Below are 69,261 nucleotides of genomic sequence, written 5' to 3' on the forward strand. Positions count from 1 at the left end.
AAATCATTTTTTTAAACATGCAAATTTGATTTGCTACAATCGGCTAAAATCAAGAAAGAATTTTACAACAAAAATACATGAAGCACCAAGCAAACATAAAGGAAAACCTAAAATTTTAACAACATAAACATGAAGGAAAACGTAGACCTATCAAAAACAGGAAAACCGAAAGAAAACTTACTTCAAAGGTAGAGAATAATTTACATGGCTCAAAACATGCATATTTATTTGGATGGAAATACTATCTTGGTGTGATTTTAAGGTGCCATAAATTTACACATTAAATAATTGAAGGTTATGAATATAAAAGGCTTGTGAGTTATGACTATTATTAGTACTAATTAAAAGTAGATTTATGAAGATAAAGTGGTGTGAGTTATGGAGATGACTTTTTAAAATTAAATAATTAAAAAAATAAGGGGAAAATTCAAAAAAAGGAGAAAAAAGATAAATAGGAATGATGGTCATAGAGAGGTGTCACATCACCTTGTTTATGCCTAACTTTATATTATATATAGATTGCTCATATTCATAAATATCTCACATGTAACATGAGTGAATTTCACAATAACACTAATATGGCAAAAAAATTTGACTTTTGTTTATGCGTGTCATCCGCAGAGGCCATGCTAATCTTCTCTATATCGTTCCAATTTCATCGGATGTCCCCAACGGACGCTATCTTCTGCTACGCCAGTTCATGAGGTGCTGTAGAATTATTTCTTTGTTCGATGTGGGAGAAACGAAAAAAGAAGATGTCCGTTGAGTAAATGTCGTAATGAAGTCTCATTCACGTAATGAAGTTCCTTTCTGCATATATGAAAATGTCAACATTACCCTCCTTTTTGTACTTATATGTTTTCGTAAAGTGAAATTATTATCACTTTTCGTAAAAAAACTTTTTTGGAATTTCTTGAAAATTAGCGTTTGGACCAAATTAATATTATGAGGATTTAAAAAAACATCTAAAACTCTGTTTTAACGTTTTTTTCACTTTCAATACATTCAAACAATCAAATATCTTTTTGCAAAAACTATAACCAAATACAACTCCATCTTCAACTCCAACTTCAAAATTTTCAAATAAAGTAAAAAATATTTGGTTTCCATGACCAAACGCCTACTTAGATTTTTGACAATTTTTAAGGACTCAACTCAAACAATTGCTTGATTCTTCATTATTACGATAAAGTTGATTAAGCTGATTTCTAGTATTATGAAAATCTCTTGATAATGTTATATCATGGCAGCGTCTAAATTGTTCTAATCTCATTGTTTGCCACACACTTCTATGGATGGTAAAGTAAAGGTTAGCAGGAAAAAATGATTCAAGAAACGCATCATCTTCCTCCAATTATTTGTTTTATTGAAAATTCAAATCCAAATATTTATTTGGTATGTAAGTACAAAAGGAGTGCAGTTTACGGTGCCTTACAAATTTAGAAAGAGTTTAAAAGGTTTATTATTTGATTCGTTATTAATTAAGAGGAATTGTACCATAAAGGATCGTGACGAGATGAGTAGAATCCATCCAGTCTCAATTAGAAGTCTCTGCAGATTTAAACTCAAAGAATGAAAGAAACTCTAGTAGGAAGTGATCCCTTCTTTAATGAGTTTATGCGGTGCGAATTTGAAATAATCGAGCCTCAAAACAAATATCGAACGCAACGCAAAAGGAGAAACAAAATAATAAATTCAGTTGACATTTGGTTGGAAAATGGAGAACTTATCTCCACATATAATTATAGATTTTCTAATGTTTGGTTTCATTTTTCACTCTCCACATAAAACTTAGTATATAATTCATTAAATTGTTTGATTTGAATTTTTTTTTTTTTTTTCGCGTAACATACTCTCACCTTTTTCTCATTTCCTCTCACCTACTCCGACCAAATCCACCTCATAATTTCCCTCTGCTTTCACGTGTTAACTTTCTTTCATGGCAGCTGACACAATTGACTGAAAATATTTCTGGAAAATCATTACAGTTTCAGTTTTCTTTTTTTATTTTTTTTATTTTTTATGTTTGATTGTCAAAATATGTTACAAAACTATTTTCCATCAAGAAAGAAGAAAACAAGTTTATCATAATTACTATTCGCTTTTCAATTATTATAAATTATCAATACTAAAAAAGCATATCATAAACACTATTCGATTTGCTAATATTACTATAATTCGCTAATAAATATTCTTCCCTAAAATATTTTTCAGCATTCATCAAAATGTCAAAAATTATATTTTGAATGATTTTTAAGGAATAAGTCACGAAATATTTTTTGAAAAGTGTCTACAGTCATGTAATATCGACGACACCCTCAGATTCATGCTAGACTCCTTCCTTTACACTCTTTTTTTTCTTCCAAAAATTTCACCCGAAATTTGGTATTTTCATTGGTACCTATTAAATTCGAATTCACGTTGAGTTGTCTCAAATAAAAGGTAAAACGCTTACTAACGACGACAACTCTATACCCATTCCTTTATACCTAACAAACCATTCTTACTACTTAACTTAAGGGAACAATTAAGAGTTTAGTACTGGTATTTATTTATAATTAGTTTAGTACTGGTATTTATTTGTAATTAATGAGACGAATGCTTGAAAATTGGTTGTGCCCATTCAACCTAACTTCCTAGTGAATGTCAGATAAAGTGACACACTTCTGACTCGGCACGTGCCCATTTTATTATTCTTTTTGACAATCAGATAATAATAATATCTGGACAAGCATAAAGTATAAAACTTGAACTCAAGAACTCTGTACTTTCGGGAAAATGTTTTCAAATTTATTTTATCAAGCAACAAGGGAGGAATATAATACTCAAAAGGTTGGGCCTGTACTTTTTCAATATTTTGCGATTAATAAGATTAATCAAACATTTACTGGTAATTCTTTACTCATCTGATTCACATTGTATGTCTCAAATTTTGCATTAAAATTAATTATGATTCCGTGTAACTTTTTGTAGTATATGTTACAAGGGAACACTCTCTTAGTAGAGTGAATTGTTTACACAACATTTTGAAGTAGAGGAAACAATCGAAACTATGGGACCACTCATTCATCTGCTTATTTTCTAAATAATTTTCCAATTACTCAATATGTATATAGTTGCTAAGAATGGGCAAACATTGCTAAAATCTTGAGAAGAGATCAATGTACACTACAACATAAGGCATCTATAGCTACAAAATCTTAGCTATGATTTTAAAAATCGTGGCTAATATATAGTAATAGCCACAAAAGTTTGAGTTTCATGGCTATCTATAAACTCGTAAAATTTCTTAGCCACGAAAATTTAATTGACAAAGCTAATTACTCACTTTTGCTATAATTGCTAATAATCGTGGTAATAATTACCTAAGTAGCTACAACTTTATTGCTACAATAAAAATTTGTAGCTGATCATAAGTTTTGTCACGCGATAGAAGTTACTGTAGCAATAGTAATCTTTTAGCCACAATAAATTATTTGAAACAAAATGTTGTAGCTAAATAGAACATTTTGCTTCAAGTTATAAAAATTGTGGCAATAGTTAAATGATATAGCCACAGATCTTTTGCTACAATAAAACTTTGTAGCTAATCATTAATTTTTGCCACAAGATAAAACGTATTGTAGCAATAGTAACCTTTTAGCCACAATAAATTATTTGAGACAAATTGTTGTAGCTAAATATATATTTTTGCTTCAAGTTAAAAAAAATTGTGGCATTAGTTAAATGATATAGCTACGGATCTTTTGCTATAATAAAATTGCGTATCTAATCAGTAATTTTTGCTACAAGTTGAAACTTGTTGTAGCAATAGTAACATTTTCGCCACAAAAGCTATTTAAAAATAAAATATTGTAGCGAAACAAATATATTTGCTTCGAGTACTAGAAAATCGTGGCAATAGTCAGCTTAATTAATATCTACAATTATTTATCATGATGAAATAATATAGCCACAGATTTATTGTTGTGATAAACTTTCATAGCTAATCATTATTTTTTATCACGAGTTGAAATTTAGTGTAGCAATAATTATCTATTAGCCACATTAAATTATTTGAAACAAAATCTTGTAGCTAAACGAATACTTTTGCTTCAAGTTATATTTGAGAAAAAGTGAAAATACTTTCGTAATAATTACAATTATTTGTCATGACAAAATGAATAACTACAATTTTAGAGTTACAATATACTTTCGTAGTTAATTATAACTTTGGTTATACACGCGAGGTAACCATTGCAACGGTAGTACTTTAACCACAATAACTTAACTACAATAAATTAATATGGTTGCATCGATTACGAAAATCATGATAAGAGATGGTTTAACAAGGTTAAGCCGTTAAGTTACAACAACAACATACCCAGTGTAATCCTATAAGTGGGGTCCAGGGAGGATAGGATGTACGCAGGCTTTACCTCTATCTTTGTGGGGCAGAGAGGCTGTTTCTGAAAGACCCTCGGCTAGAAAGGAACAATGTTAAGTTATGAACTGAAATTAAATATAAAAATTAGATTTTTCCTCAAACATAGAATATAGTTATTTCATTGTAATAAATTAAAGAATTAATTACCATTCAAATAAAAAAGTAATCTTCATTAATAGATCATTTGTATACCTACTTGTAACCTCAAAATTTATTATGCTCCCATATTATTTATTGCAACTTGTTACTTTTATGTTAATTGTATAATTTCGTATATAAAATCAATTTTTTTTTAGTGATTATAGAGATATTTAAGTATATCTAGTATTTTATTATTTTGAAATAGAGTAATTTATTTTGTGTAATCACTTATTTTCAAAAATTATATATTCATATTGGAGATTTAATAGTTGTAGAGATATTGTGTATATGGTCTTTAATTATTTCTAACAATTACTTAAAGGTAATTTCATATATTTAAAATATGACTGTGCTCATATATTGAAATATTTTGTAGTCGCGTTGGTGCATTTAGTTTTGATATATTTAAAATAATTTTTTCTTGACATTTTCTAACTACATAGACATTGAATAATGATCGATTTATATTTTCATCACTAAATAAATAGAAAAAAGAGATATTGAAACAATGATGAATTTATGACTAAAAATGAAATTTATCGCTAATTTTGCGCTAATGCATGCCGAATTATTGACGAAATCTCTATCACTGATATTATTATTCATACAAATTTTTACATAATTTTATTTTATTAAGTTACACTAAGGATTAAGAATTTAATATGGTTGATATCTAAGTCCATATAAAAATTAACTATATTATAATTCTTATTAAATGAGTATTAATTTTAACTTCCAAATATAATTTAAAAAATAATGGAAATGTCTAATTAATATGTGAAAAACTATTATGTAAAATTTAAACAACTATAACTTTTAACAACTATAACTTTTACCACTTACATTGTAATGGTCCTTTACTATCTTAATGGGTTATTAACTATCATAAATCAAATTATATACTATATCTACGAATTGAGAATTTAATATAATTTGTATACAAAAAGTGTCTTGTACCATTATTTGATATTTTATAATACTTTTAGATGTTATTAAGTTCTATAAAAAAAAATGTTATTAAATATGGTTGATATATAAGTGTATAATAAAACTAACTAATACTATATCATAATTCATATTAAACATTATTTATAAGTCATATTAAACTATAACTTTGTATTAAACATTAATACACAGGTTGTTCATTTTATGGTCTAATGTTATTTTAATAATTTATCATAAATTTATCTAAACACTAAATATTAAGAATTTAATATAATTAAAATAGGGAGCATATAACAAAACTAACCATACCATGTAGGATGAAAAGAGTTATAAAGAAAATATTTATTTTAGAATAACCTTTAACTCAGTTGTTTTTTTCCATTTACTTAATGTTAATTATTATATTTATTAATTACATTATCATAATCGCTACTTATAGTGTAGATTTTATACATAAGACACGTAAAAGAGGCATATTGGCCAAACAGCAAATCCCTAAAACCTAAAGTTCATTTTTCTTACTCCCGTCTCCCTCTCTAGCCGCAACAACCCTCCCCACTTTTCCATTTCCTTTCTTCAATTATTGGTAACGGCTTATTCTCTTACCAGCATTCACGAAAATTTATTAAGTCTCAAAAAAGAAGAACAAGAAAGACAAAGAGGACCAAGAGAGAACCCCATGACTTTTATATTAATGGTATGTTCATCGTGTTATATTTAAGGGTTTTTAAATCTCCTTACACCTATTCGACTTAGATTTTTGGGTTCAATTTTGCAGGTAAGTTATTTCATAGATATAGTGCCTTATTTATTATTTATAGTGAGTGGGGATATGAATATTTTATAGTTGTAATATTGAGAGGAACCATAACTTGTCAACTTTAAGAATAAAGCGACATTAACAAAAATTTCACATGTATATCTATCATAGCTGATGGTATTTTGGATAAAGAGCATATATAATTGTGAACCAAAATTTCTTGAGTGCAATGACTTTAATTGTAAGAATCTTAAAGTAGAACCATCAATTTTAGTTCTTCAATCATTTCACTTATGAAACTTTTGGTTCACGTGTATGGTTCAACCTTGTGGTTGTTAATTTTTTGTTAAAATTTAGGATCTTACTTCAATTGTAAGCCAACTTAACGGATCAAAACTCATACTTCTTTTGTGGTTTGCATTTTTCCTTTTGTCATATGTTAAAAGTTTTACTAAAAGAATTATCAAGACATAATTTGTTCTCTTCTTGAAATTCTATCAGTAATATTTTTACTAATCATATCTGCCTCTTTGAAGTAAAAAAATTTGTACATGTTAAAATTATATATATGATCAGTTGTCTCTGCTTCCTGATATTAAAACACTTTACCATTTATAGGTAATTTTGCTGGAATCAGAGAAGAAATGACAAGCTAAAATCGATACTGATCAAATTTAGCTACAGTTTGAGACCATGGAAGGAGAGAAAGGAGAAGACTATGTGGCTTTGGATCTCAAACGAGATGGTGTCCTAGAAGAATTGTGTCTGCTTTAGATCTCAAACGAGATGGTGTCATAGAAGAATTGTATATTGTAAATGTTTTGAAATTGAAATATACAATTATGTGTACCTTGAAACCTGTTTTGGAATCTTAAAAATTTGGATTCTTAGCTACATTATGAAGTTCTTGCTCTTCAATTGTAATAATAAATTTTTTGAATTCACAGCTAAAGGTATAAATAATTGCCACGTAACAATATGTTTTTGAATTCGTAGCTAAATGTATATATAATCTCCACGTAGCAAGAACATGACAATACATTTGCACTTTCCGTAGCAAAATGAAGAAAAACTTTAGCTATAATTATGTATATTTCGTGGCAAAAGGTATGGAATCTTAGCTACAATATGAAAATATTTGTGAAAAATACTTCAATTCATAGCTATGAAAATTTTAATTCGTAGCTAAATACAAGTACTTTTGCTACGAGATTAAGCTATGCAAATAGCCACAGAATTTAAGTTTGCGTGGCAAGCAAATTAAATCTTTTGCTACAAAAATAATATCTTGTGGCTACACTACGAAGATAGCTACAACTTTTATTTGCCATGGCAAAAAACTAAATTGTTTGCTATAAGTATATATTTCGTGAAAAGATGGTTTTACCATTACAGCTACAACAAAAGAATCTCGTAGCAATAGGTATCAATCCTTAGCCACGGACCATGTAAAGTCCGTAGCTGACCTTTAGCTACGCCACATTTTACTACGAATGCTACGGAAAAAATTTTGTGGCTAAAATGTTTAGCGACGGAAGTTTTCATGTTTAGCTACATTGTATTCCGTAGCTATATAAGCATAATGTTGCAGTGGTAATTATCTTAAGATGTAGGATTTTTTATTTAATAACTCGAAATTTGAAACACTTATACATGCGAGAGAAAAAAAATAGAGCAATCCTATTTCGAACAAAATTTTAAAAAATAAACAATGAACTAAAAGAAACATTTGATAAGAGTAATCGGTAGCAGAGACCAATCTCCTTCACAAGAAAAATATGGAAATAAGTAATCTAAACAGAATGGCAGTTTTGTCATTAAGAGAAGCATGCAACGTTGAATTCAAACTTTGCTTTTCCCACTAGGCTTGACCACAACTTTTTATGTCTAGATAGAGACTTGTTCTTTTATTATTATTGTTTTTTGTTTTTTCTGAAAGACTTGACCTTGGAAAACCCATTAATTATGTATCTTTCCATAATTGGAAGGTAGATCATAGACGCGCACGTTTTGGTAAAGTGAATGATACACATGCCATCACTATTTCCACTGGAATTGTTACTGGGATCATATATTTTTTCTTATTTCTTGCAACTGTATTTTACTTTAATTTAATTTGTGTTCATTTAAAGCTGAAAACTGCATTACCAAAAAAAAATGATAACTGAGTATAACTAAGCCACATGCCATTGTGCATGCATAGAGACTAAAAAATATACAACTCAATGTTTTTAACAAAAGACCCCTTCTATTACCGATACTCCCATTAAGCCGATTGAAAATCATTGAACATTCCAATATTGGACAATAAGAGGGTAAATAAATACTTATTCAAACCGGGTGTTTACATCAAAGTACGTCATGTAACTTATTGTAGTTAAATAAATTAATGAAGAAAATATATACATTTGTATATTCATACACATGACATGCATTCATTGATTTGGTGTAAACACCCGGTGTGATAATTTTTTTACCAACTGTAAGATCTTATGTTAAGCACCACCAAGACCTTTGATCAATAAATTTGCCATTGCAATGTAGTTGGAACAAAATGTGGCTCAATCAGGCGTGTCTTAATTTTCTTTCAAATAAATTAAAGTGACAATCAATTTCTAAGTGTTTTAGTCTTTTCATGCGATATCTAACTAGAAGCAATTTGAATAACACAAAAGAACTGGACAGGTCTAGAAATAGCAATAGCCAGTCAACCAAGAAATCTTAGCAACGGCTCACTGCCACACTGCTATGATAAGATTCATCAGACTTCTACTAACAATATGTTGTTTCTTCGATTTTCAGGAGATCAAAGAACCATTCAATTTAACTACATAGCCAGTAACAAATCTTTTGGTATTTGGGTAAGCTGCCCAATTGAAATTATAACAAGCAATGAGCTGATCTGCCCGCTTCTTTTTCCATTCTTATCTTTTACTTTTTAAGTATTCAACAAATTAATGTAAAATCATATCGGTTGTAGTAAAGCTGAGTAGGGAGAAGTAAATCACTTTTTGTAAACTTCCTCGTATCATGGTGTAAGTGTTGCTGGAATATGAATAAAATGCAGATATTTTTTAAAGAAAACATCCGTTGTATTAATGTTATATTAAAATATATTATTTGTTGTCATATGCTAGGCTATAAATCTACAAGAAAGTGGTCATTATACTTTGGTGTAGCTCATGCCACGATCTACCACTAATTACTTATAAGTAAGTCTTAATTTTGTGACCATCAACCCACGTTTTACAATTTTATTATTTTACCACCTTGTTATTTATTCTATGAAATGTGTTCTATATGGTGGAGTCTTGAACTCAATAACTTGTTCAGAATTTGTTTTATACGACGTTGTCGAAATGCTGTATCTTAGAGGAGACAATCAAGAAGATTATTGTTATACCAATGAAGGTTTGTTGCAATGGAGATTTGAATCTCACCAAATAGAGCAACACATCCGTGCCTTAGCCTAAAGAATTATTTTTTCTTCATTTATTTTTCAATTGTAATTGTATTTTTCACCAACAATATCTAATGACAAAAGATTTAGACTTATTTTAAGTAGACCTAGAATTAGACCTAGAATAGACTTACTTATTTTAAGTAGACCTAGAATAGACTTTAGACATGAGATTAGTAGTTGGAAATGATGTATCTCGATCAATTTACCATTTGTGAGCTGTAAAATGACATGACCCAGTTACAGCTATTAATTGGATGTCATTTTTACACAAGTATACTCAACAGAAGTAAGTTCTTGAATGAATAATAACTCATTTTTGTATGCTTGTTAAAATTAATAACACATATTTCACAAATGTTTATTGGAAAGAATTAGTATATACCTAATTTTCCTTCTTGTATTAAACAAACAAAAAAGAAGGTTGGTAAAGCATGCAAGAATGGAAAATGGTGGAGAACTCAAAAAACGACTTGCTGGGTCTTTTTAAATGATCGTGTGTATGTATGTGTGTGTGTATATATTTACTACTATTTAGAAGAGGGAGTTTGGGGGCACTTTATGGTCGTCCGTTGTGGACCCCTCATAAAAAAAAAAAAAAAAATTTGGCCCCATATTAATCAAGCCCTAAAAAAATAAAAAAATTGTAAAAAAAAAAAATTGTGGGCCCCATATTTTGTGGGTCCCATATTAAACACCAACCAGTAATTTAAAAAAAAAAAAAAGAGAAGAAAAACAAGTGGAACCCACCACATCCAAACTCACAAGAAAAAAAAGTGGATCTCATATTAACAAAATCAAGCAATATAAAAAAAAAAAAGTGAATCCCATATTAAAAAAACACAACAACATATTTAAAATACAAAAATGCTTAGAAAATCAAACAATTAAATCAATAATGATGGATTTATTGTCACATGCGTATCAACCCATTAGTGAGAGCAAATGAAATTATTGTACAACAACATACTTAAAATACTTATATATATATAAAATAGTGGAACCCACCATCTCCAAACTCACCTAGAAAAAAATGAACCTATATTGACAAAATCAAAGAATAAAAAAAAAAAAAAAAGTGAGTCCCATATTAAAAAACAAACAATGTCCAAAAAAAAAAAAGTGCGGAGACTTTGTATTCGAAGCAAATACTAATATAATAAAGGTTTAGATACGAAGACTTAAACTACAATGTTATATTAATCGTGTTTTGAACATAGTCTATATATATATATATATGCATAAAAATAGTGCAAACTAATAATGTCCAAAAGGGTGGGCCCCATACTAAATAACACCAAGCAATATAAAAAATAAAAATAAAAAAAAAGAAGAAACTATATAAAGCATGGGTTTAGACTTATGCTTCATCGTCCGTTGTCCCTTAAAAAAAAAAAAGGGGTGGGCCCCATACTAAATAACATTAAAAAAAAAAAAAGGAAAAAAAAAATTGAACTCACCATCTCCAAACTCATGGGAAAAAATAAAGTGGACCCTATATTAATAAAATCAAGCAATATTAAAAAAAAAAAAAATTGAACCCCATATTAAAAAAATATATATAATATTAAAAAAAAGAAGTGTGCTTTTTATTCATAGCAAACACTAATATAATAAAGTTTTAGATACGACATAGAAAGCACAAACTACAATGTTATATTAATCGTGTTTTGAACATAATATATGTATATATATTATATGCATAAAAATAGTGCAAACTAATAATGTCCAAAAAAAAAAGTGCACTCCCATAAAGGTGGACCCATACTAAACAACATCAAGCAATATATATATAAAAAAAAAAAAAAAAAAAAAAAAATTAACCCACCATCTCCAAACTCACGATAAAAATGTGCACCCCATATTAACAAAATCAAGAATATAAAAAGAAAAGTAACTCCATATTAAAAAAAAATAATGTCAAAAAAAAGTGCAGACTTTGTATTCGTCGTAAACACTAATATAATAAAGTTTTAGATACGAATACTAAACTACAATGTTATATTAATCGAGTTTTGAACATAGTATGTATATATATATATATATATATATATATATATATATATATATATATATATATATATATATATATATATATATATATAAAAATAGTGCAAATTAATAATGTCCAAAAAAAAATGCACCCCATATTAAAAAATCAAACAATATTCATGTAATTTAAAGTATCTCATTGAGTAATAATGATGGATTCATTGCCACGTGCGTATCAATCCATTATTAGTGAAACGAAATGCTTTTCTTCAAAAAAGGTTAGGTAATCAAACCATACAATTTTCTTTCTTTTTTTATATTAGCCTGAGATCTAATCTAGCTATTAAACTGTTGTATTTGCTATTCCGCCATGTCATTTATTTGTTATGTTTACTAAAATAAATATACTTTAAATATTTATATTTTAGAATAAGATAAAATTTAATTACTTTTTTATTTTTATTCTTACTCCAATAAATGTGAAAAGAGATTAATGTCGTAGAAAAAATATATATCAAATGGAAATCAAATAATGAATAAGGTAAATTAGTCAAATTATAATTCTAATCGACGTTTTCTTAAAAAACCATGCAAAAAACAACATGACAAGTAAAATGAGCTAAACCTAGAATATTTACCAAAAATTAAAAATAGTATTTCTTCGTTTAAATAGAAAATCAATTTCTACTTTGTTTTGTTTTAAACATGTAAAATTAATTTAATAATGTAAATTAGAATTATCCAAATCAAAATTTGATAAAAAATAATAAGTATTTTACACTTTTAAATTAATCGAATTAAAATTAAAAGTATCAACTGCCGCTTAAATATTGCTATTGTTTTATCTCAAAGAGACGAAAATAGTTTCTTTTTAAACAAGTCTTCTCTTTTAAAAAATATTAATAAATTTGCCGATTTTGTATTCGTAGCAACCATTAATATAATAAAGTTTTAGATACGGAGCACAAACTACAATGTTATATTAATCGTGCTTTGAACATATATATATATATATATATATATATATATATATATATATATAATCACCATTCAAAAAGATAACTATATACACATAGACTTACTATAATCTAGTAAGTGTTGGTAAAATGCGCAGCACGGGCATAGACCGCTAGTATATATATAGTAGTGAGAACTCTAACAAGTGGTCATTGTTTATTTGCAAAAAACTGTAGAATTGAAAATAATAATGTTGTACCAAATCCAAATTCAAGAAAGGAGGTAATAATATTGTACCAAATCCATAGGAAGTTTCGCTCTTCTTCTTCTTCTTCTTCTTCTTCTTTTCCCCTTCTTATAGCTAATTTTGTTAATTAATGAGCTTAGCTTGAACCTACTTTGACGAAGGGTGGATGGAAATGGTTGGAAGGAGACTAGGAGTCGTCAATTTAATTTAATGACATAACTGTTGGCCCTGCTTCCCTTTTGTTTCCTTCTTGGTTTTCCAAATTCAGAAATGGGGTAACTTTTCCGTGGATGTGAACATTTAACAATATTTTATTTGGTTGAAATAAAAAAAAGACTAATGTTTATGACACTAGATTATAGTTAGATGGTAAGTACCTATTCGTTATTAATTCGAGGAAAGTTTAACGAATGATTTTATTTTTTATTAGGAGTAAGTTACAATAAGTATTCAATTTATCAACAACTACAATAACATCTAAAAGATAATGGTTGTTTGAGAAGGATAGATTGTTTATCCTACATCCTTTAAGATATCTAAAATTTGGTTAAGGGAAAGAGCAATTGCACCAGATTTTAAATTAAAAATTATAGAAAATAAAGTTATAGATACCACCAATGCTAAACGGAATAATCACCTCCGATCCAAATTGTAGAAAAGTAAAGAGGGAAGAAAAACACTAAAATGAGATAACAAACCTTTAGTCTACTATAACTATAAAACTAGATATTACAGTATATAGTATAATGTTTGAGACCTTTTATATACTATTGTTTTAGCATAAGGTACAGTAGGTTAAGGTTTTAATTGTAGCCTTCTCTATCTAAAACATATCCCAAGGCAAGGCCAAATGTAGAAACAATTTAATACGTTGTATTTAAAACTTAGAATATAAAATATATTTTCTACATATTTTATTTGTTTCAGTCCAGTATTTTTTGGTAATTTCTATAAAATAAAAAATCTAACCTAACTATTTGGTACAGTCATAGCATTATATTGAAACTTTCTATTAGATTGAAAAAAAAAAAACTCTAAAAATTGATTTTAGTTGATTCAATCAGTTTTTGAAAGAAAAAAAAATCAATTTTTGAAAAATCATTGACACCACTAATAAGTAGTACTCTTTTCGTTTCAAATTCTATGGAAGTGTTAGATCAGATAAAAAGTAAATTTATTTAAAATTTGTGCTCTAAAATAAATTATGTCACGTAAATTAGAACAGATAAAATACTTATTTATAGCAACAAAATAAATGGTGATATCTTCGATTTATTTTTGATAAAACTAAATCAAACTATACATTATCGGTTTATTAAATTTTTAAGTTTTAGTTATTCAGTTTGATTCGATTTGGGGTTTGAATTGATTTTTACCGTGAACACCCCTAGGTGACGTTTATTTCGAGACGGAGGGAGGGAACAGTACTTTTAGCAATCAATACATGCTGATATTTTTAAGATAGTGGAAAGCACTTGAAACTCACTTTATGAATATGACAAAAATGAGCGTCGAGTGACTTCGCTCCCAGTCCTTACTGGCAAACTCGCAAAAACTCTCAAGTTTGACCACAACCACTATATATACTAACTCCTATATTTATCTCACGAGAAGCACGTTCATTCATTCCAACTTTCTTCATTTCCAATGGAATTCGAAACTCACATTCCATCCATTAACTCCTTTTTAGACGGTACAAATGTTGCTAATGGCCGGAATTGCCAGTGGACTGACTCCGCCGGAGATGAGATGATGACACGTCATACGGAAGCGGCTATGAAAATGCAGAAGGTATATAGGAGTTATCGCACCCGGCGTATGTTAGCAGATTCTGCTTTGGTTGCTGAAGAACTCTGGTAAGTTTATATCTTTAACTAGTTATAAGACTTTTAAATGTCACGGTAAATGTGTGTAATTTACTAAAATATCTTTTAAATCTTGTGTTTTTAAACGTGCGGATGTTTGCTAGAAAATAAGACACTTAGTATTGTTATTATTGTTGTTAATTTAGTGATGATTTTTGAAGGTGGCAAGCGATAGATTATGCTAGATTGAATCACAGTACAATTTCTTTCTTCGATGTACCTGAGACGGCGGCTTCACGGTGGAATCGCATCACTTTAAATGCTTCCAAGGTATCCTCACAATTTTAGCTCCCGTTTGGTCATGGATTTTGAAATTTAAACTTGAAAATTTGATTTTTTGAAACTTGTAGTGTTTGGACATGCATTTTACTTCAATTTTTATGAGTGAAAGTGAAATTTCTCCCAATTTTTGGAACTTCAAAATATTTTGAAGATAAATTTTGCAAAATTTGATCCAAAATCTATGGTTCGCTAGCTTAGCTCCCGTTAGGCCATAAAATTTTGGATGCTTTTTTTTTTTTTCGAATGAAAACATTGCATGTCCATGAAAATTGATCAGTTTTGAAAAAAAAAAAAAATTCAAGTTTTGTATTTGGGTGAAATATTTCTTCCAATCCCAAAACTTCAAAAATTTTTCAAGTAAAATACATGTTCCAAAAATTATTTTTCAACGCAACTTCAAATACTCTTTTTTTCAAGTTTCACAAAATTGATGGCCAAACGCTAGCTTAATTTCTGTTAGGAGTACATAAATTGCTAAACCTCAAGGGTCCAGGTGCTGTGCGACGATTTTTTTCGTCAACCTAAATAGTTGATTTTTTTCTAAAAGCATATATTTTACTTTAAATTTCACTGTCGTTGTCAAAATAGAAAAAGAAAAGAAGAATAGTGCAGTAATGGCGTACAATTAACGTGGAACAACCTCTACTTAATGTTGTCTTATCTATAAGCCGATAAGTATTCACTAGGGCTATCAAATGGTTGAATTGTGTCAAATTTGGATTTAATTGAAATATCGGTTGTCACTAAACAGTCATGACAAATGACACACCAAAAAAACAAAAGAGGCGTCTTTTTCTATTGAGAGTGGAGAAAAGAAAATACACAACAAGCCAAACAGAGTTTAATTCAAGTGCACTACTAAAGAAAGGAGAAGAAAAATGCATTAAGTGAGAATTGATCCTTATTTCTCTTGGTAAATAACTAAGTTTTTAACCAAATGTACCATTAAGACCTTTTTGTAGCATGGGTGCCATCAGGTAATATTTGACCAATTCTAGAAAATATGTACATGGAAAGACCATTGGTTCACGTCCCCCAAAATTTAATTCTCCTCTGAAACCAGGGGCTGATTTAGAGGGTGAACACCGTCGGCAAAAAATTACATTGTATATGTAGTGTAGATTTTCTGTGTTTATGTACATATATTAACTTTTGAATATCCTGAACAAATACAAAAGGTTAGCTCAAGTGTTCGAGGGTGTTCCAAATTGTCTCTAGCGTTCTAGGTTTGATTCCCAGGAACAACATTATTTTTTTATATTTAACTTTTATTATTTTTTCCGAACCCCCTGAGTGAAAATTCGCCACTGCCTGAAACCAAAGTAAAAAGAAATGTTTTTAAAAATAAAATAAAATTTAATAGTGAGAAAGTGATAAAAAAGGTATTCCTTCTCTTTATACAAATATAAAATTTGTAATAGCGTAGGGAGAAAAATATATCTGCATGTATAAAAGCTAATAAACAAATAATTGCGCTTCGTCCCAAACAAGTTGGGGTCAACTATATAAGTTCCCCCTTCAATTTAAGCTCATTTCATATCACAGTCGTGTAAAAAGCTAATCACCTTATTCTTTTTTCTATTTTTGACAATTTTCTTGGCTCAAATTAGTCAATACTTTTGAAGGTTGATTCTATTTACGTTTTGGCCAGGTTGGTAAGGGATTGTCCAGAGATGAAAAAGCTCAGAAATTAGCGTTTCAGCACTGGATTGAAGCAGTGAGTCACTGCCCACTGCTGCTTTATTTGAATGTGCCCCATTAACATTATTAATGTTTGTATTTTTCTGACCTTAGTTTTGTGGTAACTGCAGATTGACCCACGCCACCGTTACGGGCATAGCTTGCATTTGTACTATGAAGAGTGGTGTAAAACTGATGCTGGTCAGCCCTTTTTCTATTGGTAAGAATGCTGAATGCAGGAATTGGTACATCGCCTAGTTTGCATGGTATATTTTTAGGTGGTAAATAGTCGGCGATGGCAGCTTGATAATTCAACATGATATATGAAGTTACTTGTAAGAAAGAATCAAGAGTAACTAAAAACTTTTGGAACATCTGCAGGTTGGATCTTGGAGATGGCAAAAAGGTTGATCTCAAAGAATGTCCGAGATCTAAGCTTCAGAAACAAAGTATTAAGTATCTTGGACCAGTATGTGCTGAATCTTTTGTTACTTATTGCAATGCAAATCACGATGTTTAGCATCAATATACAAATGGCTTCTCATATCTATGTGCCGACATTGGTTTCTCTTTACTGATACATATGATTTGCTCTAATGTACACTATCTAATATTTAATTTACTTCTATTACATATTCTCGTATGGACTTTTTGTCCTTAATTAAAAATAAGGATATGTACTTTGTCAACTAAGTGAAGATGTAAGTTCTGCATAATTTCCTGAGTCTGATTGTTTCATATTGCTATGCAGCTCCTAATTGTTTGCTTATCTTTCTATAATCAGCAAGAGAGAGAACATTATGAATATGTAGTGGCTGATGGGAAAATACTGCATAACCAAACTGGAAATCATCTTGATACAACGAATGGGTTGCCAGGGGCAAAATGGATTTTCGTAATGAGCACCTCAAAGAGACTCTATGCTGGAGTGGTAAATTTACTATGTGAATGCTTTATGATGATTATCCTGCAAATTCTTTTGTTTTTCCTCTGTTAATGCAAAAGTTTTGTTATTCAAATGCCTTTAGAAGGAGAAAGGAATATTTCATCATTCCAGCTTTCTTGCTGGTGGGGCTACTTTAGCTGCTGGAACACTAGCGGTAAAGGATGGGGTACTTAAGGTAAATATCTGCTATATCGTTGCACTATCTTTAGATTGCATATGCCTGACTTCGAAACTGTGTTGAGATCTAAATGGAGGTCTGTCAAAATCTAGGAGTTATTTCTTCTCAGCCTTATGAAACAATGTTTATGTCTATGGATTTGAAAAACACTTTCTGTTCCACATTAATATACTTGAAATGTTCAATGAGATACCACCTTGTGCAGAATTTCTTAATTTCATATAGATGAAAGCTCTATGAAGAGAAAATTGCCTTCCATTTTGTTTCCGTGTCTGTTTGCAAGCCTATTTCTGTATTATTTGCAAATTTTCGGCAAGGAAGAAACCGGATAATGCCACCTGAATCATAAGCATGTAGCTTGAAAACAAAACCTGAGTCACTGCTCACTATGTTTAAGTTGCACACTGCTGTGCTCTGACATTTTAATTTTTTCAGTCTATTTCAGCATATAGCGGGCATTATCGGCCAACTGATGATAGACTTGACAGCTTTTTATCAGTTCTGAAGGAAAAGGGAGTCAACCTGGATGAGGTTGAGGTTAGTGATTTCTGAGTCTTTCCTATTTACTGTACTGTTTTGGTACACCAGTACATCTGATTTTTGACTATTTAAATTTGGAAATTAATATAGGTAAAGGCACAATACCATGCCAAATAAATAGAAAGTAGAATCTTAGTGAGACTTAAGGCCGCTGGCCCATCAAGCCTGTCACCACCTACCCTGGGGCTACTTGTCCCGAAAAATTGATTTAACAAAAGCCAAGCAAGAGAGAACGCTTAATCTTATGTTTAGAATTATCAACTCCCTCAATGCCCTCTGTAAATCTGAACATCCGATAACCTGATAACCGATAGTACATAATTGCTTTGGTTCCATTTCAGGTTTCAGATGCTTAGTAACCGTGGTTTATTTCCTCTTTCCTTACCATGTTCCAATCGATCTAATAAAATGTAATGGTTTTTTAAATCTTTCCTTATCATGTTCCATTCTGTTGTATTTAATCTAATGTATGCTTCCCTTTGATGGAATGGCACAATCCTTATTGGGCCAAAGGATCACGAAAAGCTACTTCTCCTTACCTAGTAGTCTACTTTGCATATGATTTTACTTATGAATGGTTGTGATTAGTTATCCTGTTATAAACCGAGTTAATCCTTGTCAATGTTATCTGTTACCAGATAAAAAGGCCAAAAGAAGAAGATGAGAGCTATGAAGAGGGACAGTCATCTGAGAGTCACTCTGTGTCTGAACTTTCAACTATATCAGAATTCTCTCCTCAAGTTGATGTTCCGAAGGAAGAGGAAAAAGACACCTCCTCAGAATTAGTGAGAAGTCCACAAGCTGAAAAGCCAAGTAGCTATAAGAGAACACTCTCGGGTGGGCTTGAGAGCCCGAGAGCGGAGGTGCCAAAAACTGCGATACTGCAAAGGATTAATTCGAAGAAATCATCAAAGTCGTATCAACTGGGTCATCAACTCTCCCTGGCATGGTCAACAGGTGCTGGCCCAAGGATTGGATGCATTGCTGACTACCCGACTGAACTAAGGTATCAGGCCTTGGAACTGACGAACCTCTCACCTAGACCTTGTTCTGCATCATCAACTCCTAGGCCAATTGATGCTCTTTTATCACCTACTTGTGCCTGACCAGTTTTGTGCAATGGTGATGTAACGTGCTCTTGAACCAAAGTTTGTGTAAAGCCTTAGTTTCCATATTTCCTGCAACAAGCTGTAGTGAGTTCAAAGTAGTAGTTACTTCATTTTGGTCTTTCTTGTTCCTGTCTTTCAACTTGCTGTTAGTTTACTTTCTGAGTTTGTACTGTTCTTGGTAGTTCCTTTAGCCCAAGGAGAATTTTATTAGCAATAATATTGAATGCCTCCTATTATAGACTTTTGTAAAACAACTTGACAGCAATTGTAGACAGACAAGAGATCGGAAAGTTTCTAAATATACATATCTGCCGTATATTCTCATTTATCCCAAGTACTCACACCAAGTATAGGCAATTAAGTATTTGGTTTTCGAGTGTTTTGATTCAACGAACAGGAAAAGGAAAATATTTATTGATTTGACGAACATGAAAAAGAGATTTCGGTTCTTGTCATCTCAATTCCTATATGAACAGCTTCCTTATGGAGATAAAAGGTGATAACTCATATACAATATTTGATGATGGCATTGAGATATATTCACTCACACTTCTTAAATATCTCAAATTATGCGATAGATGAATTATCAGTGTTTGGCAATATCGGTTTAGTTCAAAGGATAAAATTAGGTGTTAAAACAAAGAGATTTCACGTACAAATTCAACTATTGCATAGTCTGAGACAAATGAGTACTATGTGCATCTCTTCTCACATGAGTATTTACAACTAATATTTCAGCAGTAAGTGAAGAGTTAATTCCTTGGATGGTAATCCAAGTTTAGGAAATTTTTTACAAAAGTCACTTTTATTTCATTTAGGACAATAAGGTCACTCAAGTATAACTATTTTCCTCAAAAAAGCATCTAAACACCTCAAAGTGTTTTTCTATAACGGGTTGCCACATGTCATTATAGCCCCATTTTTTATTTTAATAATAGACATATTTAACTCATCAAATTCATTTAATCAAATTCATATTTTATACCCAATTAAATATCACATGGCTAAAAAGCGACAAAAGAATCAAACCATACTTTTTATTAAGCCACTTTTTCAAATCTAAATTCTTTTTATCTTGATTCAAATATATTATCTTTCAATTTAAATTAAAGTTCAAGTAATTTAATCTTTCTATTCAAATTCAAGTTTTTTTAAATCGCATATTTTTGTCAACATTAAACAACATATTCTTTCCACATTAAAATATAATTACAAATATAACACAAAAGTTACATTCGTATTGGTTTAACTTTTAAAAAATCTAATTAAATTGTATATTTAAAAAATAAAGTTAGTGTAAATTTTTTCTCTCTATTTTTAGTTATCTATTCTTATATATGTAGTGTGCAATTTTTGGCATTTCCATTTTCATACGAGCAAGGTCTTTTTATTTCTCATGCAAAAGGTATAGAGTTTTCTTTACTATAATACTTATTTTAAAATATTATATTATAACTCTTATTTTTTATTTTGAAATATTATATTATTAGTCTTATATGAAATATAATATATTCTTAATTTATTTCATGTTATGATATAGATATTCCAACTTGTCATGTTAATCATGTTAATACCTAGCAATATATTAAACTAAAGCTCTAAACAATTTTTTTTATATTTTAATTTTAAATTTTAATACTTATCTATAGATTTAAAAAAATTCTCTCTTTTAATTCTAATTCATTTAGATTACTAGTTTGTTCCTTTGCTGCTTTTTAACCGGGTCATATTTGATTAGATATAAAATATGAATTTGATTAAATGAGTTTGATGAGTTAAACAAGTCTATTATTAAAAAATATGGGGCTCTAATGACGTGGCAACTCAATTAGGAGAGAAGGAAGCTTTTGAAGTGTTTAGTATTTTTGAGGAAAATAGTGATACTTGAATGACTTTATTGTCCTAAATAAAACAAAAGTGACTTTTCTAGGAAATTCTCTAAACTTGGATGACCATCCAAAGAATTAACTCGTAAGTGAATTCTCATTCTAAATCAAAATCTAAAACCTTAAGCCAAAATCCAAAATCGAAATTGCTCTCATAATTATGATTTAGTACTTAGTTACAGTAACGCATAATAAGCAAGTTAAACACACGTTATATTTGGAATGCTGCCCTATTTATGTTGGTGTTGGCATCTGAATTGGTTACAGAGTGGGGCAATTTTGATGGGAAGGGTGGAAGAATTTATCGAAAAAAATACTTGCGAGTGTTAATTGGCTCTGATACCATATAAAATATAAAACTGACAGTAAAATAAAAAGAACAATGTATTTTATTGATTGTAAACTGAGTATATATAGATTCTATACAACTTCTACAGCAAGGAGGTAAACTAAGAAAAATGATAAGACTTATCTAAAATAACCTAAATACAAATAAAAGTTACAATATAGTCCTACAGGATAGGACTACTAAATCAAAAATTTAAAAATACGAATCAGATATTATTCGTTATTGGTAACGATATTTTCATACGTACCGAATCTTTCAAATTTCTCATATATTACTATCTAAGAAATGAGAATAGCACAAAGGTCATCGTCAACATGCCTGTCTGGCTTAGAGGGTTGTTTGGTCATTCCACTCTGCTGTAGTGGATATTGCTATAATTGTTGGCCATGTGTTCACGATTTTAATAAAATTCTGGGTCTGCTTGAATTTCATAGCCCACGCGTTCAATTGCAAGGTTTTTAAACTATCACTTGTATGAAATTGTGGGTCCATTGAACTTTTCCATATGACATTCTTGCTTATCTGTGTCTCTCTATAAGACATTTTATTCTCCCTCTTTGCATAGTTTATGGCCAGCTTTGTGGTATTCACTATAGAGTAATTACTCCCTCCGTCTCATATTTCTTGTCCACATTACTAAAAATATTTGTCCCAAATTACTTATCCATTTATAAAATTAAGATTAATTTAATTTAATTTAATTTTTTTCATTTTATCCTTGATACTAATGTTTTTGAAAATATCAATATTGATTAGAGTGTATTTATTGAATAAATATTCTATTATTTAAAATTTCTTAAAGGACGTGGAAATGAGAAATTGTACAAGTAATATAAAAGGGATGGAGTATCTGTTGTTCAAAGGATAATCAAAAGAACCTATAACTTGCAAACATCAGCTAATAGAGGGCTTGAAACACATGGCACTTAGAGATACATGGCTTTAACCTTTGAGACTAGCGTCTCAATGATCTGGCAGGACACATGTCTCTTCCTCACCCCTTCTCCTCTTCTCTTTTTTTTTTTTCTCTCAACATTCTTAACTAACCTTGCTCCCTCATCTCTTTGTTTCTGCTCATGAACTACGAAGAGATACACAAAACAACGCCATCTGCTTTGGACAGTACATTTTCAGGCGATATGGAGGATGAAGATGAAGATGAAGTGGTGGAATGTGAGTGGGAAGCAGCAGAGGTGTTAGCTTGTTTGTCCCATTCCGTTATTGGTGACATTGAACTCGCTCATATTCGTGTAAGTGTATCCTGATTCATGAATGTGTTCTATTTCAATATAGTAATTTATAGCAATGTAAGGAATCTTTTTACTGATACTACACTGTTAATGTATACCATAAGAGTATTGTCAATTAGTTTGCTTCAACTTCCGTGCTCAACACTTAAGGTACGAGCAACTTAAGGTACGGGCTCTAGACATTTGGAATTATGGCTCCTAAACTTCATTTTAGTGTGTGTTTGGTACGAAGGAATATATTTTTCACGTAAAATGTTGTTTTCATGCAAAGTAAGTGGATTTCTTACTTATTTTTTGGTGTTTGTTAAGTGAGCAGAAAAATATTGTCTCAAAAGCATTTTGTAGGAGTATAATCTAAGTAAATACTATTGGGGTAGTGGTGGACGGTAGGAGTGTGGGGATTGGGGCTATGGGAGGTGGGGTGTGTTGGAGGGGGAGATGAGACGAATAATGTGAAATGCTACTTATGGAATTTGTTTTCAGTATCCACTAGAAAAGTCATTTTTCTCATTTTTAAGAACTTGTTTTCCTAGATTATAAAAATTTACAAATTTTTGACCTACCAAACATGAGAAAATTGAAAATATTTTCCTCGGTGTGATTCCCTGTTCTGAAATAACATACGGTTCTTAATAAGGTCATCATATATCTGTTCTGGTGATCTATTGGATCTTGTGTAAAGAATTGAAATTGAGTCTGTAATTCTGATTATGGACGACTGATGTGGATTATCAAGAAATTAACAGGGGAATACTCTCATGGCTAGTGTCCCTTTATTTCTGTAGGAAATGGATCATTCTTCAGCATTGGGTGATCATAATGTCTAAATTCTAATACAACATCAATAAATGATTACTCCTTCAGCCCCAATTTGTTGAACTTTTCGCTTCTCGAACAATATGTTGAAAATATACATTTTAAAATGTTAGGTCAAAGTTTACATAGTTCGAATCTCGAGAAGTGGAATGCCACATAAATTGGGACAGAGGAGTAGCTTCTTTGTCATTTTAGCTTTTTAAGGGCATACACTGTGAATTGTTTCCTATGTTAGTTTAAGGTATGACAGTCCGAGCTGAATTACTTTATTGCGGGTTTTCTCTATTGTCTAGGAGGTAAAGGTTAGTTTTCTTTTTTGCTTTTTGATATGGGCTTAGTTTAGCTGTTGATGGGATTTTCTTAATAATGTCACTCGTGAAGAGATTAAATTGAGTTCTTTTATCAAATACCATAGCCTATTAATGGAGATTTAATTTTCGTTTACATATCATCGTGTGTGCATCTTATGGTGTGTAACTGGTTATTCCTTACCACGGGACCAAATTGGTTATTGGGCAGTGAAAATAGTAACAGGTTCCCTGAAGCCATTCTGATTTCTTTCACAATTCTGTTGCCCAGTCTTTTAATAGACTTCAACTATGCTCTTGTTTATAACAGGAGCAAAGAGTAGACTTAAAGTTTGAAGATAAGCAAGAAATAGCCAATCAGTCTGAAGATGAATCTGATCTCAAAACAAGTTTTGTATGTGCTTCAAATTATCCACTAGTTACCAGCAGCAAATCAAGGCAGGAATTGACTGAAGTGCTTAAAATTTACAGTCTTTTAAACTTATTCCTTAGATGTTTAAACTTTCTTATTAAAAGCATGCTTGCTCAGGCAGAGAAGGAAGGAAGAAGGCTGCGCCGTGTATTAGCTAATAGAGAATCTGCCTGGCGGACAATTCGCCGAAGACAGGTATGCTGGTATGCTCATCCGAGCTATTGTCTTCAGGAACACTAGTTTAATCCATGCCTATTCTTAACCAGTTATATTTCAATGTCTGTTCCCTTAGACGTTCTGCCTTTCTAGGATAACCTGTCAGATCTTAAAGCTAGAAAACTTTCCTTGATAATGTTGAGAGGAGTTCTCTTCATAAGGTGTAGGACCTTGTTGTCCATGCCTCCCCGGTGTAGTTCTTGTAACTAAGGTCATTTTGCTAGTTTTAGGTTATTACATACCATTCCTAGATGAGTAGGAATGGCTTATTTCTCCTTTTCTTGGGATGTCTTTTGTTTTCTGAGGTGGACGCAGCTGGTTCTGTTTCATTAAATAATAGTAGTACAAATTTTTAAAACTAGGAAAACTCTTTTCTTTTCTGATGTCACATAAAAGTTTTGCATAATTTCATCATATTCCTCACATACTTTCTAACATTCACTGACTTGATTATTGAGCACCATGCTTCAATTAGCAGCATTTTTCCTAATTTTACCCTTGGTCCACGGGATAACATTTTTCTGATCTGGGATATCCTTCTTCATAACATATCAAATGGGAAGAAAAGTAGGCACTGCCTTCTAAGGGATATATACATCTGATGCATTTCCTCTTAGGATTCCTGCTTCCCACCTCTTTTTAGCTAGTAAGCTTAGGCCTCTAACTAAGTGGGCTTTTGATTCCTACATGAGGGCACAAATTTATTTAATTGAGGGTGCTTTAAGATTTTTGAATTTCATTGTTGAAGTGCGTGACCATCTCATCTAAAAGTCTGGCTTAAGCTGTTAGATTGAACAGTTTTTTATTTACTTAATTATACTCTTAAGACGCCCCTTCACGTGCGAGTTTGATTCTTTTTTATGGGATAAGCATGTGATTTTTTATTTATTTTTTTTTTTAGGGGTTCCAAGATAATGCTTTGATATCATATTGAAGCATGTGACCATCTCATCTATAAGTTTAAGTTTAAGATGTTAGAGAGAGCACACTTTTATTTTATTTTATCATATTAGGGTAGAAGGCTAGTAGGTAGTCGCGTTTATCCTTTCTTGCGAGTAGTTTTATTGCTCTATAGTTTCTTGTCTCTTGAAGTATCGTTGGTTTATAATGGCTTATTTACTTTCATTGTTTTCATTTTCATAATTGCTTTGATTTGTTTGCCCGTACCTGACCTTTCATATGCCTTTTCTTGAGCCGAGACCTTTAAGTATATTAGAGAGAGCACACTTTTATTTTATTTTATTATATTCTCAACATTCATAATTCAGTTTGAAGTCAAATTGAAATCTAAATATTCAGGTCATTGGATTAGGCGAAGATGTCAAGGTTATTCTTGTTGATATCCTAAAGAGAGCGGAAATTTTCGGCTTATAATTTTATAAAGAGAGTTGTTTGGTCCTGCCCTCTTATCTTATTTTGATGCTCCGAGCTTGTTAGGTGTACATTTAAAAGCTTTTCTCATCACCTTCTTTGAAGCATTATTCTTAGACAGTGTTTAAGGCAGCTTCCCTCCCTTTAATGAGTGATTAAGCATTATTCTTAAAAGGAAAACAGCGAAGTTTTTGTATGAATATCTCGTCTTGAGCTCTTTCTTAAGCAGAGTTGACCAAATCTTGTTAGTTGGAAAACCGCATGAAGGTTGGTCTGGACTAGAAAATTGATGTTAAAGGCTCAGATTTCTGAAGTATCCTCCGTGATTGGCATAAAGATTTGATTTTTTCTTTTCCAGATACTACGAGTTAAATGCAAATTGAGGTTATCATCTGGCGCAAACAATTATTCATTCTACCATACATGAAAAAAAATTATGCATTAACTGAAGCATGAAGAAAAAAAGCACGGTTATGCCTACACTTGCTGAATGGCTTCATGAATCATGACGAACTAATTGAAGCAGTTGGTGAGCTAATGGAGTTTGTGCTGGTGCTTTCAGGACTCTCCTTAGAGAACATAACATAATATATTTTCTTTTTAACATGGTATAGTTTGGAACAAGGCAACTAATTTGGAGTCTGTAGTGAGCAGGCAGCCCAAGGACATATACATCCCAATAAAATGTCATTTGGGACTTGCATTTCTACCCTTATTACCTGTCTTACAACAAAATAATCTGCTTAACAGGACTGATGATTGACAAGTCCTTATATGGTTCAATGATTCTTTATACAAATTTCTTATTCCATACACTTTTATATTTCTTGTGTTCTTTGGACAACTAATGATATTGAGGCTAACAGACTGTAGCATGTCAAAGTCTAATAGTTTTTCCTAGGCAACACAAGAGGAATTGACAAGAAAAGCAGCTGATCTTGCACTGGAGAATGAAAATTTGAAGAAGGTATGTGTAATATCTTTGCTCTTATACCATTCTATTACCTTGCTTTTGTATTCTTGGATGCTAATCTCTGCTATATTCATGATTTTCTACTGAGTGACATTTTTGACGAATGGAATAAAGAGCTTGCTGCTGCGGAGTACAATAATTTGAAGAACAGAAATAATAACTTGAGAGTGCAGGTAACTAAGTTTAATACTCCGTAGGAGGTTATTGACTTCGGATTACATGTTTAAATGGATAAATTATATATGTGAAAAAGGACTGATTAATTTGCAGATGGCTAAAATAGTAAAGGCTGAAGTGGAGGAAACAGATGATGATTCTAAGTCGATCCTTGTGGAAATTCCTACTTTAACTACATCCCCAAATTTCCTGCATAACTAATCTTCGAATGTGCCTCTTTTTTTTCAACCGTCTTTCAACCCGTAGATGGTCTCGCATTACAAAGTGGTATTTTTGGTCCGCAGCTGCCTATATCTCTTGGAGAATTTAAACCATCTGACAAACTAGGAAGTTCCGTGATGATGAACCAAAAGTTCCGTGATGATGAACCACCAACGACTTCTCTATATGTAGTTTCCTTCCCTTGGCCGATGCAATTCCACCCCCAAAGCAATCCATTTCATCCACGGCCCTCATATCCTAACCAAGATAAGACTTCTTTAGTTCGTGAATGTAGTACTTCAACTTCAAAAACCAGAGTCAACATGGAAAATCACCTAAAAGAAACTCCTCTGAAAGTCGAAACAAAAACTCCGGATTCAATAGATACTATGCCTAGACACTTTCTTCACAAAGCTGACAGTGATCTTCTACCAAATGAAGGTGCGTCTGAAGCAAGCAGGCAGCTATCAGGGTTTCACTTTAAAGGCATGGTCCAGATGACTGCTACTTCAAGTCCTTTCGAACCTCAACAAGACAACACTCCTAACGTCAAGGTCAAGGCGTCTGCAGATGCTATTATAGCAGTAGAGGCCCCTTGGAAGAGAGAGGAGATTATGAAATTAAAAACCAGTGTTGTTATCAGTTTCAATAAGTAGATTTTGAATTATAAGCTTGATATCAACAAGGTGCCATATGGGCTCTTCACTAGAGATAAATATCTACGTTCTCTAACATGTGGGCCGGGGTTGCACTTAACTTCTATGAGGTGGTGAAGATGATGAATAAATGATGAGACATTGAGTGGACCATGCTGATTAGTACTTCTCTCCTTGGTTTTATTTTGTGCTAGGTATCTTCTTTACACATGTTTTCTTCAGTATCTGTTTGATGTATCTGTAGAACTAGTGCCTTAGCTTGTGTCATATAATCAAAGTGAGAGATAAAGTATAATGTAACATAGTTATATTCAGAATGTTAAAAATGACATGAGTGATTATAAAGAGGTATGTGCTTCAGTTAAAACTACTCAAAATCTTGTTGAAGTCCTATGACTAGTCACGTCACAAACTAAAATAATAGTAGTAATTATCATATCATATACAAATGCACATATTACATGCAGAATTGAAGAAAACCATCTCACTTCTTTATTGATGAAGATATGGGTGTTATATATATCTCCTTTATCGATGATTATGAGACTATCTCCCGCTGTGGGAGACAAATACTACTTGTGATATACAGCAGTGGAGCCACCTTTATTCGAGAAATATCAATTGACACTCATTCACTGAAAAATTGCAGAAAACATGGATGTCATTTCAATCCTTTATCGTTAATGAGAGTGTTATGAACTTGGATGGGAAAATGTCAAATTACCTTTGGGACTGAGTTAAAGGAGCATGTGCACTTTGTAGTGAGATATTGTATATATATTAACTATTCTATTGTGGGTTATCTTGTAAGTCACTTATTTTTTATTTTTAGTTGTTTAGATCCGGAACCTCCCTCCCTTCTACATTTTATTTCTTCTTCCCTTGGAAGATTTGGTTACTAATTTGAAGTATTTGTAATAGTTTGAACATGAACTTTTATATTAATGCATGTGATTATAATTCTCCCTATCAATATAACTCCCCTTCGTTACATTGGTGCTTTCATTGAGAGTACTCCACACCTCTCTACCCGTCTATCATAACCAATGATCAATTGGACGCACTCTTTGAATCGGTGAAGACACTGCAAGAATAGTAAACGAGATGGAAGCAACCAACTCTCGTATGCTCTCTTCTATTAGCTATATACGGTCACTGCTGCAAGAAGAGATGCAAGTGGACTCCACCGCTTTCGATGCTTCACAAACAGATGAGGTCATAGTCAGGGGCGGTGCAGCGAAGGTCCTTTACGAAGCAATTGATTCTACGACATTCGATGCTGCTCCAGATATTTTAGATGCTACAACCATTGTCTCTGCTTGGGTATCTGATTTAGCTGATGGAATATCAGATGAGGATGAGGTGTTCGATGAATGTCCTCAACTGGTAGACTCTGTGATTCTAGGTGAACTTCACTTCGTCGAATATACGGAACAAGATAGCGGTAAGCACATCGGTTCGATAGGTTCAGCAATTGCATTTCAAGTAAGTTTTCAGAAGAAATTAGTTTGTGATGGTAATGTGGAAGGCAAAGCTGCTTCCAGGGTTGATCATCCAAAGGTTAAGTTCAAAGACACGGTTGCTTCCCGATTTTATCAACTACAGGTAAAGTTATCTTCCTTGGATTTTACTGAGATTTTTAGGGTTATTTAGCTTGTCAACCCTCCGCTCGAGATTCACACGCAGCGGATTCAAGTCCATAACTGGTTAGACACCGGGCAAAGATTACAGAATGACTTTGCCCATGTATTTACCTCTCTCGGTCCCTCATTAAGGCCTGTTCGTCTTAACGCTTTTGACGCAAGTCAAGATATTTGGGTTTCTTTTGTATATGAGCTCTCACAACTTGGTCCGGAGCATTCATTTTTTGATGTTTCAACGCTAACATTAAATGCACTTACACTGTTCAAAAAAATTTCTCAAAGAGAACTTACAGATTTATATGGCAGTAATGGAGCTCAAATAGGAAGCAATTATAATTTTTGCACTTATAGGGTAACTAGCATATCTTTGGTAAAGGAAGATGACCAAGGTGTTTCGCATAAACTTCATTTTGTTCCCTACATGCACACAGAAACCATTGTAAGTTGGTTGCATAACCGATTCAATTATTCACCTGTAATGATCGAGATTTGGGATCCTGGGAAGCTATATGTTCGGGTTGCTAAACCGGAAGTGCCAGTGGTTTTATGTATGCACAGTTACTTTGCTGGCAGAGTATTCCAAACTTGTGGACAGGGTGTTTGCTTCAAATACTGAACGACATATAGCAACACAGCTTGGTTACTTTGCAACTATGTTTATGGTTCATTTCGCTAGCATTGCCATAGGTGGGTTATTTCCTTTTGGTTGAATATGCGATGTGCATATTGGTGTCAATTTGGAAAATGACTACATAATTGATACTTGTTCTTGTTGTCATATGAGGACTTGTGCATATATTTCCGATGAGTCTGAATCACCACTAGGGCCTATCCCATTTTGTAGTTATGTAGGCAATTGGTTTGAAACGGGGCAAGATTTTAAGGCTGATAAAGGTGGAGTTGACGGAGGTATTGCAAAATTACGAGAGCAGGTTGGTGGTGAATTTGTCATTGAGGAATTTGGTGCGTTAAAACACACAAGTAGAAGGTGCTCGGCGTCAATTATTTGCTCTTGTTGTAGCAGAGCTCACTGGATTTGCAAAGTGGATTCTTTAATAAACAGAGGCATTATAAGAAGCTTGGGCCTTTTGGTTATATTTGTGCGCTTTTCTTGGCTGAATGTCCTAACCAGATAATAGAGGCACTTGCTACAGATCAGCTTGCACTAATTGATATGAAGATGGATATGAACATCCTATGAATATGCTGTTGATTATATTACTGTCGTCCCATCTTGTACCTGCATTTCCTTATGTCGCATCCTTTTCGTCTATGTGGCCTCATTGCTATAGAACTGTATGTTCATTCATTGAGCACTTGGTGAGATTCATGTCATATGGTGGCGAACTTATTTTCCATGATGTGGTGAAGACGTTATTGGCTCGATCTATGACTGGGGTGGCTGATTTTGAGTTTCCAGCAGGGGAATCATTATGCATAGAGCTCACTAGTGAACTGGAACCATTGTTAGCAAGATCACTAGTATTTGTGGTTGCCTATGTTGCGCCGGAAGTACTTGGCTTGCTAGCTGCCAAAAAGAACTTCAATGCTTCTGCTAGGACTCACAAGACTAATCTTACACGATGTATGCAACAAACAAAATAGTTGGTCATAGAACATCTTAATTGCTTTATATCTTGCAACACAACGATTGTTCTGCATATTTGGTGGCAAAGATGTGAAAAGCACAATTTGACACAGTCCAAATCTTGACAGTCACAATGGAGTGCCGTGGTAAAGGATTTCATTAGTCTTCTGGAAAGATATCAACTCCTGTCACAGCAAGCTGAGAACTTGCTACGCTGCTCTAGGGTGTTGGAAAGTTTGGCCTCCCACGTGATGTTAAGGATTGCAGGTTATCTATTTGTAGATGATGCTACACAACGTCGTTCAACTGATGGCTTTCACGCACAACTTCAAGATCTTCTAATAATAAATGACACTAGTCTAGCTAGAGCTTGCCTAGTGTTGCAGGAAGCCAAGGAGAATGGTAACTCAATTGCCTTTGACATTTCATCGGGAATTGCTACTGAAGAAGAATTGAAAGAAAAGGGCATGGTCTTGAAAAGCTATCTGATGAGGTTCTCTTATGTATTCAATACATTGTTAGTCATGTTATTGGTTGCTGCTAGCCTACTGCACAGTGCCTTTATGCGAGGAACATGGGAAGAGAAAGTTAGTGATAGTATTGTTGCTATAATTTGCTTCATTGGTGTTGAAAATGTCGACCAGATATTCCTGCATTTGCTCTACTACTTGAACCTTGAGGACAAGGTTCTTTTCGAGGGCGGAAGAATTGTTATGAACTTGGATGGGAAAATGTCAAATTACCTTTGGGACCCCGGTTAAAAGGAGCATGGGCACTATGTGTGAGGATGGCTATGTATAGAAGGGGAGCTATTCCATTGTGATTACTTTTGTTTGTCACTTATTTTTGAAGCTTGTTTAGATTTAACCTCCCTCCCTTCTACCTTTTATTTCTTCTTCCCTTTGGAAGATTTGGTTACTAATTTGAAGTATTTGTAATAGTTTGAACATGAACTTTTATATTAATGCATGTGATTACAATTCTCCCTATCAATATAACTCCCCTTCGTTATAGAGAGTATCTTCCACAATTGGCAGAGTCATATTTTCTAAAATTCAGAACTCATAAACTCAAAATCTTACTTTCGGCAGTGTGGATACAACTTTATGTAAAGTACATATAATAATATTGAATCTTTAATTTTTCTTATGTGCTTTGCCTTTTTTATATTTTGATTTATTTTATTGAAAATTCTGGCTCCACCACGTGGGGGCGTGGGTGATTTTGTGACATGACTTTGCGAGGAATCAATTACTGTCACAAAAATACTAGTGGTCTCATCCACTCGAAGGAATTAGCACAGGACATATTGTCTAATCTTATATTATAATTTTGGTATCTTGATTTATGCATTAATTAACGGGTAAATTATCTATCTCTTATTATAAAACAGTGATTCATGCGTTATCTTATTGCTACGTTAAACGATAGTACTTACTTTAAACCGGAATACTACATCCTACGATCCTACCCAGTAAATAAGTCTATTCGGTAATATTTTAATTAATGTCGTTACTCGTTATAGCTGAATAACTTATTCGAGAAAATGTCAAAAGATGACTCTTTCGGGGTGGTTTTAAAATAGTCCCTTATATTTACAAGCAATTAAAGTTAGATCCACCCTCTCGGCATTGTGAATAAGAAAGAATTAATTCACATATGGCGGTGTTGAATATTTACCCAATCCAACCCTTTATTTTAAAGTTAGATGTTTTTCGCGGGCATTGTGAATAATAAATTGATTAATTTTTTAAAAAATATAAGGAATTCAAATAGATAAATGAGAAAAAAAGAATGTACTTACTACTAACTGACTAAGTAGTAAATTAGAAACTAGAATAATACTTTTTAGCAGATGCTATTAAATACCAAAAAACGTTTTCACTTTTTTTAGCAACTGGAGTCGAGTTGGTGTTTTAAAGCTTTTTTGAAATTGTAAACTCAAAATCCTTTCAGTGAAAAGTGTAAAAATAAAAAAGTTGAAATTTTGATCCAAAACAACTCACCAAAAAAATAAAGCCAAACAAAAAGTTGAAAAAATAAAAAGTGAATAATTTTTATGGCCAAATGCCCACTTAGAATTATTTTGAACGTGATCTGAATTAGTGATCAAAAATAATAATTTATATTTTTTCTCTTAAATTTTTTTCTTCTATGATATGAATTTGCACAAGAATGGGTGGTAGAAGATTTTATTTCGTATTGCAAAAGTTTCATTAATTCGTACCAAAATCACTTAGAAAATGTTATTTCGGAAGACCTAAAAAAAGTCCCTTCGAGGCTTCGCTATTTCAAGCGCATTATTTTGTTCTTCAATTTAAAATATTGGTCATTTAATTCTTTGTTTTATAAGGAAATTAATAGGAATCACTTATATTGACACCTCCATGGAGGTGTAGTGTTTGCAGATGCTATTTTGAGTCCGCAACTTAAATGACCCCAAAAGTGAAATTTTGATTCAAAATAACTCACAAAAAAAAAAAAGTTATAAAAGTACCTTTAGCGCACAAATTAATCTTCGTGACGGCTATAGTTAAGTCCTATTGCGTTAATTTTGACATACAATCTTTATGCGCATTAATTTTGTGCGTAATATTGGTTAGTTTTATTTTCCCCACACTTTGTATAATTTCAAAGTTTTGAAATTCACGTTTTTTCCATACTTTGGCCAAAGAATGTCTCAAAACTCCGAAATATTAATATTTTATATAGAACCTGATATATTTTTCTACGAACAATAATGTAGGCTCAATACATCAAGTATACCTAAATGGTTAGATCGTCATTTTAGGGGTTGTAAAGTGCCCCAAAGTAAGTTTCGTTTGGAAACTTGTTATCGTTAGGTTTAAGTGTTTTATTTTATAAGGTTTTGATTTAAGCGTTTTATTATTTAGTCAAGGCATTACTTTATTTCAAATATGTCGTGATTCTTTTCATAATTAATTTAGGATGTCGCACGAGTTATTAATAAAAGATAACAAAGGCTAAGATAGCTAATTATCAATAAGAAAATAATACCAAAGAAAATATAATATTAATATAAAATGTACAATTTATTTACATATACACAATCTCTAATGGGTCCCACATGTGGGAGCCTTTAAAGTAACCTTAGGTCCACGTGTAGCCCTTTAGTAACCCAGTGCGCTAAGCGATCCCCACGATCCCCACCACCCTCACCATCATCTCCATCTCCCTTCTTCCTCTTAATAATAGGATGCTATATGTCATGATCATCCTTCCTTCCCTTCCTTGCGCGCTTGACCATAATATGCTTCTGGGGTTTACGTGCGCTATGTACGGTCGGAATCTCATCAGCATCAGGAGACGGGTCCACAGGCGCAGAAGGATGAACCTGAAATAACATATAAGCATTTAGTATTAATTTTAATTTAGATTTAATTAATACATTATCTTTTGGTAAAAAATCAAACTTGTGTGTCGACGGGCTCCTGAGAGGGCTTTTGAGATGGCTGATGAGAGGGCTCCTGAGCTGGCTCCTTAGCGGTCTCCCGAGCGGGCTCCTGAGCTGGAGTTAGAGCTGGATTCGAAGAAATGAAAAATTATATAATAATCAGTATAAGTATTTTAATTTGTTAAAATAATGATTTTAAACACTTACATCTTGGCTCTGAAACATGTCGAAGTCCATGAATGTGTAGTCGTACTCCAGCTCCTTGCCACCCTGTAGATCATGAACTGGCCGCTCACCCTGTGGATGACGAATTGTCGGCTGCGCAGACTATGATGCCTATAACCAACTAATCCTTTAACGGGAACTTATATTAACTATCCAAAAATTGTGAATTAATAATTGTTAATTAATTATTATACTAACTACAATTAACTAAGTAATATTATATTAATGATATTTTTAATCCTAAACTAAGGATTAACTATTTCTAATTAATAATTGTTAATTAATTATTATACTAACTATAATTAACTAACTAATATTATATTAATGATATTTTTAATCCTAAACTAAGGATGTCCAATCCTAAACTAAGGATTAATTGTTTCTAATTAATAATTGTCAATTAATTATTATACTAACTACAATTAACAAACTAATATTATATTACTGATATTTTTAGTCCTCAACTAATGATGTTTAATCCTAAACTAAGGATATTCAATTTCTAATTGATAATTGTCAATTAATTATTATACTAACTACAATTAACTAATAAATATAATATTAAGGATTAACTATTTCTAATTAACAATAGATAATTAATTAGATAACTAATTAGCACATTAACACATAAAATTAACTATTTCTAGTTAACAATTGATAATTAATTAGATAACTAATTAGCACATTAACACATAAAATTAGATAACCAATTAGCCCATAAAATTAGATAACTAATTAGCAAATAAAATTAGATTAACACATACAATTAGATAACTAATTAGCACATTAATAATTAACATGGATTAAATAATTTTACAAATAAATAAATTAACAAATAAAGATATTATTAGGAGATTGGTATATTTTCCTATAATCAAACAATTAACGAATAAATTAATATTAACAAATCATTAACAAATAATTAACAATTAACAAATAAAAAAAATAAAAAAATGAAAAAAGAAGCTGGGGACGGACATCCCTATTGCGCTAAAAAATAATGCGTAATTTTTTTTCGAATTCCGCGAATATTAAACATTAATCATGCTTAGGATAATAATATATTTAACAATGTAATTACAAAATTCATAGTAAAATACCTAGATTAAAGGTTGTTTTTGAGTTTTTGAAATCGAGTTGTACGGCGCTTTATTCCAAAATTCAAGCTTCAAAACTTGTTCGTTGCTTTGAATATATCGAGAATATTGACTTTCGGGTTAAAAATAACACGAAAACGACGCTTTTGGAACGTGGGACCTCGGAAATTGGGTGTTAATGCCGTAAATATTTTTTAAAAAAGGTGGGGGGACTGATCGGGGAAGAGACTGTTGGGATTTTATTAAACCCCTATTGCGCACAAAATTAGTGCGCAGTAGGACTTAACAATGACCGTCACCGCTAACTGCTATTGCGCACTTTTGCAATTTTTTTTTTTTATGGATTATTTTAGATCAAAATCCCACTTTTGAGATCATTTAAGTTGCGGACTCATGCTATTTTAGTGTCCACTGCATTATTTTGATCATTTTTGGTGTTTGATGTGACTTTGGCATTGTAGTTTCTGTAAGTTGATTGGACTTTCTTGGTTATATATTTTTTTTGATGGTTCTAAATAAATTTAATTGTCAAAATTTATTAAATATTTGACAGATCAAAAGTGCTCACATTTGACAAACTTAAACGATTAAGATTGCGTCGAAATATATTTAAGTGATTGTTTTACGCCTACTCCCAAGTCCCAATTCCCAAACATAAGAAGCTATTTTGTCATATTCTCCAACTTATTCTAACAAAAATTAATCAGATGGCAAAAGGACTGTTAAGAGAGATCAAACCAAAATCATACAGTAAATCTATCTATACAATATAATGTCCTTATATACTGTATATATGGGATTTCTTAAGTCCATGACCATAATACTATACTATATACTATCATTACATGATGTTCAATCTTTATTAACTGACCTTTCAGCCTATTAAACGACTCATCAGCAAATTAATAAATTAATATTCCGTACTTGATGCAAGTCGCTAGATTATTAAATTTGTTAAACATAATTATGATTTTTTAAATATTATTTAAGAATATTACTGCATAATACTAGTATATTTGCATCTTTTTGTTGTGTTAAACATAAGTTTTTCTGTGCAATTGACACTGAAACTTATGTTGGAAGAAGAATTCTTGAAAGAAAGAAAAGAACAGAGTTTAGTTCTGATTGATTATTAATTTATTAAGATTTTTAAGATATACAGTAAAATTCAAAAAATCTTTTGACATCCCAAAAGATCTTAAATACTATAAAAAATTGTCTGTTTTGCTAGTGACAACTGATATAATTAAGGTTCTGGACATTAACGAATATTCTTTCTAAAAATGCAAAATCAATTTCCACATGTGACTTATTTTGTGGGTGGCTTTAATAGTTGAGTCGTATAGTAGTACTTTTAAGGGAAATTTATGTGGTATAGAGAACAGATGAGAGGTATTTACATTTAGTAATTACACTTTACTTCAAGTACATCTGATAGCTAAATGTTATATTTTAATCACAACTCCTAGTTATATCTCTTTAATTTGTGTATTTCAATTCTCATCTCTCCCTCTCTCTTCTCCCTCACTGACGATGATGGCGACAGTGGCGTTATAGCCACCGACGAAAGAGAAATTGTCTCTCAGATCTGGTGCTTTACAACTCCGCCACCGTCTACTCCTGTTCAAGCTCCTCCACCAGCAAAAACTCTGACACCACCGGAGTTAATTCCTCTGCCGGCAAAACAAAAAGGACTGTTGCTGGAGACATATGCCAACCTTGCTTTTTCTCACACTTCTTCATCACCAATTTTTTCTCTCCATAATATGTGAAAATTCAAAAGGGTGGGATTAGAGTCCGTTTGACACTACCAACAACTAATGGAATTGAGAAAAAGCTTTAATGCTCCATCAGTAATCAACTTCTTCAACATTGAGTGTATTTTCTCAGATCTGATTGTATTTTTTCAGATCTAAGCATATTTTTTTTTTTATATTTCAGATCTGAGTGTATTTTATTTTTTTTGTATATGAAGGGTGTGTTCGGTATGGAGGGAAAATGTTTTCCTAGAAAGTAAGTGAATTTCCTCTTATTTTCTCATGTTCGTTTGGGTAATGGAAAATAAGTGAATTTCTTACTTATTTTCTCATGTTCATTTGGTTGATAGAAAACGTTTTCCGAAAAATACTCATTCAAGCCTCACCAACTCCAACCCAACCCTATACCCCCAACCCCACCCACACCCCACTCCCATCCACCCACTTACTCCCCCACCCCCGTCCAAAAAAAAAATTTCTTTTGTTTTTTTTTGTTTTTTGTTTTTTGTTTTTTGCACCCCACCCCAACCCCTCACCAACCCCATACCCCCCACCCCCACCCACACCCCACTCCCACTCACCCACCCCTACGCCCCCACCCCCCTCTATTTTTTATTTATTTTTTGTTTTTTGCACCGCCACCCCCAACCACTCCCGTAACCCATACACCACCCCCTCCCCGTACACCCACCCACCCACCCCTCCCACAACATTTTTTTTGAAGTTTTTAATTTTTTTTCTAAATTTTCTACACGACCACATCCCCATCACCTCTCCCCCTTGCGTGTAACCCATACCACACCACCCCCCCCCCCCCCAACCCCAACATTTTTTTTTTGAAGTTTTTTATTGTCTTTTAGTTTTTACACCCCTACCCCAAAAAAAAAATCTTTTCACCACATACCCCCACGCCCCCCCCCCACCCAAAATACCCCATCACCCCTTTCAAAAGTTTTAATTTTTAACCTCGCAAACATTCAATTTTTATAATTGTCCCTTTTATTCCATTTGGGGGGTGGGGGTGGGGGCAAAAAACCAAAACAAATGTCAAAACTTTTTGTCAAAAAAATATTTTGGGGGGGGGGGTAGGGTGCGGGGGTTGGGGGGCAAAAAATCAAAAAAAAACAAAACTTTTTTTTCAAAAATATTAATTTTTTTTTTTTTGCGGGGGAGGGGGTTGTGGGGGTAGCTGTGTGGGGTGGGGGAGGGGTAGGGTGCGGTACTTTTTTTTTTTTCAAAAAAAAAATTTTTTTTTGGGGGGGGGGGGGGGGGCGTAGGGTGCGGGGTTTGGGTGGGGAGTGCAAAAAACCAAAAAAAACGTCAAAACATTTTTTTCAAAAAATATTAATTTTTTTGGGGGGGGGGGGTGGGGGGCGGGGGTGGGGTGGGGTGCAAAAAAAAAAGTCAAAACTTTTTTTTTTTCAAAAAAAAAATAATTTTTTTTTGCGGGGTGGGGGGGTGTGGGGGTAGGGTACGGGGTTTGGGTGGGGGCAAAAATAAAAATAATGTCAAATTTTTTTTTCCAAAATGGGGGGGGTGTTGGGAGTGGTTGGGGTTTGGTGGTTGGGATTGGGTTGGGTGGTGGTTGGTGGAATGAACTTGTGAACTTGTTTTCCCTACTTTTATTAGGGAAGTCATTTTCCACAATTTTGAGGAAAATTTTTTACCAAACGAACATGAGAAAATTGAAAAACATTTTCTGGAAATTGTGTTCCTCCATACCGAACACACCCCAAATCTTAGTGTATTTTATTTCTTGTATCTCAAATCTGAGTGTATTTTATTTCTTGTATCTCAGATCTGAGTGTATTTATTACTTTTTTAGTGTAAAATACAGTGTTTTTTTATGTATTTTTTGCCTGTATTTCGAAGGAGGTCTTTTTGTATACAAATGAGTACAGTGAATTTGAATACAACTGAATATTTTGCATGTATGTTATTTAAATACAACCGAGTTTAAATAAAATAAGTTGAATACCGTGTAAAAGTAGCTACGAATGAATACATCCGAATTGAATATACCCGGATTGAATAAGCGAAATACAGCCGAATTGAAATGCAGCCGAATTTGAATACATGTTAATGTAGCTATGAAATGTAATTAGCAAAAGTGTAGCTATTAATAAAAAAAGATCCAAAGTATAGTCATTTGTGAAAATTCCCCTACTTTTAAACTTTTTTCTTGGAACCTTTTAGCGTGTAATATCGAAGAAATTGCACGAGTTGTCCTTCCAATGGGTAGTCTTTAGTAAACATCACATTGCATTATTAATTTTTAAATATGTGTGTTTTTTACTAAAGTGACATTTATTATTGAAGGGAGGGAGAATCAAAAGAGTAGGACAGATCATGAAAGCTGAGTGAGTGATTGGCTTCCTGTTTGGAGAAGCTATACACTGAAATCAATAAAATGACAAGAAATAATTAAAAACAAGAAATAATTAAAAACAACCTGTTTTATTTGCGAAAAAGAGATGGAGCATAAAAAATATCAAAAGAGTAGGACAGATCATGAAAGTTGAGTGAGTGATTTGCTTCCTTTTTGGAGAAAGTATATATTTATTGAAATCAATAAAATGACAAGAAATAATTAATACGTTTTGTTTTATCCCTTTTTATTTATTTTTGTCTTTTTCAACTTTTTCCACATGTTAAAATTAAAATAATGATCTTATAATTAAGGTACATATTTGATGGAAGTACTAGTGTCCTACTCTCCAAGTGTGTGTACAATGTTTAACATATGAGAAATATTGAACTTCTCTATACATTTCTCTACCCACTAATATTCTCCTTTCGGTTTTTCTTTAGAACATCTGAATTAATAGAAATAGGAGTCTTTAAACAATACCTCAAGTTCGGTTTCAATAAATCATATCATCAAGCAAGCTACTGAATTCTTTTTCCTTAATTAGTAAAAAAAAGAGGAATACGAATGTTTTTTGAAATCATATAAGTAGCTGGATGTTTGGATTCTCAAACACTATCTCTACTTCTATTATTCAAGTAAAACTACTTGCTTATACGGATTATAACCGGTCAAAAATTGAACATCAGATTGAATCTGACTTCCAAATATTATTCTCTATGCTCAATATGAGTAAATGAAAAATACTCACATATCCTTGCTAAATATAATGCAGGTCATTGCTCGATGAACTTAAATGACTACATGTGCAACACATTTTCAGAGAAACATTGGGACTGTTACTTTCTCTAAATATAGCTGTACTAATAATGTTACACAACTGTCGTAGTACATTTTACTTTTCTGGCTCCACTTATATATGACCATTATATTAATGACCCTTCAAATTAGGTACTAACGAAAAGGTCATATTTCTTAATGACTAGTTAATATATAAAATTATTTTTCTTCAACCCAAAAAACAAATATATATCAGCTATCGATGAGCTTCAGTTTTATGCATTGTGGTTGCGTTCCTTGGTGCATAATATGATAATAAAAGTTGTATCGATCTAATTAAGTAAATAAATTAAAACATATAATAAGTTATTTGTCCCTTATATGTCCCTCTTGTTAAAATTCAATCAACAAGAAAATAAATTAAGTCAAAAACACACGTAAAGTATCATTTTTTTTGCGAGTTTTCTACCTGAACAATCAAGTATTTGCGTTTCCTACCTGAACTATCACCAACTATTTATCAAAACAGACCTCGACTAGTATATGATGGTGCATGCGTGTGTACACACTCTTTATTTTTTTTTAAAAAAAAATAATTAAAAATGGTGCTAAATGACACTCCACGTGGATAACTAAAGGAATTAATTGAAAAAAGAAAAAGATAATGGTCAAAATACACCTGAAGTATCAATTTTGCGAGTTTCCTCCTTGGACTATCAGGTGTTTGCGTTTCTTACCTGAACTATCACCAGCTATTTATCAAAACACATCTTGAAATTAATGAGTCAACTGCCATGTGGACGAAATTTTATGAGCAAATTAAGCTATCACACGCTTTTTGACAATTGTATTCAGACACTTGGTCTAGTCAACTTCGAGGTGTGTTTTGATAAATGTTGATGATAGTTCAGGTAGGAAACGAAAACACTTGATAGTCTAGATAGAAAATTACTTGATAAAAATGATACTTCATGTGTGTTTTTGACCACTATTTCTAAATTAAATTCCAATATTATCAAACATTATACACAATTATAATTTGACATTATATAAAATGCCATTCGTCATACCTTGCAACACATTACAGAAATGATAATTTGTCATAAAACTATAAGGAGATTAATCTCTTAATAATTTCTTCTATTGAGTAATGGCCAAAAGAACAAACTAGTAAAATAAAAGCTTAACATGGAGAAATATGGTGCTTGTAATTAATTAACTAGTACATGTTAAAATATTGTACTTCTAAAAAATGCCTGTGATATGACACCAACTTCTTTAATCAAATAAAATATGATTTAATTTAAATCATTTTGTACTTCTAAAAAATGCCTGTGATATGACACCAACTTCTTTAATTAAATAAAATATGATTTAATTTGAACCATCAAAAGAAAGAAGTAGAAAAAAGAAGAAGTAATGCACGCCTCGACAAGTTTCCACCTAACGATCTCAACTGTCCTAGCTCCTACTAATATCCACTGTGGATTGACTTTTTTATGATTTTATCTAAATCCACACCATGAATCATTCTTATATCATAGTTCAGTTAAAATACGGGTTCCACGGAATTAACAATTTTGATCAAAATTGATTTATTGAAAATTCAATAAATTACATTTTCTAGAATCTAGAGCTCATAAATTTAAAATTTAAAATCCCTCTCAATTTGACACATATGTAAATACCATTAATCGAATCAATTGCTAAGATCCGGGATTTTTCTACTCCAACAGTTACAGTTGTTTTTCTTGTTTATTTGATAGGAAAGGTGAAGAAACAAGCAAGAAACCAGAACTGACACTTCTGAAAATGACATTTAGCCCGTTTGGTCAGGTTTATTTTTTCTTAAAAGTATTTTTTTTTCAATAAGTGCTATTTTTTTTTTTTTTATAAAAAAAAGAGGTGTTTGACTAAGTTTTTGGGAGAAAAAAAGTACTGGGGAGTAGCAGAAGCAGTTTTTTAAAAGCCTAAAAAAACAGTTTTTGCCTAAAAGTACTTTTTTTAAAAATACTTTTGAAAAAAATACATTTAGAAGCACTTTTTAAAAGCTTAATCAAACACTAATTTAACGCTCAAAAGTGCGTTTTTAAAATTAATTAGCCAAAAGCAAACTGCTTTTCACCAAAAATCCTTTTTTTAAAAGCACTTTTCAAAATAAGTTGATTTTAAAAGCTTGGCTAAACAAGCGGAGTAATAGTTTCTATAAACAATTCAGAAGTGAATTCAAGATTTAAAATTTTATGATAGCGACGTCAACTTAATCAGACAATAATGTACAACTGTTCATAATCAAATATTTATAAATATTTAATAGATTTCTTATTTTATATATACTAAATCTAACCAAACGTGGGTAATTCCCGATGAACGCGTATCCAGACTTCTAGATCGACTACCCCGCAACAACTAGCTATAGTGGAGTTAAGATTACGTTAATTATTTGATTTTGTAGAACATGTTAAGCAAATATAATTGGCAGATAAAATAAGTGGTTTGCTCCTCTTTATTTCTCTTTTATATTTTCCTCTGATAATCGTCTTGCTATTTCTTAACCAAACGATAAGCAACACTAGTTACCAACTTACCATTATCGCGATAGGATGATCAATAACTATGAGAATTAAATAGAGTCGACTTGATTATTTAAGATTTTTAAATTACGTTTTGTGGCCTTTACCGAACGAATTAAACTAGTCGGTAAAAGTTGTCATGAAAAAAGTTGGATGTTAAAACTTAAAAGGCTTTAAAGACCTGGGTGCAAGTAGGATTTCACCTTACTATTGAAGAAGACATAATTAAATAAATAAAAATGTGCTTCCTTTAACTGTTTAAGCTTTTAGATGAGAGATCGTCACATATCTCAGCATAGTATAAGAGCAGGCAAAGATCATGAGTTCGAATCTCAAACACCACGTTGAATTGTTCCACGCCGGTGAGTGGTGTTGCTCCCAAACGCACACGCAAATATACGCTGCAGTACAAGTAATATAGGAATAAAGTGCAGATATCGTAGCCACAAGAACTTATGATTAACTATTTACTAAATTAAACTAATGCTAATTATCTAAACAAGAAATAAAATCCAAAGTTATATTTATAAACTAACTAAAAATAAAAGAAAGCAAATAATGAACTTCAACCAAGAATGATCGGATTTTTATCGGAGAAGAGATAGATCTAGGGTTATGACAACTAACAATCCAATTTGAGTCTTCCAATTGCTATACCTATTTTATTTCCTGTGTTACTAGTTGACTGATTAATGTTAACTTTATGATATTCTTTCGAACTACTCACAAGCCTGTAGATGCCACTCTTAACGTCTATATTTCTATGATCGCAAGAAGTAATAAGAACACATTTATATCTCCGTATCCAACTAATTAGGGCTAAAGAGTATATTTCTATCCTCGGTAGCAAAACGATTAAATCAAACAAACTCTATTTATTCTTATTACGTACGTTAATTCCTTCTTTCAAGTCTAACTCACGCACCACAGATAGTGTCTAACTATTGGCCAAATAATCAAACAATTAAGCACAAAAATAAATAAGCAACCCAAAGATGCAAATTCAATAGATATAAACAATAATCAAACGTCAACTTTCATGTTTATGTCTAAACCCTAGAACTAAAGAGTTTAGCTCCACATAGAGATGGAGAAAAAATAACAAATCATCCGAATAAAAGACGTAAAAATAAGTATTACAGAGAAGAGAAGATAAAACCTGTAACTACGGCCTCCACGGCAGCTCCAAGCTCTCTCTGGGTCCAAAGTTTTGAACTCCGGGTTTCGAGTTATCCAAAATTGTCTAAAAATTGTGTTTTATGAACTATTTATACGTGTGGGAAAAACCCAAAATAAAATAACATAATCCAAAACTAATTGGGAAATATTTTTCTCGGCCGAGTTCAGGCCGAGCGTTCTGTACGCATAAAAGCCTACACCAAATTTCGCGACCACTGCTCTGCTGCTTCTCTTCTTCTTGTTGCCACGTACGAAATTTCAATTTAACTCTTCAATTGTTATCTTGAATGTTCATCCAATCATCATGCAATCACCATGTAATCATGATGTCTCCCCTTTCTTGTCTCCTTCCTTTTTCTTTCCTCTTTTTCCTTCGCGATTTTATTCAATTTTGCTCAAAATCACTTCATCTTCACACCGCTTTATTCCTACATAAAAAAAAAAAAAAAATATTAAGCACAACTCATTATAATTAATACTCAAAAGATAATTAAAAGTACTAAAAGTGAGGCAAACAATGAGTAAATATATGCATTTTAGGCGAATATACGCTTTTATATGGTTTAGGCGATCAAAATAACATCTTTTGAATTGAGTTAGAAATTTATCTTTTATATGGTTACCCAATTCTTGTTCCACATAATCCTCAACTTTGAAAACTTGAGATCCTCAAGTGGTGTTGATTGTGCGTTGAGAGACAAATTTATCTCTTTATATAATTCATTTTCTTATCATAATATCAAATTCAGTCACCCAATTCTTGTTCCACCTATAATATTTCAAGTTTTTTTCTTATAACCTATATTATCTTATCCACGCATATAACCCAATCAAATTCGCACTTGGAGAGTCCAAGTGGTGTTGAAAGCTAGGTGGGAAGGATACACTTTTTCCCTTGATTATCTACCCTATGTGTAAACTCTATATTAATTAGTAGTAATACTTATAAAATTGATAAATAAATTGGCTTATTCGGCGCCGCTATGAGATGCTATTAGATAAATATTCTAGCACTTCCATTTAACAAAATAGAATTCAGTTTTTTCTTTCTTTTTCTTTTAGCTATACAACGTGTACAAATTATTTAGGCTTGCAGCAGATAGAGATCGAAAGCTTGTAGGATCGACGCACGTTTACAATCTTAATAATATTTTCTTAATAAATTTTATTTTCTGCCTAATAGGGACATAACTTTTGATGTGAGTTGTTTTAACACTTCATTTCTTATTGAACAAATGCAAATTAACACACTTAAATTGAATTATCGAGAAATTTTAGTTCCCAAACTCCAATTCCCCCTTCCACTTCCCTCATATAACAAAAGAATTATATAAAAGATCTAATTATCAAGATGATCACATTTAATAATTTGAACTTGAACTTTTAGGTAGACTGATAGCAAAATATAAGTTGTTTGGCTAATAGCAAAAGCTGAGGCATTACACTTTTCCGGTAAAAAGAAAAGAAATATAAATTGAGAGAGAAACTTTTCCATCAAATGGAGGAAAAAATTGAAAACTTCTTAGCTCCTAAAATTCTCATTGCGATCTCAATTAGTAAACCTATAAATTAGGAAAAGTTCTTCTCCTGTCTCCTTGTCCTTTATTTTCCCCTTTTTTTTTATGAACGAAATTTATTAATCCTTAGGACCAAATCTCTACCTTTAAAACTAGGGAATAATGGGTCATTTCTCTACCCTTCTGCACTTAAATGCCAAAATTAATTCGTACCGGATCGATTTAAGTTGCAAGTCCGTCAAACTGTGCCACTTGAACTACGTATTTCATATTCTAATGCTAATTAATTGAGATATTTGCTTGTGAATCGTATTTCCAGAAATTAGAACGAAATAACAGATTAAAGTCTTTAAAATTCGTATAATCAGATAAAATCTACTAATCTAAATGCAACTCTGATTAGACTTTTAAAAAAAATTGGAATTGGGTGTAATTGAGGATATAGAAGATGGATTGGGTGTAATCTGAGCTTTTTATGTTTATTTTTTTACTTTAATTTCTTTTTATTTTTTAATTTCTATTATTTTTTTAATTTTTTTGATTTTTAATTTTTTTATTTCTATCATTTTAATTTCTTTTTTATTTTTACTTTTGAATTATTTTATTTTTAAAAAAAAAAAAAAAGAAACAAGATAACCTTGTTATTATTCTAATATTTGAAACTACACCTCTTAATATTGGAAAGAATGATCATTAACAAACTTGACATATCAATAATTTTTCCTTTCTTTTTGAATTATTTACTTAAATATATATATATTTTTGTGTCAAACATTTGAATAATGTTATGGCATTATATTTATTAATATTATTTTTTTGTCAAACATCTAATCCATGGCGTTCTACAAGTTTTATAATTATTTAAAATTTTATAGAAAAATATATATCAATTATTTTTTGAAAAATATATATCAATTATTTTTGTTACAATATTAGTTACAAATATATGATTATTAATTAATATATTTTCAAAAACAATGAGCTATTAAATAGCATAAATAAGCAATATATATATACAACTTCTACAACATAAATAAGCAATACATATATACAACTTCTACAACATAAATAAGCAATACTTATATACAACGTTTACAACATAAATAAGCAATAGATGAATAAAATTTTACAACATGCTTCAAGCAGCAATACATATATACAGCAGCTTACGCAAAATCTTCAATCAGACGTAATTTGTGTGAACACTAATATTGGACTAAAGGAGTCCATGCATCAAGGCCTGCAGCTTCTTCTTCATAGCTAGAACATAATTTGCATAATAATGGAAAAAAGGACCACTTGAAAGCAAATACAATTTGGATATGCCATACCATAAAGAAAACTTTGCCTAAAAGAAGGAAAAACTTCTTAAAGAAAACTTTGCCTAAAAGAGGGAAAAACTTCTTTCTTGAAAACTCAAATAAGTTTCATCCTCCGTGAAATGGTTGAATTTACCACAAAAAAACTACTAATAATAATGGCCTTCCAAGAGTAGGGTTGCTTGAGAATATGCTATAGCACATACAGTAAGCTACTACTTCAGCTACAACGAGTTCACCAGGTTCAACCGAATTTACTACTTTTGACCCGAATGATATATATACATAGAAGCTTTATATAATCGGTCACATTCATTCTGAATCCACATATGAAACTATGGACTTATTTCTCGCACTGAAACCAATAAGCCACCACTGAAAGAGGCAGTAAGGCCAGGAGAGAACCGAGGAGTGTGATGGTATGGTTGAGCTAATTCGACGTGAAATCTCCTTAGCAAAGAGAGAGCCACACTTTTAAGCTCAACAAGTGCCATTTCTTTCCCCAAACAGACCCTAATTCCGGCTTGAAAAACTGGATACTTGAATGGATTTTCTTGAAAGAAAACACCATCCTTCAACCATCTTTCAGGCTTAAACTCCAAAGAATCACAACCCCACAATTCTTCCATTCTCCCCATAGCATAAGGATGATAAGTAACCCTTGTTCCTTTTTTCACAAAAGTCCCATCAGGTAAAAAATCGTCTTCCAAACAAAACTTTGAATCAAATTGGATTGGAGGGTAAAGTCTCATACTCTCATAGACAGATGCTTGTAGATAATGAAGCTCACTCATTTGTTCACAGCTTATGACATCTTTACTCGGACCAAGGACGCGATCAGCTTCTTCTCTGATGGATTTAGCCACTTCTGGATGATTCGCGATCACATAGAAGAAGCTCGTTAAAGCAGATGCTATACTGTCCCTACCGGCGAGGAGAAAGCTTATGACAATATCCCTCAAATAAGTTTCATCATTTATTGATCCCATGAATCTTGAAAGAAGATCCCTATGATTTGAAAAACCTAATTTTCTCTTTTGCCTTATGACTTCTTTTGCTAGAATATTGATCACTTTTATTGCTTCCCTCAACTTTTTTTCACTCCCTATGTTTAAAAATCTCTGGATTTTCCAAACAATAGGGGATGTTGTCATGGCCCTTTCAGCTGATAATTTTGATGCTAGGTCAAAAGAAAGAGCAAATTGCGAGATAGGTAGTGAAGATTCTAAACATTTAGGGTCCAATCCAAAAGAGAATCTACAAATAATATCAAATGAAAATCTTCTAAAAACATCTTGAAAATCAAGAACCCCACCTTGTTTATCAGCTAAAAGTGGAAGGAGCCTTTTTTCAATCTCATTTTTCACCACTTCAAATGCATATGATCTTATGGAGACTTTTCCAAGTTCAAGACTTGACATTCTCTTTTGAAACCTCCATAATTCCCCATCAACATTAAATATTCCTCTACCAAGAAAATCACCCAAGATAGTAGAGAAAGTTTTCCCTTTTGGGTAATTCTCAAATCTTGATTTTAGCATATACTCAACATTTTGAGTATTTGAAGTGATGATATTACCAAGAACATGGATTTGAATTGTTCTTGTAGGTGATTTTTTCAGAAGGTGAGTGTACCAATCACACAAATTTGTGAATTGTGAACACCAACTTCTTGTGATGTAAGCATGGCAAATTTCACAATTGCACCAAACTTTTAGCCTCAGTAAATAGAAGATTAGAGAAAAGAAAGAAAATATGATGAAGACAAGAATAGAATAGACATGAAAAGACTTCAGCCACCAAAAAGCTTCAAGCTTCATGGAAAAAATAGATGGGTTTTTTAGGATAAACATAAAAAAGATGGAGGATAGAATTATAGAAACCAATGGGAGAGGAAGTTGTAAAGGAGAGATGAATTCAATCAAATTGATAATATTGAAATATTGTAATAAGAAAACACGTTCACACTTACTAGTATATTATGCTAAGAAAATGACACATTATATAATAATCAACTTATTCTATAGTTCACCACTAACAATACCATTTAAAATAAACAAATAATTGAAACATGTCATGCCAAAAAAAAGGAAAGATTAACGCGTGGATTGAGGAACAAGACAGTTAGAAGACGCATCTTTTTTTTAATCACGTATTGGAAGTTTGTACCCCATTAAAGCACGTGCTTTTATTGATTTTTTCATTTAAGGGTCCCACGTCCGAATCTGCCAAAAAGAAGATAAAATAGCAGTACACACTCAGCAGTGTGATTTTTCCACATGTTGGGGCATATGGTAAGCTACAGATTCAGGTTCCCAAATTTATTAGTTTTTATAGCGATCTGAAATACAATGTGAAGTTTACTAAACTATCCTTATTTATTAATTTTTTTTTAGAATTTAACATTATTAAAAAAAGACTATTTCTTTAATGCTAAGGACATATATACTTGGAAATACTTGTCAATTTTTTATCTTGAATTTCAAAGGTGACAATTATTTGGGGACAATTTTTATGGGACAATTTTTATTTCTTGCTAAGAGACACTTATTTTGGGACGAATGAAGTAGTATATAATTATAGTTGAAGTCATATTTAAATAATTACATATATTCAATGAATTCCTTAATACATATAAAAAGCGCGGACTAAAATTAGTAAACTCACATGAATGATGAACCCATATGTTGTATGCTAGATCTGCCTCTGCATACTGTGGCGTTCCTTCAAAGGAATAACACAATTCTAAAGAGTATAATATACTACTTTGGTCGTAAATATTAATCATTTCAATAAATTGTATTTATTTGTCAAAATGTTTCAAAGTTAACAAAAAGCCAGAAAGGTCAGTTGTTATTTTTTCCAAATCTACTCAATTAGTGGGGTGTTAATTATGTTATTAGATGTTTAAAGAAATATGATGGATAGTTTAGATAAATATAACAATAATAAAAAAATTATATATTTCTTAAAGAATATGCAAAAAATATGAAAAGACAAATAATATAAGCAGACTATGCTTAGTACTAGCATGCATTTGTTTATGTATATATAAAATGTGTAACATATCTCTTATGCAACCATACCATTTCAAACATGAATCCATAATTTTTAACATGAAGTGCATATATATATGAAGAAATATTACATTTGGATTCATAGGTGTTTAACCTCAAAAATATAGATAGTTAAATTTATATGCGGTGCCAAAGATATGCAGCTAAATTCAATTAAAGATTTGAACAGTATAACATACGATGGAATAGTCAAGGAATCAAATCTAACCAAATATCGGGTTCACAGGACCTCGGGTTAGGAAACCGAGGTCGGTGTCTCTTTATCACGAGCTTTCAAGGAATGTAAATAAAATAGAACTTATGAACAAATGGGAACAGAAGCTATATTCTTTATGATTATTGATCTCAATCCTCTCTCTATTCTCAAATTGCCAACCCTTTTCGAATCTGGGGCCTCCTTTATATAGTAGAGAGTTATAGACCTAGTACAACTCTAAATAAAGCAAATAATCATTGTAGCGACCGTGTTGCGGGATTGGCGCCGGAATATCCGCGAGGGCGGATATTTCGCCTTCCGTTATGGCGAGATTGTCCTTCCATTATTGCCTCGCCTTCAATCCGTTCTCGAGCTCTCGATCCGGTGAGATGCTCGGGCTTCACCCGAGCATAATCGTAATAACGGGAAACCGAGTACGACCGTGTCCTCGGTTTTACCCGTATACGGATAGTCCCCCCCATTTCCGTGGCGCGTTTATTGACGGCGGGGAATGGAACCCGTAAGTCAAACATTGCTCGCCCAACGCTAAGTCATTATTAGCCACCGCCAAATCTTTTCGGGGAATCCTCCATGAATCGAATTCTCGATACGCCACAGACCCAAAAAAATCTTCTCTCCTATATAAAGCCCATGCTTCCATCCTTTCCTTTGCATCTATACTTCTTCCAATCTCACCTTTGTTTCTCCTTTCAAACTACGTTAAGGAAAACATTCTATAACCATGGCGTATGTTCCATTGCTGACCCAGGGTGAAGGTCAATCTTCATCCATACCATCGACCGGAGCCGAAGATCTAGACAGGGAGTTAGAATCTGCTGCTGCGAGTATTGTCCCGCAGGGTTTCAGCTACGCGAACGACTGCAAAATTCTCCACCATCTCGACCCGGCAGAGAGCTTCGAATCTCTTATTGATGACAGCGCCATTACCGTGGTTAGGGAAGATTGCTATCTAGGCGTAGATGTTGATATTCGCCCTGTCGGGAGTGGTGTAAGAATAACTCATCATGTTCCTGGCTATTCGTTGGTGTACACGTACCCCTTTACCATAGGGTTCGTCCTTCCAGTTCATAGGATAATCGAGGGCTTCTGCACAGAGATATCGAGTATGTCTGGGACAGATAGCCCCCCAAATTTGGAGGCTTGTGTTCTGTATTGAGAAGTTGGCCAATGCGGCCAGGGCGACTTTACCCTCGACCACTTACTCCATTTATATGTACCTCGGGTGATCGAGGGGATCGTTCGATTGATTCCCGGGAAGCGAAGTCTCATTGACCGGAAGATGATTACGACGGGGGTGGGCGAATCGATTTGTGATGATACGCACGGTCCAATTGCACTTCCCTCTCCCCGTCGAATTTCCCGAAGTGTGGAACCATCGCCGACCTCCCGATTGAGCCCGTACTTGAGGCTGCGATCTTTGAGTGGGTGATTGCCCTTCTCAGGGCTTCTCATAGCCTAGGGCGTACTTGGCGAAGGATGGCACCCGATGGGTGGAAAGGCAAGGACCGCGGTAACTCCTTGTCCCGAATACTCCATCCTATATTCCTTTTGTATCTCATCTCAACTTAATGTCTTTTGATTTCCAGGGCTTCGGTCGAGGAAGGCTCCCAGGGCGAGGTCAGTGCCCGAGGATGTGGCTCGGCAAAGGAGAGCGCATGCTCCATCGAGGCTACCCAGGAGTAGGGAGGCCGGTAGTTTTCCCATTGTACATTCGGGGGTTGAATCTCGGGTCAGAACTCGCCATATGATGGGAACTCGCCGAGAGTTGCCTTCGGGCGAAAGCGCGCGGGGTGATTGTGCTCGACGAGGAAGATGCCGCTCGAGCTCGATATCCCCGGTCTTCCGACCCACGGTAAGTCGTGGGGACGTTCGCGGTATCATCGATTCGCCGCATCCCGTGGTTATGCTTTGGAGACCTCATTCCCCGACTCATTAGTTCGAACCGGGATGTAGCCGCTTTATTTTCGTTTTCCGAATACCGACCATAGAATAGGGCTTTTTCATGTATTTTTTTTTTGATGTACTGATGTACCTGGTACGATCGGGCTTTATGAAACGGAAAAAGAAACTTTTGGAATGTTGCAATTGATTTTTATTTGACTTTATCGAGCATTCCTTGTGTGGTGTTTCATACTTAACCGTTTTAGCACACGCCTTCGTTGCATTTTATCAATAACCGTTGATTCCATACTTTGAACGAACCTGGCGTGTCTTGCTCCTGTTTTGAATTTCGTAATTCATAAATGTTCATTCCGTAACCGAGAACACGGTTAGTAGACTCGATCAGGGTCGGTCCGAAATAGCACCCTTTACGAGATATTTACAAGCTTTCTCAAGATCATGGAGGGATTTATTTGAAGATCCGACCTGGGTTTCTTCGAAAAGTCGATCTGTTTGATCACGAGCTGTCGGTTTAGCCGACGCCGTCTTGGTTGCTTCTCGCATACGCTTCTCATGATCAGATAGGACCAAAGTCCCATCTGTCACATCCGCCTGACACCGCCATGTGTCGGCACCCTGTCGGCCTTGAAGGCGTTGAAGATTAACCGTCTCGGCCCCACTCTATAAAAGCGAGTTTCCCCTTTCTTTTTTTCACTTTACGATTTTTACCAAAGCAATCTTTACCTTCGTTGCTGCTCTGAGTTCTTCAATCTTCATATCTTCATACCTCCAAATCTTCATACCTTCATATCTTCATCTCCTCTTCTTAAACACCGTTCCCATCCACAAACATCTGTTTTAGCCCCTTGGCCCCTCATAATTTCAAAATGACAAAGCGCATCTTCAAAAACCAAGGCCGGTGAATCCTCTCGGCTCCCAAACCGAACCGCCGGTATCCGACTTTGTTCTCGGGATTACTCGACAGTTCGAGATTTCAAGGTTGAGAAACCTTCTCAGCAGGGGGATCGAGGTATCGGCATATCTGAATATCTGTGCACGATACCCCCGAATAAACTTGAGCAAGTCAAAGAGGATTGTGGATGGAAAGGAAAGGAAAGGAGGTCGTTATTCCTGACCAAGACGAGGCCATAACGACGCACATTGATGGGTATTTAAGCGTTTTTACTTATCCTTTCACCTTCACCACACTCGACCCGGTTGTGGTCGATTTCTGCATTTGGTACGAGGTCACCCTCGGCCAAATTCATCCATCATTTTGGAGGATTGTCGTGCTCCTCAGGCACTTCGCTACAAACGCGAATGTCCCGTTCACGGTACCACACCTTCTCCGTTTGTACAGCCCCCGTGTCTTTAGAGAGGGAATGATTAAACTTTCCAAATGGGCTGCAAAAGCGCCCTTCTCCGGTCTGGACGAAGACAGGGATCGGGGTTGGCAGGGCAGGTATGTCCGAATCAGGACGGCGGACCTATTCCCCGCCGACAAGTTTCCGTTTCCGAGAAATGGAACCCAAAACGTAAGTTAGTTTATGTCGACGTGATTTGGCCGTGTACCCGTTTTCCATCCTAACCCCTTTCGTTCGTCTGTATGTATGCAGCGTTGGTCCAACCCTTAATGCGGTTCCCAACCTCGACCAATAGATCGGGAAAATATGCTCCCAACTGACTTACGCCGAGCGCAATTGGAGGCGTTTATCCCTGTCTCGTTGGGAGGCCGGGACCCATGGTAAGCCTTCTCCTTAGAGCGACATCTTTTCTGTGATGTGTAGTATGCCATATTGGCTAAATAACAACTGACCTTCCCCTTTGTTTCACAGGTTTATCAAAGGCCACCAGGATTCGAGGCCAGGAAACTGCCGAGGCCTCGGCCGACGACCAAGACACCGATGCTACCGGTCAGGGAGATCTGATCGTAAGGAGGAAAAGAAAATCCTCCGAATCATCTCAAGCCCCGCCCCATGCTAAAAAGAGGTCGAGGGATGTTACTCGAGAGGCCTCTTTTGAAGGGACTCCGGCCCGTGCTCTCGATGCGGATGTCGTCGGCCACCTACTGGATCATCCAGAAGATGATGACCAGGCTTGGGGCGAGCATCGTTTTATCGACAAGATCTTCGAGTGATTTACTTGGTTCGTGTGCACCACTCCACCATTGGTGGAAAGCTCGTCGAACCCACGGTAATATCTCGGGGTCGAAAGCGGTACTTCGCTTCGAAGTTTCGAGAGATCGCCTGCCCGCAATTGCCGGTGCCGGATCGAGGGCAACTTCCTCGGTGTCAGGTTCTAAGGTACCCACTATCCCGCCCTTGTACGGTATTGGCTCTGTTCTTCCGATACAAGCTGTGGCCACATCTGAAACGATAATTTTCATACAGGATTCTTCGCCGCCATTGGTGGACCTTCCTGCCGCTGTTGCAAGAGCCAAAAGCCGGGTGACCGAGTAGAGAGCGACCGGTCACTGTGGGTACGAAATATCGGCTCCGGGGATGTCGGGTTTCGAGCATCTGCGCATCCCTGTGGCTCAGCGTTTCGAGGTTAATTCAGGCCCCAGATTTGAGAAGTCGTTTCCTGCCCCAAGTGTCGACCCGAGTAGGAAGAGGCTGATTTTCTTTAATGTGCCGGCCGATATGAATATGTTATCGGGTCCCGTTAGGATATCCAGCTATCTGTATCCCTTGGTGTCCCAAGAGGATCGACAGAAAATGGCCGAGGTTAGCGAATCGTGCCTGTTCAATGAGGCTCAGCGCACGTGACCGAATCGGGTAATTCTTGATTTTGAATTCTTTTTATCCAACTTATTTAACTTTGAACGTCATTTTAATATACGTTCCCCTCTTCCTTTTGCCTCCGTACTCCGCGTACGCGAGCTTCCACCGATTTAGGTTCGAAGTGGGTCGGCTCCGGGGAAGAACTCGACGTTAAGAGTCGGGAGGTAATCGAGCTCCAGGCCTTATATGAAAAGGAATTAGAGCATATCTCGTCTCTCCCCGATTTCTCCCTCCTTAAATAGGAACTCAACACGGCTCGGAGTGAGGTAAAGGCTTTTGAAATTTACAATAAGTCTTTAATAGCTGATGCTAATGCCCTCACTTCTCAGGTCCGAGCGTATGTCGACGATAGATCAACTCCGTTCGTAGCTTGATGGGATCAAACCCGAGCTCGATTCCTCCATGAAGTAACCGTCGGTGCTGTGGCCGAGCGTGATATTCTCCGGGAGCAACTTCGGTCGGCGGAAGAACAAATAACGAACCTTAGCTCATCACTCGCTTCGGCCGACGCGGAGAGGGATCAACTGGGCCGAGCCATCGCCGATTTGCAGGTTGAGCACGGGAAGGCTCTCGATCAACTCTCGGGTTACGACGACATGCTCGATCAATATAAGGCCGACGTGACTGCCGCCGAAAAGGCCAGTGATCTTAGCGAGTACGAGCGATGCTTGTCCCGTGGGGATGACCCTCGAGGAGGTTCAAGCCCACCGGTGTGGATCCGTCGAGTTTGATCGAGGAAGCAAAAAAAGCATGAAGCGAGCGAAGGCCGTGTTTTGATCCCGAGGATTCGGATGTTGACACCGATTCGGCCGATGGTGAGGCCGAGGAGTCTGGTGAAGAATAGTTCAGGGCCTTTGCGCCCCTTTTTTGTTTTGGGGCCACTGTCTGGGCCTTTGTAAATCTCGTTTATCGTGTATAAATGAAACGAAATTTGTATTTGACTTTGCAAAGTATTTTCCCGCTTCACTGTCTGCCTAGTTTATGCCTTTGTTGTATTTTGCCATATTGTGGTCAAAATAAAATTCGGACGGTAACGGCCCATGATCGGGCTTTTGGTTCATGTAATTTTTAGTCGCTACTTCGCTCGTAATTTAAGAGGCGGCCCCGATCGTGATAACTTTGCATTTTTAGACCGTGGTCATTGACCGTTTTTGGACCGTGGTCCTTAGCTGTTTATACAATAATTTAGACCGTAGCCTTTAACTGTTATGCAATAATTTAGACCGTAGTCCTTAACGGTTATGCAATAATTTAGACCGTATTCTTTTGACTGTTTTTCGATATTTGACAACATAGGATCCTTTTGACCGAAATAAGCCTTTTATTGAAGAAAACCGGCCTGGGAATACGTTCGTAATTGTTGCCGTGGCGAGAACGGACTAAATGGACACGATTCGATCGATCGTTTGGTCCTTACATCAAATCCTATTGTTCAAGCCTCGGCTTTTACATATGCATAGACCGTAGTCTTTACTCACGATATAGTAGTCCCCTAGTATTCGAGTTCGAAGTATGAGGACTCGCGTACTACTTGATCGTATTGTGAAGTCCCCGATTCCCGGTCTCTGATCTATATTCGTAGCACGCTGTTCGGCGCTGCCTCATTAAAAACCTTGCCGAAAACCCACCTCGAGACAAAACGGTCGAAGGGAAAAAGAGTGCGCACGTGCTTTCGGACTATGCTTATGACATCGAGGCCACCGGTGTATTCGTTTCGCTTCCCGGCCGCATCCGTACGGTTAGGTCGAATAAAAGAAAAAGGAAGTTATTCATACCTTTAACAATAATATCTCTTTAGGTGTGCCACGTTCCGGTTATTTTTCAACTCGGTGTCCATCTTCGTTTTTAAGTCGATATGAACCCTTCAAGTTATTCCGAGCTACCCGTATGGACCTTCCCGCTTGGGAGCTAGTTTCCCTCGCGAGGGTTCTTCGTATGGAGCGTGACTTTCCTCAGTACCAATTCCCCAATTTGGAAATGTCTAAGGTTCGCCCTCCGATTATAGTGCCTTTGCATCCTTTGCTTTTGTGCGGCTATCCGGATATGCGCGGCCTCTCTTCTTTCATCCACGAGATCCAAGTTGACAGCCATTGCTACGTGGTTCGAGTTCTCGGTGGCATAACGGAACCTTAGGCTCGGCTCACCAACCTCAACGGTATCGTGCCTCGGCTCCACACACTAGGGAGAACGGAGTCTCCCCGGTGCTCGATTTCACCGTTATGCGAAGAGGCCACAGTAGGACTTCGGGCAGACCTCCTTCCATCGGTGCTTGGAACAAGCCGCCCTCTCTTTAAATTGCGCAAGATGATTTTGTTGGTAGACTCGGCACGGCCATTCGCGCTTGGATGATATGGGGTTGATAAGATCTTCTTAATTTTGTACTCTTCAAAGAACTTGCGACCTTGCTACCCACGAACTTGTTTCTCGTTGTCACACGCGATCTCCCGCCGTACCCCAAATCGGCGCATTATATGGTCGTAGATGAAATCGATGACCTCTTTCTCCTCGACTTTCTCGAGTGCTCCGTGCTTTCGACCCACTTAGAGAAATAATCGGTCATAAGTAAGAAACTGAGTCTTACCTGGAGCCCACTGCAGGGGTCCCACTATGTCCATGCCCCATTTCATGAACGGCCATGGGGAGAGGACCGGATGCAGCTCCTCTCCGGGTTGATGTATGGACGGGGCGTGCCTCTGGCATTCGTTACATTTCTGAACGAAGGTTTTGGCATCTCCGTCCATCTCGTTCCAATAGTATCCTGCTCGGATCAACTTGCGTACCAATGAATCGGCTCCTGCGTGGTTCCCACAAGTGCCCTCGTAAACTTCTCTTAGAACGTAGTCGGTTTCCACTGGTCCTAGGCATCTGGTTAAGGGACCGTGGAATAATCTTCGGTACAACTGGCCATCGACCAAATAAAATCTAGCTGCCTTAGTTCGGAGGGCTCGTGATTCTTTGGCATCCGACGGCAATTTTCCCGTTTGGAGATAGTCTATGTATTTGTTCCTCCAATCCCAAGTGAGGCTAGTCGAGTTTACCTCGGCATGGCCGGTTTCTATGACTGATTTTATTAACTGCACCACAGCTCCGGAGGAAAACCCTTCCGATTCGACTGAAGACCCCAGATTTGCCAGGGCGTCCGCTTCATTATTTTGATCACGGGGTACGTGCTCCAATGTCCACTCCTTAAACCGGCGAAGGACAACCTGCAATCTTTCTTGGTATCTCCGCATTCTGTCATCTTTGATTTCGAAGGTTCCGTTCGTTTGGTTGACCACTAGGAGAGAATCACACTTTGCCTCTACGATCTCGGCTCCCAAACTTTTGGCCGTTCTAAACCTGCAATCATAGCCTCATACTCGCTTCATTGTTAGTTAAATTAAAGCGAGACCTTATAGATTGTCTTATCACGTCACCGAGGGGGGTTTGAGAACGATCCCCAACTTGGGACCCTTTCACATTGGATGCACCATCCGTATGAAGGGTCCAGATTCCCGTGCTAGTCCCCGAGGCAAGAAGCATTTCCTTATCGACCTCGGGGATCATGGCTGGTGCGAAATCGGCCACGAAGTCTGCCAGTATTTGGGATTTGATTGCGGTTCGGGGTTTGTACTCAATATCATACCCGCTAATCTCTACAGCCCACTTTGCAAGTCGGCCTGAGAGTTCGGGTTTATGCATGACGTTCCTTAGGGGGTACGACGTTACAACACATATCGGGTGACACTGAAAGTAAGGTTTCAATTTTCTAGATGCACTTAACAGAGCTAAAGCGAGTTTTTCCAAATGAGGATACCTGGTTTCGGGGTCACCGAGAGTTCTACTCACATAGTAAACCGGATACTGCGTTCCATTATCTTCCCGAACCAGGACACCGCTTACCGCAATCTCGGACACCGCCAGGTATAAATACAACTGCTCGTGCGCCTTCGGTGTGTGGAGTAGGGGTGGACTCGATAAGTATCTTTGGAGTTCTATCAAAGCCGTCTGACATTCGGTGGTCTATGCAAAGTCCGTCTTTTTCTTGAGTAGCGAGAAAAAACGGTAACTTTTATCCGAGGATCTGGAGATGAATAGGCTTAGGGCGGCTATGCGTCCCGTTAACCTCTGCACCCCTTTGATGTCGTTTATCATAGTGATATCTTCGATTGCCTTTATTTTATCCGGGTTGATTTCGATTCCCGATTTGACACCATGAAGCCGAGGAACTTACCCGATCCGACCCCGAAGGCGCATTTTTCCGGATTCAGCTTCATGTTGTATTTTCTCAATATCTTTGAAAGTCTCCTGCAAAAATTTCAAATGGTCCTCTGCTCGCAGGGACTTAACGACCATGTCATCAATATAAACTTCCATGGATTTTCCTATTTGATGTTCAAACATTCGATTGACTAGGTGTTGATAGGTTGCACCGGCATTTTTTAGGCCGAAAGGCATTACATTATAACAATACGTGCCGAACCTAGTTACAAAAGAGGTCTTTTCTCGATCCTCCGGGTCCATTTGGATTTGGTTGTACCCGGAATATGCATCAAGGAAACTCAGCGTGTCATGACCCGCAGTAGCGTCGATCATGCGATCGATGCTGGGCAAAGGAAAAAAGTCCTTCGGACAGGCTTTGTTTAAGTCTTTATAATCCACGCACATTCTAAACTTATTCCCCTTTTTAGGTACTACCACGACGTTAGCTAACCAATCGGGATATTTTACCTCTCGAATGGACCCTATATTAAGGAGCTTGGTTACCTCGTCTTTGACGAACTCATGCTTTACCTCGGGTTGCGGCTTCCGCTTTTGTTTGACCGGGGAAAAAGTCGGATCCAAGCTCAGCTTGTGCGTTGTCACGTCCGGTGGGATACCTGTCATGTCTAAATGGGACCAAGCAAAACAGTCGGAGTTAATTTTAAGAAACTCAATAAATTTATCCCTGAGTTCGGGCGTTAACCCCGTGCCCAGGTATACTTTCCTTTCTGCGATATGGGCAAACAACGTCACTTGCTCGAGTTCTTCAACGGTGGACTTGGTGGCGTCAGAATCATCGGGCACCATAAAGGTTCTCGGCACTCCGAATTTTAACTCATCATCAGGTGTGTCCCCGTTCCGATCTTTCGAAGATTCTCGGGACCGGTCCGTGATTGCTATTTGACATTCTTCCCCTTCCGTCCGATCTAGGGCTTTTACGGTCTTAGCAAATTCTTCGACCGCGAACATTTCTTTTTGCGGCCGCTATTCACCACGATCGTTTTGATACCTTCTGGGGTCGGGAATTTCAACATCTGATGCATAGTCGAAGGGACCGCTCTCACGAGATGGATCCATGGTCTGCCCAGCAGTGCATTATACCCCATATCACCTTCCGTCACATAAAATTTCGTCTGCTGCATAATTCCTGCCATGCTGATTGGTAGAGTGATCTCGCCTTTGGTCGTTTCGCATGCCATGTTGAATCCATTGAGGATTCTTATAGCTGGCACGATCTGATCTAGTAGCCCCAGCTGTTCGATGACTCTCCATCGGATGATATTAGCCGAGCTACCTGGGTCAATCAGCACACGTTTAATTCTAACATTATTGACAAGGATAGAGATTACCAGTGCGTCATTATGTGGTTGGGCGATGCCTTCCATGTCCTCGTCATCGAACGTGATGGCACCATCGGGATCATCGCTTCGGACACGCTTTTCCCTTGTTATGGATATCTTTGTGCGCTTCATCACTGGCCCCACGGGCACGTCGGTTCCACCCATGATCATGTGTATCACCTGATGAGGCTCTTCCGGTCTATCCGGCTTGCTGGAATCCAGGTTTTTAAAATGAGTTTTCGCTCGTTCACTCAGAAATTCTCGAAGATGCCCCAAATTGAACAGACGGGCCACCTCCTCCCTCAGCTGCCGACAATCTTCGGTCCGGTGGCCGTGAGTATGATGATACTTGCAAATAAGGCTTTTGTCCCGCTTCTCTGGGTCAGATTGGATGGGCCTTGGATGTCTCGTTTCTTTATTTCGGCTAACGGCCGCCGCTAAAGTTGCTACATCGACGCAAAAGTTATACTCGGATAACCTTGGAATCTCTCTGTTCCCCGAAATTCTTTCGACAGCGTTTTTGTTTACCAATCCGCGGTTGTTTGGACCTCGATCGCCCCTTCGGTCACTTCTCCTATCAATTTTGCCCGATTCAGTGTTACGCCCATTTCCTCTTCGATCGAGCGGATACGGCTGGTATCTGTCATAGGACGATCTTGAATCTTGATCCACCACTCTCCTTGTACGATCAGTTCCTTTACCCGAGTGCCACGACACTGAAGCGGCCCTCAAAATCTTATCGTCTTCGACTCTTATTTTCGACTGATACCTGTTATGCACATCAGCCCAGGCGATGGCCGGGTACTCTATCAAGTTTTATTTCAGTTCCATCGAGGTGATCGAGCTCCTTGAATTGAGCCCTTGGGTGAAAGCCTGGACGGCCCAATCGTCCGTAACTGGTGGCAAGTCCATGCGCTCCATTTGAAATCGTGCCACGAACTCGCGGAGGGTCTCGTCGTCTCGTTGCTTGACGTTGAATAGATCTGACTTTCGGGTTTCGACCTTGATGGCCCCGGCATGGGCCTTAACGAAAGCATCAGCAAGCATGGCGAATGAATCAATCGAATGCTCGGGCAAGTTATGATACCAGAGCATAGCTCCCTTCGACAGGGTTTCTCCGAATTTCTTATAAAGACCGATTCCCGTTCATCATCGGCGAGATCGTTGCCCTTGATAGCGCGTGTATGTGCAAGTTACATGCTCATTCGGGTCGGTTGTCCCATTGCGTACTTCGGGATATCGGGCATGCGAAACCTTTTGGGGATTTTCATCGGCGCTGCGCTCGGCGGGAACAGCATTTGAACAAACTTTTTCGAATTCGGCCCCTTCAACACCGGCGGAGCCCCCGATATTTGATCGACCCTCGAATTATAGTTCTCCACTTTCTTATTGTTCGCCTCTATCTTCCTTTCACCAGATTCAACTCGTTTGGTCAATTCCTCGAGCATTCTTTTCAATTCGGTACTTTGCCCGAGGAATCCATCGTTACCCTGTGGGACCTGCCTTTCCTCCGTATCCTGGGTCGGTTCCGATGGAGCAACATCGGGTGCCTGATTCCGATTTTGCAATTGCGCTATGATCTCTTGCTGGGCCTGCAACTGAGCCATGGCCATATCTAACTTATTCTGGAGCTGTTGTAGCATGACTCCGTTATCCTCACCGACCGGAATGTTTCCCACTGACGAACCGACCTGAGTGGGATTGACGGGGGGTGCGTTGTGGTTCGGTGCATCCCCATCGCCATGCTCGTGATGGCTGGGTTCCGCTTGGAAGTTGACAGAATGTGAATCCGACATTTCCTGTATACCTGAAATCAAACCCTAAAGAACAAGTGTGAAATATCGAGTTTGACCACGGCGTTATATTGAACCGCCACTAATATCTAAGGCCCCCCGGTGGGCGCCAAACTGTTTAACCTCAAAAATATAGACAGTTAAATTTATATGCGGTGCCAAAGATATGCAGCTAAATTTAATTAAAGATTTGAACAAGTGATAACATACGATGGAATAGTCAAGGAATCAAATCTAACCAAATATCGGGTTCACGTGACCTCGGGTTAGGAAAACCGAGGTCGGTGTCTCTTTATCACGAGCTTTAAAGGAATGTAAATAAAATAGAACTTATGAACAAATGGGAACGAAGCTAAATTCTTTATGATTATTGATATGAATCCTCTCTTTTCTCTCCAACCCCCTTTATGAATGGGGCCTCCCTTTATATAGTAGAGGTTATAGACCTAGTACAACTTTAAATAAAGCAAATAATCTGGACAGCTGCGTGTCGCGGGATTGGCGGAATATCCCGGGTGAGGGCGGATATTTCGGCCTTCCGTTATGGCAGCAGATTGTCCTTCCATTATTGCCTCGCACTAATCCGTTCTCGAGCTCTCGATCCCGGTGAGATGCTCGGGCTTCACCCGAGCATAATCATAATAACGGGAAACCGAGCATGACCGTGTCCTCGGTTTTACCCGTATACAATAGGTTTAATAGTAAAATGAGTTCAATACTAAATTTTTAATAATTAAACTCATCTAATTTAAATTTTGAGTTCGCTTTTATTTTGAAAGGTATGACACACAAAGCTTTAATTTTACTTTTTTGACGCTAACCTAGACGATAGTGATTCACCTTTAAGGTCAAAAGTTAATCGCAGTCTTACTGACTTGATAAAAATGGAGTCTTCAAGTTGAAGAACAATGTACATTAGTTGTGCAATCACATATATTGAGACATGTCAAAGAGAAAACCATCTTGCATACCTTTTATTTAATCTTTATCCCTAACAAACATGTGACTAGCACTAAGAAAGTAAGAAAAAAACAAAAGAGGAAACAGGTCACATAACGAATGCTTTAAAACGAACAAGCTGATTAATAGGGCAGACAAAGTAGTAGTTTGATCAGAACCCTCGATATTATCATGCTATAAAAATATTTGTGGCTGCAAATGATAGATTCTTTTGGAAAAGGAATTGAAGAAACCATGGGCCAAACAATGCACGTTTTGGTATCTCCCAAAACTTCTTTGTTGGATGCCAAAACATGTATAGGATATATACATCAAAAAAGAAATTAATCTATTTGTACGGTATAGTTTTCCAACAAAAAAAGTATCAATTAATTCCCTTTGAACAAAGATAACTCCGCCCATGGGCGGGTTTGATTTTTGGTAAAAGTGGTAGTAGCAATTTCTTATTTTTCTTACTTTCGAAAATATTATAGATTCGTCAAATTAAAACTCACATACTAAAAAAATTACTCCCTCCGTCTCAATTTAAGTGTCTTACTTTTTTTTTTTTGTCTGTCCCAAAAAGAGTGTCTCTTTCTATATTTAGTAGGTTTTTCAATCCCAACATTCTATATGGTAAGTTTAAGACTACAAGATTCAAAAGTGTCCCTTTATTTCTTAAACTTTGTGTCAAGTCAAACTAAGACACTTAAAATGGGACGGAGGGAGTACCATTTTCCCACTGAAAATTTTTCAGTGGCTATTCCCACAGATATTTGGATTGAATCGTGGGAAAAAAATAGTAGTGTTTTCACACGAAAAAATTATAAAGTTTCTCACCATGCGTTTTCCCAGTAAATTGATTCAGTAAAAAAAAAGGTGGGAAAATCATGATTTTTCACTGAATGTCGTTGGAAAAATACCTATTTCTAGCATGACATAAAATAAAACAGAAAAATTACCGAGGGAATAATACAGGAAAATGTACCTTGCAATATCGAAAGAGTTGTCTTTATACATGCATGGGAAATAACGAGGAGTCACACGACAACATAGGATTTCCTCTTTCCCCTTCGCATCCCTTTTGGGAGAGGACCAAATTGCAGTTGGTGGGCGCGTGATTTCTCTTTTTATTTTTTTTTTTTTTTTTTTTTTTGGGTGTATTAAAAAATATTAAGCAGAAACACTCAAATTTCTTATAAACTAGTTACTTCCCTCAGTCCACTTTACTTGTCTTCTATACTAGAAATAGATGTTCATTAATTTTTACTTGTCCAGTTTGAAAAGTCAAGAGATAATTTACCATTTCATAATTGTTTTACCCTTACTATTAATTATTGGGTTAGAAACTTACAACTTTTAAAGTATGTTTGATTGATTTCAAGCATTAGATGATTTAATAATAATTAGGAGTGATATAGTAAAATTGTCATTCTATTTATAACTTTTTAAAGATGTGTCAAGTCAATACAGGACAGGTAAAAGTGGCCGGAAGCTATTGTTTAAATTTGTCAAGAGCAAGCAGAGGCGAAGTCTAAATTTAAAACTTATGGATTCATGATTCTAGTTAAAGTTATTGAATTTCAAATTAATATTTAATGTGTACATTAAATGAATTTTAAATATAAGATTTTGACCAAAATTGTGTTCAGCTAACCATAACCAAAGCGCTAGTTCCGCCTTGGGAGCCAGAACTCCGTATCCTTCATGGTTTTTTTTTTTTTTTTTTTTTTCCCTATTAGCAGATTTTAATATAATTTTTATTTTCTTATACCAAAAATTCTGCATATTTATTTGCCTCTTCAGACGTGTATAATATTCAGCTTGGTGACTTTAGTGGGGCGTGGTTTCTGGCTTTAGCACAGTGGACGAGAAGGAGATCAAGTTCTGTGTTTCATTAAAATAATCGAATCTAATCGACCTATATAAAACAAAAACTTTTGTTTTATTTGCTTTGTGTAGCTTAAATTTTGTTGTCATTATTTTCCTTTCATTATATTGCTTGGATTTACTTTCTTTGAGTCAAGGTGCATGGTAAGCTTGTCCTACTGCAAAGATAGGGATAAGATGTATATCTTTACTGCTCTAGAATTTGTGAGATTATACCGGATATGTTATTGTTTTTCTCTCTTTCCAAGGAACAAACAGTGATTCCATTCTTGCTTGGTACTGAGGAGACATATATAGTTCAATGGTACTGATAAGAATATTTCATGGAGGAATTGAATTAAAATTTTGTATATTATTAATGTAAATAATTTTACACACTATGCAAATCATCATTCATATCATATCTAAAGATAAGTATCCTTAAAATGTGATATTTAGGACCGTTTGCAAAATTGTGAGTTTTTGAAAAAGTATAGTTTTTGTTTTCAAAGTGAAAAATGATATTTGGAAATTGGAGTTTTGTTTGGCCATGAATACAAATTAGAGTTGTTTTAAATTTTTCTGAGTGATTCGATGTGGAAAATGTGAAAACAATTTTTTGGTGTTTTTCAATGAAGTTGAATTTCGGAATTTTATGGCCAAACAAGACTTTCGGAATTCAACTCCGGAGAAAAGTAAAAATATCCATGGCCAAATGGCCACTTATAAATTTTAAAAATAAGATATATTACCTGGTACAACAGGTGAAATTAATGACCCGATAGTATATTTATTATTTACACTAACACTGTCTATTATTTAATTTATGTAGTGATTTGGCGGATAAAGAAGCAAATTTTCCTATAAATATCGGCTAGTTTATGTAGTGATTTGGATAGAATTGCTAATAAATATGTTTGTTATGTACTCATAATAATCATCTATCTACTCTAAGTACTGAAAGTGCCCCATATGACCTCAGTAATGCCTTTATATTGCTACCTAAAAAAACTTGTAATTCAATTTTTAGATGTTACAGACATTGGTTTAGAATCCTTTTGTTGAATATTAGTTTTACATATTGCATCATGAAGGGGACATGCCAAAGCAAAAAACCCTAAATTAAAGAAGAAAAAAAAAAGCTTCAATTAGGTGCAAGTGCATTTGGACTATTTTTTGACACAGAAAGGAGAACCACACTTGTGCAAGTAGTTCATTGAAACAAGACATGAACTGACTATAAACTAAGGACAATTGTGTCTAACTCCATCATTAATAAACAAAATTGCAAATGTTTTTAGATTCTTTCAATTTCTAAGATTATTTGGTAACATGACATAAAGTGGTTTCCCACAGAATTTAGCAAAATTGGACTATTACATTTTTCCCGTAGCATACACTTTTGACTTTTGAGAAATAATTTTTCTAGAATCAATGACATAGAATTTTCCATGAATGACTTTAAAATGTATAGTATGCAAATATTATAAGTGACTAATCATACAACATCCCAATAATGCATAAAAGAATAGCTTCAACCAAATCTAATGGCAAACAACTCCTACATATAAATGCGTTAGTGTGCTTATTATAATCATGTCACGACATAAGAGGTGCTGCATGAGTGTTATATAGAAGATAAAGCTTTATCTTACCATTACTTATTACAAATAATTACATATAATTAGGAATCTTGGGACATTGAACATGTTATCATATGTAGGCAAATTATTTAGTTTATAGTACTTATTTAACCAAAAAACTTGGTGTTTTAATTTGCCTCAACAAGAAATAATGCTATTCTTGGAAGCGCGACGGCATGTCAACTTTCATTATCAATTAATATTAGCTGCCTCGTTAAAAACAAAAAAAAAAACAAAAAAAGAAGGACAAATTTCATTAAGAATATGCATGTGAACGTCTTCACACTGGTTAACGAGGATTATTAGGATCGAGTGCTTACTATCACGCTAAAATTTATACTTCAAGTTGATAACAAGGGCATAATTTTATTTCTTAACCATCCCCAGCTCATCACCTCCCTTGCCATAGGTAAGATATTGGCGTTTCAACACATGCCACACATAGTATGTTGTTTCTCGGAATCGAACTAATTATAACTTTAGCTCTGATACCACTTGTTATATAGAACCGAGGTCAATCATCATGCCAACATAAATATAGTTGATGGAAAAGGCATAATTTTATTTCTTATAACCAACTCATCAAAAAGGCATCATGCATGTTCATTCGTGACCCTAACCCGATCCATTCTCGGCCTATCACTTGGGCCTCCCTAAAGACAAGATATTGTCGTTACCCAACATGAATGTTAGATAAATACCATAAACTAAAAATAATACTCTCTCCATCCAGTTTTATACGAAGTTGTTTGATTTGGCACGATGTTTAAGAAATAAAGGAAGACTTTTAAAACTTGTGGTATAAAACAAACCATAGAAATTTGTGTTGCTCGAAATCATTTCATTAAAGGTTAAAAGGTAAATTTAAAATTGAATGTTTACTAAATATAGAAAGGTTTCATTCTTTTTGGGACTGACTAAAAAGGAAAAAGTGTCATATAAATTGGGACGGAAGGAGTATTTTATTTGGATACTGCTATTTAATCTGTATTCACTTTGTAAACTTTTTTTTACGAGTAATCATTTCAAAACAATTTCAGATATGCAGTGTTTTAACGTTAGTTTGACAAAGTAACTTCGGATAAAAGTGTCTGAAGTTATATAAGGCTGAAATTCAGTCATTTCTACATGACTACTGCAGTTCAGCTAAGTTCAGCCACAGACGACCAAAATTCAGGAAAATGACTTAATTTTAGTCATATGAAACTTAAAACACCGCATATCTAAAGTTATTCCGAAGTGGATAGACTTATAAATCTGTATGCACTACGAATATAGCTTAAATGGTGATCTTAAAATCGGATATCCGTGCGCTTCAGCCTTCCTCAGGTCAGCTTTATATAAGAGAGAATACATTAGCCCAATACCACTGGAAGTTACTTTTTAAACAAAAAAGGCCCATGTTACTTGTTTTGTTGAGTGGTAAAAGTTACATACTCCGTACTTTTGTATTCCAATGTATCAGTGAGAGTTCATTTAACAGTGAATTTAATTAGTTTTGTCAACCGTTTTAAGAAACTTATTCATGAGTCGATTTTAGGTTAAAACCAAAATAAAACTAATCTAGTCCGTTTTTAAAATTATTAAAACTAAATCAAACCAAATATAATACATATTCATCGGTTTGGTTGTAGCCAGTTTGGTTCGGTTTGGGTCGAAAATCGGTTTTTAAGAAAATTAACGGTATTTCTCTCTTTTATGTTTTTTTCTCTACAATTAGGAGAGAATTTTCTATCCGTTTCCTACTTATAATTCGTTATTACGCTTTTCTTGCATTATGGAGAAAATATTTTAAGATTTATGATTTTAATTAAGTGAATAAAGTTTATAAGAAATACAAAAAATAAATCTAGGTAAATCCCATCTAGTTGTT

At 34.8% G+C, this 69,261-nt stretch overlaps 2 protein-coding genes and 1 pseudogene across 2 annotated transcripts; 1 reads left to right on the forward strand and 2 right to left on the reverse strand.

Moving 5' to 3' along the window:
• Window positions 1–583: 583 nt before the first annotated feature.
• LOC132051282 (U6 spliceosomal RNA) lies at window positions 584–677 on the reverse strand (annotated as a pseudogene).
• A 13,756-nt stretch (window positions 678–14,433) lies between these two features.
• LOC132049453 (IQ domain-containing protein IQM3-like) lies at window positions 14,434–19,764 on the forward strand. The gene is made up of 9 exons (XM_059440266.1): window positions 14,434–14,784; window positions 14,955–15,063; window positions 16,727–16,792; window positions 16,887–16,975; window positions 17,137–17,224; window positions 17,540–17,686; window positions 17,784–17,876; window positions 18,315–18,416; window positions 19,058–19,764. The coding sequence occupies exons 1-9, from the start codon at window positions 14,576–14,578 to the stop codon at window positions 19,523–19,525; spliced, it is 1,371 nt and encodes a 456-aa protein (XP_059296249.1). The 5' UTR covers window positions 14,434–14,575; the 3' UTR covers window positions 19,526–19,764.
• Window positions 19,765–47,669: 27,905 nt separating this feature from the next.
• Window positions 47,670–49,607, reverse strand: LOC132049454 (cytochrome P450 94C1-like). Its single transcript, XM_059440267.1, has one exon. It carries the CDS (start codon window positions 49,455–49,457, stop codon window positions 47,940–47,942), a length of 1,518 nt encoding a protein of 505 aa, XP_059296250.1. The 5' UTR covers window positions 49,458–49,607; the 3' UTR covers window positions 47,670–47,939.
• Between the last annotated feature and the right edge of the window lie 19,654 nt (window positions 49,608–69,261).

Source organism: Lycium ferocissimum, chromosome 3 (assembly GCF_029784015.1).
Source record: "Lycium ferocissimum isolate CSIRO_LF1 chromosome 3, AGI_CSIRO_Lferr_CH_V1, whole genome shotgun sequence".
Classification (NCBI taxonomy): domain Eukaryota; kingdom Viridiplantae; phylum Streptophyta; class Magnoliopsida; order Solanales; family Solanaceae; genus Lycium; species Lycium ferocissimum.

Bases quoted from the DNA above. Each gene is read 5' to 3' on its own strand.
- LOC132049453 (XM_059440266.1), top strand. From the start codon at position 14,576: ATGGAATTCGAAACTCACATTCCATCCATTAACTCCTTTTTAGACGGT. The intron at 14,785-14,954 runs GTAAGTTTATAT...TGATTTTTGAAG, and splicing joins TTGGTTGCTGAAGAACTCTG to GTGGCAAGCGATAGATTATG. The intron at 17,225-17,539 runs GTATGTGCTGAA...TTCTATAATCAG, and splicing joins GTATTAAGTATCTTGGACCA to CAAGAGAGAGAACATTATGA.
- LOC132049454 (XM_059440267.1), bottom strand. From the start codon at position 49,457: ATGTTTATCCTAAAAAACCCATCTATTTTTTCCATGAAGCTTGAAGCT.